The 70,909-nt window shown below is 39.2% G+C and overlaps 5 protein-coding genes and 1 long non-coding RNA gene across 8 annotated transcripts in view; 4 read left to right on the top strand and 2 right to left on the bottom strand.

The window, feature by feature from the left end:
* The window catches only part of LOC116309179 (torsin-1A-like), an 11,291-nt gene extending 1,504 nt beyond the window's left edge, over window positions 1-9,787 (top strand). The window contains exons 2-5 of the mRNA XM_031725724.2: window positions 1,348-1,613; window positions 1,720-1,892; window positions 7,965-8,092; window positions 8,168-9,787. Of these exons, the coding sequence (XP_031581584.1) occupies window positions 1,348-1,613; window positions 1,720-1,892; window positions 7,965-8,092; window positions 8,168-8,412 (812 nt within the window). The 3' untranslated portion in view covers window positions 8,413-9,787. The remainder of the gene's footprint in view (window positions 1-1,347; window positions 1,614-1,719; window positions 1,893-7,964; window positions 8,093-8,167) is intronic.
* Window positions 9,788-15,335: 5,548 nt separating this feature from the next.
* Window positions 15,336-23,541, bottom strand: LOC120435148 (polymeric immunoglobulin receptor-like). The gene is made up of 7 exons (XM_039604150.1): window positions 23,522-23,541; window positions 17,894-17,944; window positions 17,118-17,456; window positions 16,710-17,033; window positions 15,894-15,995; window positions 15,786-15,820; window positions 15,336-15,681 (listed from the first exon to the last, which is right to left on the bottom strand). The coding sequence occupies exons 2-7, from the start codon at window positions 17,928-17,930 to the stop codon at window positions 15,550-15,552; spliced, it is 969 nt and encodes a 322-aa protein (XP_039460084.1). The 5' UTR covers window positions 17,931-17,944; window positions 23,522-23,541; the 3' UTR covers window positions 15,336-15,549.
* A 5,707-nt stretch (window positions 23,542-29,248) lies between these two features.
* Window positions 29,249-33,484, top strand: LOC120435364. Its single transcript, XM_039604830.1, has 6 exons — window positions 29,249-29,397; window positions 30,974-31,324; window positions 31,434-31,511; window positions 31,678-31,773; window positions 31,963-32,003; window positions 32,570-33,484. The coding sequence occupies exons 1-6, from the start codon at window positions 29,358-29,360 to the stop codon at window positions 32,681-32,683; spliced, it is 720 nt and encodes a 239-aa protein (XP_039460764.1). The 5' UTR covers window positions 29,249-29,357; the 3' UTR covers window positions 32,684-33,484.
* Window positions 33,485-33,879: 395 nt separating this feature from the next.
* Window positions 33,880-40,366, top strand: LOC120435363. Of its 3 annotated transcripts, XM_039604827.1 has the most exons (7): window positions 33,880-34,206; window positions 36,575-36,694; window positions 36,794-36,916; window positions 37,086-37,253; window positions 37,385-37,483; window positions 37,619-37,659; window positions 38,702-40,366. In XM_039604827.1, the coding sequence occupies exons 1-7, from the start codon at window positions 34,167-34,169 to the stop codon at window positions 38,747-38,749; spliced, it is 639 nt and encodes a 212-aa protein (XP_039460761.1). In that variant the 5' UTR covers window positions 33,880-34,166; the 3' UTR covers window positions 38,750-40,366. The 3 variants fall into 3 exon arrangements, with proteins under 3 accessions (XP_039460761.1, XP_039460760.1, XP_039460759.1); XM_039604826.1 differs by having other exon boundaries at window positions 36,575-36,916; window positions 37,137-37,253; XM_039604825.1 differs by having other exon boundaries at window positions 36,575-36,916.
* An 11,319-nt stretch (window positions 40,367-51,685) lies between these two features.
* On the top strand, window positions 51,686-55,106 carry LOC120435154. The gene is made up of 6 exons (XM_039604170.1): window positions 51,686-51,742; window positions 52,692-53,051; window positions 53,361-53,465; window positions 54,018-54,116; window positions 54,865-54,902; window positions 54,983-55,106. Exons 1-6 carry the CDS (start codon window positions 51,703-51,705, stop codon window positions 55,100-55,102), a joined length of 762 nt encoding a protein of 253 aa, XP_039460104.1. The 5' UTR covers window positions 51,686-51,702; the 3' UTR covers window positions 55,103-55,106.
* Window positions 55,107-59,322: 4,216 nt separating this feature from the next.
* Window positions 59,323-59,917, bottom strand: LOC120435104. Its single transcript, XR_005609519.1, has 3 exons — window positions 59,809-59,917; window positions 59,555-59,722; window positions 59,323-59,464 (listed from the first exon to the last, which is right to left on the bottom strand). It is a non-coding gene; the product is annotated as an uncharacterized LOC120435104 (long non-coding RNA).
* Window positions 59,918-70,909: the final 10,992 nt, after the last annotated feature.

Here is a 70,909-nt window from a genome sequence, read left to right as displayed (position 1 = left end):
CTGGAAAACTCAAAAACCTGTTTTATTTGTTATTATTTATCGTCCACCTGGGCCTTACACAAAGTTTTTGTCTGATTTCTCAGGGTTTTTTTTTAATCTGATTTAGTGGTCAGACTTTAATGTATGTTTAGATGCTAACAGTGACAGCCTCAGCATAGCATTTAATCTGTTATTAGACTCAATTAAATTTATTCAAACTGTAAAAGAACCCCCCAGCACTTTAATCACACTCTAGATCTTGTTCTGACATATGGCATAGAAACATAATATTTAACATTATTTCCTGAAATACCTCTTTTTTCTGATCATTTCTAAAAACATTAGAATTTTGGTTACACAGCACTGGGGAGTAGATTTCATCACAGTAGATGTCTTTCTGAAAACACTGTAACTAAGTTTAAAAATATAATTCACCCACTGTTATCATCTTCAATGCCCTGTACCAACACAGTGGAGAGCAGCTACCTGAATGTGAATCCAACAGAGGTCAATTATACTGTTAATGGTTTTACATCTTCACTGTGTATGACTGGATACTGTAGCTTCTCTGAAAAAGAGAGCCTCACATTAGAAGTATTTGATTTCCTGGTATAACTCTCAAAAACTCACCTTAAAGCAGAATAACTCACAAGCCTAAGAAGTGATGGCGTGCACTAATTTAGAAGATCATCTTTTAGTCTGGAAAAGTAGTTTACTGCTTTATAAAAAAGCCCTCTGTAAAGCTAAAAGATTTTACTATTCATCACTGATTGAAGAAAATAAGAACAACCCTAGGTTTCTCTACAGCACTGTAGTCAGGCTGACAAAAAGACAGAGATCTGTTGCACCAAGCATTCCTTTAACTTTAACTGTAATGACTTCATGACATGAACCACGACTGGCTGAAAAGACAGCAGTTGTTGAGCGTTGAAACATTTTATGGAGATACTTGATCAGGCTAGGCACTAAAAAGCAGTATTGATTAGTAGCAGGCTTCTATTTTGAGTCCATATTGAGATCCTGGCATTTTTGAGATGACAGTTTTGTATATGATACGTAAGCACTGTAAACAACTCCACTAAGTTTTATGATGGTTTCTCATAGCAACAGTCATTGCTGTAGGAGTGAAGATCTACACATTTTTGTTGGCCTGCAGCCTGCCCACCCATTTGGAAAGTAGACAGGGCTCTTGTGCCGTCTATGCAATTTCTCCATTCGCTGAACAACAAATTTATTTTGTCTCAATTTTTGAGTGGGTAGATCTGCTTAGTCCACCTTTGCTCAAATAGCTTTTCTTTTAAACCTCGTCTCACTTCAGTCACATTTTCAGTCACTAATCCTGTTGACTTTCTACTATGTATTCTCAAGGTCTGAAGGCTGACTTGGAAAACAAACTCTTTGGACAACACATTGCTTCAGATATCATTTTTAAATCTGTGAGTGGATTTATGAACGATGATAACCCGAAGAAGCCTCTGGTGCTCTCTCTGCACGGACCGACTGGCACAGGGAAGAACTTTGTTAGCCAGCTGATTGCAGACAACATTTACAAGAAGGGATATCACAGCAAGTTTGTTCACGTGTTCTCAGCTACACTTCACTTCCCACATCGAAGTGAAATTGTTACCTATAAAGTATGGAGTATCATGTGTTTCATTTTCAAGTGAAACCCAGTTTATTTGTTCTAACTGGTTTGGTCTGTTTTGTCTGTATTAATTCTATTTGCTGCTCTCTCCTCAGTCTCAGTTACAGGAGTGGATCAAAAACGGCGTTACAAACTGCGAACGCTCAGTGTTCATATTTGATGAGATGAACCAAATTCCTCCTGGTGTGATTGACAGCATAAAGCCATATCTGGACTATGGAAAAGTGGAAGGAGTTTTTTTTCAAAAATCGATCATCATCTTTCTCAGGTGAAAATCTGAAAGCCTTTGCAGAGGGCAAGTTTAATGCTTCCATTTTCAACTTTGTTAGGGACTGGTAAAATAACTTAATTTGTTACAATATAGTTAGTTACCATACAGTACAATAAAGTTACCATATCAAACCTTTGGTTCACTCTCTGTCTAGGCCACATTTTGTTGCTTCTCTTTTGGGCACTGCAAACATCAGTAAAAAAAAATATCTGTTAACAAACTTGCCATACATGAGGAAAATTTAGTTTATCTGACATATATTACGTATTTCCACTGCTGTCATTTTTTTTTTTTTTTTTTTTTTTTTTTTTTTTTTCTTTTTAACCTGTCCCGTTTGGTTCTTTTGCCATCAGAATTATTGTCTAAAGGCGAAGAAAGATGCCCAACGGATTTACTTTTTACAAATGGACCATCCCAGCCTTGCCGTAATGGTCCATTTGATTCACCTTTATTGTTTATTTTATTTTCACTTGCTGAATACGGGACAGACTTGACTGGTGGAAAGAAAAGGGAGAAAGAAAGAGGAAAGAAAAACAGCTGAGAAGAGGGACGGGGTGAAGGGCAAAACCAAAACCAACAGAATAAGCAGACAAAAAATACATATATCGATCACCTGGATCACCTGTTAAGAAAAAAGAAAGCAAGCAGAAGAAAACGAGAGTAATAAACAACATCACAATGATATATGGGAATATGACAGTAAATACTAAATATTAAACATTATTGTGCAGCACGTGAGATCGACAGCGCACAGTGTGCTTTGAGGTAGGAGCCAAAAAGGTGTAGTTTGTGTGTGTGATCACCCGTGTGTGCACCTGTGAGCATGAACGCGCTTGTTTTTAAAAAGGTTCCTTCATGTAATGATCTGCTAGAGGGTGTGGGGGCCACTGCCCCATCCTCCAGGGCATGAAGCAGGTATGGAGGAGATCAAAACTCCAGACATCCAGAGGCCCCCAGAACACAAGAGACCAGGGAAGACCAACAGAGGGGCAGCAGCGCCACTATCCCAGAAAGAGCTGAGGAGAGTCCCAGATGAGGGGTCACTCAGCAGCCGCGGAGCAGAAGCCGGGGGTTGCAGTGACGTGCCCGTGAGCTCCGCCGGCAGCCAGCTGTGCCTGAGTGACCGAGCCCCGGGCCGAGGCCGAGGCACCCCATCCCGAAGTGGCCCGAGCGAGCCCCAGGCTCCAGGCCCCGATAAGCAGCCGCCAAGGAGTGAGCCGGTGGGTACCTGGGCGCCCACCCCGGACACAAAGAACCACCAACGCACCGATGTCTGAGGGCGTCTGCCACCGGCAGGGGAAGTGGTGGGGAGATGGGCCTCAAACCTTGGAGGGCCTGAGATGTCCCCAGAGAGGTGGCGTCTGATACCCAACCTGACATATAGACACAGACAAACAGGCACACACAGATACAAACATCTATTCCCACCCTCATGCTCTCATATACAATTACTCAACACTCACCCAACATGGAGACAGACATAGAGAGACACTGTACACACAATCACACTCCCCAAAGCGTACTCTAAGCCCCGGGTCTAGGTACCCTTGCCCCTGGAGGGGAAACTGCGCCCAGACCCAGGTGATGTTACCCTTTTCCTGTGGTGGGAGAAGCAGACTGCCCCGACTCCGCAGCAGCAGGGAGGCCCCACATTCCAGACCCCAGTCGGACGGCCAACTCCTCCTCCTAGCCCCCCGCTCCAGCAGGTCAGAGAGAACGGGGTGTAGGAAGACTCAAACCTCCCTCCACCCGCTCATATGTAGTGTTGATGTATGTGTGTTCTAAGGTGCATTTAAAACCCAGGAGGGCATGGAGCTACCTGCCAGAGCAGCAGGTAAGCGTATAGCCCCTCCTGCTAGCCCTCAATGTCTACGTGTATTTAAAATTGAGAGGTGGGCAACGACGCCAGGGGTGAGGTGTATACCCTGATGGTAATTTGGAATCCGTGTAGCGTGCCCACCCCAAGATCCTATATGTATGTGTAATGAGAGTGTGAGTAATGTGAATGTCTAAGTTGTGGGATAAAATTGAGGCAGAGGCAGCCAGAAGGGGACAGAGGGGGGATGTCTCCTCTGCACCCTGGTGACACACCCCTACCCCAAGGCCCTGCATGTGTGGGTGATTGTGGTGGGAGCGGAAGAGGGAGGCAGCTGGAGATGGGAGGGAAGGAAGGGAGGGGCAGTGACCCCTCCTGGGGCCAGCTCCCCGCTGACCCCAGTAGGCACCCCATACTCTGCAACCCGCCAGGGAAAGGGGGCCCAGGCCCATCCGGACCGGGGCCCAGTGCAGCAACGCCGCCCAGCCCCACAGAGCCCGGGACAGTCCACCCGACCCCACCACAGAGAAAACTGCACCCACCCCATCATCCACTCATCTTCCAGACTACACAAGACAATAGACGCCCAGGCTGAGATCTTCCTCCACCTCTCCCAGATCTCCCCTCCTGCAGAGAGAGTTCCTGAAGAGAGGAAATCTCCTGCAGGATTTGACAACCTCCCCACCAGTTGAAGAGCCCCCAGGTGGTTCGATGCACAGGCGGCACCCAGCGCCAGGACTGGGCCCCATACACCCACCCGCCCACAACCCCGGCAACACACCAACCAGGACCCAAGCCCCTGAGGCTTGGCCAGGGCCCCAGCCCAGAGGCGGAGCGCCCCAGAACCTCACGCCCATCCCGGACCCACCCAGGGGCAGCCAGGCTACCAGGTCAGTAACCCACGTCCGTCAGCACAGACCCTCCCTAGCCCCGCTGCACGCAGCCACGAGGAAACCGTCACCTAAGAGCCAACAGAGCCCTAATTGGCCATGGCCGCTACCCCGGATTGAGCCCCCAAGGAAGATGCTCCCGGGAACCCCTGATGCCCTAAGCCTGTCCCTACCCCCACACCAATCACAACAGTGAAGGTGGGACCAAACTAAGACCCCCACCCCACTAGGTGATGGAGCTGATCAAAGGAGCCCAGAGAAATTGATCTGATGTGGTGGCAGAGGCTGTATCAAGACTAATGTAATCTAATAAATAATTTCTATATTGGTTAGAATTAAGATTATTTTTTATTTTTCCAGTTCATGAGGACTGTTTTCTTGGCTATGCATAGGGCAGTGAAAACCATATGGGCTATATTCTTTTCCGGAGTGACATTATCTAAGCTGCCCAACAAACATACTAAAGGGAAGTTGGAATGTTACATTTCAGACACTTTGATAAGTCTTCACATATCTCGCGCCAAAACTTCTGAACTGGTGGACAGAACCAAAGAGCGTGGATATAATTGTCCGGTGAATTGGTTTGGCAGTGTGAGCAGTTGTTGGTAGACGTAAAGCCCATCTTGAACATCCGATGGCCTGTATAGTGCACTCTATGTAGTATTTTGTATTGAATTAATTGAAGACTGGGATTTCTAATTAGATGAAAGGTTTTAAGCAAATCTGAGACCAGAAGTTTTGGTCAAAGTTAACTGATAAATCCGCTTCCCATTTTGCAATAGGAAGTGATATTGATTCATCTGTTTTAGAAAGCATTCTGTATATTTTGGATAGTAATTTGGGGTTTTAAGAGTAAGAAATTGAACCACACTTGGTGTCGTTTGTAGTTCAACTTGACCCGGTTTAAATCTCTTATTTATTATGGATTTAATTTGTTGATATTCTAAAAATCTTTTCTTGTTGATCCCATATTGTGTAACTAGTCTGTCAAATGAGATAAATTCTGTTCCTTCTAGTATATGTTCTAAGTATTTGATTCCTTTACTACTCCAATCTGAAAAGTTTATCATATTATTGTTTTGTAATATGTCAGGGTTGTTCCAGATAGGTGTACGTTTGCATGGGATTAATGAAGACTCTGTCAACTTCAGAAACTCCCACCACGCTGTCAGAGAAGAGCTGATGTTGATGCTTTTGAAGCATTCATGTCGTTGGATGTTTGAGCTGATAAATGGTAGATCTGAAATCTCTAGATTCACTGCTGTCATTAAATGTGACATGTGTTGTGCACTTTGGCATGATATAAGAGAGAAACATAGTTGCCCTGTCCATTTCACACAGTTGGAAAGAGATGTCTCTCCTGATTTATGAATGGCTCATGTGTTTGTTATGGTTTGTTGGTCTACATAAGTATGAGTCAAGTGTTTACATTGTGATCAATCAATCAATGAATATATTTATAAGCACATTTAAAAACAACACAGATTGACCATAGTGCTGTACATAGTAAAAAAGTAAACAGTAGAACAAACACACACATAGAACAAAACAAAAAACTCAGTCATAATTAAAAGCCAGAGAGTGAAAATGTGTTTTCAGACGGGTTTTAAAAATGTCAAGTGTTGGAGAGATCCTTATTTCAAGAGGCAGCCTGTTCCTGGGCGTGGCAATCACAAAGGTCCGGTCTCCTCTGTTTTTTAGCCTGCTTCTATGGACAACTAGAAGCAACTTATCAGCTGATCTCAGAGTTCTATTTGGAGTATTTCTAGTTAACAGATCAGAGACGTAAGATGGAGCTAATCCATTTAGCGATTTACAAACAAGCAATAAAATCTTAAAATCAATTCTACAACATACTGGAAGCCAGTGTAAACGAGCCAAGACTGGAGAACACAGAAAAAAAAGGCCATGTTGGATTTACTTAATTCAGTAGTGGACACTGGTTGCACACAAATGTTTTGCTTTGGCAGAAACTTAAACAACTGAGTTAAATCAACACAACTTTTTCATATTCAGTAAACCTGTGCATTTTGTGTTCATAAAACGCGATTGAAACATGTTTAGATGACGTAAGCTGAGCTCTTGGAATATTTTAATCCTTCACAATTTTGTCATTTTATTTCAACACTATTCAGTATCTTTTAGCCCAGTACTACTTGGTCACCTAATACTACATGTTGTCTTTATATTACATAATGTTCAACAAAGTCTAGAGTCCGGTTACCATAAAAATTAAATGGATCTACAACAACTACCATCCTCCTATCTTTATCCTGGTTGCAGGGGTATAACCTTGAAGTGATAGGTTAACAGGCAGGGTACACCCTGGACAGCTCACCAATCACATAGAGACAAACAACAATTTGCACTTACATTCACAGGTAATTTAGAATCACCAATTAAGTGTCAAAGACTTCTTTGAAAAGGCAAGAGGGGATAATGTCAAGTTGACATTAGGCTTAAGATGGGAGCCTACTTCGGGCAGAGTGCTCACTGAAACAGGCTCAAAGTGATCAAACACAAGTGAGGAATACAGGGGAACAGAGGGATCATAAGCTGGAGGAGAGATATGAGACCTGATAGTATCAACCTTATCAACAAAATAACGTAAAAAGTTTTCACAGGTGGCTGGAGACGTTGGTAGGTGTGAGGTGGGTGGAGGGTTGATAACAGAATTAATGGTGTTGAATAAGACACGGGGCCTGTAGCTGTGGTTAGAGATGATATCTGATAAATACTTTTTGCTTTTCGAACAGCATCCTGATAAGGAAATAGGGCTTCCTTTAACATATCAAAGGAAATCTGGAGTTTATCTTTTTTCCATTTTCTTTCCATTTTCTGTACGTCCTTCTGAGGGTCCGAGTGACATCGTTTAACCAGGGATCAGTTTTAGGCCTATTAAACTTGTTTTATTTAAAAGGAGCAACAATATCAAGAACATTTGAACAAGTTACATTGAACAAAGTGAGCAAATGATCAGCATGCGGCTTAAGGGAACAATTGTCCAAGGAAGGGACACCAATATTCTGATAAACAGCAGAGAAATGTCCAGCAGTAGCAGGAGTGATGATGCAGAATTCACACGCAGGTAAAAGAGGTTTAACTGGAGGACATGGCACAGGCATGTGATCAGAAAAGTGATAGCTAAAAAACTAGGATGCTGTCTAAAATTGTCAGACAAGACAATAAAACTGAGTTAATCACAGCATCTACTATTTATAAAATATATTATAGTTATATATAGTTATATTAGTTATTACCTATTATAAAAATGATCTTACAAAATATTTGAAAACGGACCAGTTGCTCAGTCACATTATGAAACTTCTTATGTTTTTACTATTTCTTTTTTCTTTCTCACAGCAATACAGGAGCAGATCAAATTGCAAAAACAGCTGTAGATTTCTGGAAAAATGGAAAAGATCGAGAAGAGATGATGCTCAAAGATTTTGAAAGTTTCATTTCTCCTATAGTTTTCAACAGTGATCAAAGTGAGTGTATCCTTATGTCTTTATCATTCACCACTTACGATGATCATCTTTCTCACTGAAAATCTCTCTTTGTAGGCAGTTTTTCTAAGTCAACTTTGATTGACAGTTGTCTGCTTGACGTTTTCATCCCATTCCTGCCTCTGGAGTACAAACATGTTGTACAGTGTGCGATGGCTGCGATGAGAGACAAAGGTCGTCAGCCAGATGAGAATGTGGCAGACCGGGCGGCCAGAAGTTTAGTCTATTACCCCAAACTGGAGAAAGTATTTGCCGTGAGTGGCTGCAAGACAGTAGCAAATAGGGTGCACTTGTACAGATGAAGACTGATTCTACTCTTATTTCTACTGTATGTATGATTTTATTAACTCTAAATTAGACAACACAAAAGTCAGCAAAGCATGTTACAGAAAACAAGATTTTCAAATAAAAATATGCTGTTTTCTGTGTCTCATATTACATATATAAAGTTTTCCAAAATGTGTTGTGAGAATTTTTTATGCATACAAGAATTTTTTGATTCCACCTGACAGGATTTTTGGGGTACACGCAAAAGAAAATCATCATGATTATAAGAAACATAGTATATCTTATATTTTTTTTAAAATTGGGCTTTAATTTACTCAAGCACAAAACACATATTTGCTTATATAAAAAGAGAAAAAAATAACAGGAATGTAAAATCATTGATTAGAAAGAAGTGAACAGAGTGAAGGCTCTTGAGCCTTTTATAACCGCACATGCACACAATCAGCCACTCATTGCCTATTGGAGTACCATGGGATCCCCAGGCAGCCAATCATCTGCGTGGGCTGTCACACTTCAATCTGCATACAAGAGGGAGGCACAGGTCTCCAATTAGCCCATTGTCAACGAGTCCTTGCACTCTTGGATTTGCATGAAGCAAAAGGGGGTCTCACTCCCTCCGAGGCCCAGGGCTGTAACATCATGTTGTTGTAATGATTTGTCTTTAAGTTTACTTAAGCTTCCCTTGTATCCTTTTGTTTCTTGTCAAATATTCACCTGTGTTAGGTGTTTCTCTGTCATGTTACTTTCTGTTTTAAGTTGACAGTCTTTGTCTTTTGTGCCTTGTTTTTATTTTACTTTCTCAAATCTCATTATCTGATCTTGTTCAGCTGTGTGTAATTCTCTATGTCATGGTCCTGGGTGTGACCCAGTGTTTTGTGTTTAATCTATATTTATTGATTATTTGTTATTCATGGTTTTGGTTCTTTTGAGGTTATATTTTGTTGCTCTAGCTTATAGTTTCAGTCAGTATGCCTTCCCTGTGTCCATATTATATCTACTCTGTGCTTTTTTCCCATTCCACGGTTCAATCCTCTGCCTCAGTGTAGAGTCCGCTTCTCTGTTTTATACTTCCTCTTTTACTTTGACAGTCTGTTTTTTGTCATTATATTCTGTTTTGCTTTTTTGCTTTTTTTTACTCCTAGCTGTGCTCTCCTCCCGTGTCTCATTCCCTTGTTATCCCACTGTTTGTATAAGCCCTGGGTTTTCCTTTGCTCTTTGTTGCGTTGTACCCTCATTATGCTTTGTGTTTCCCTCCATGTTTCCAGCCATAGCCAAGTGTACAGATTCTGGTTTGTTTTCTTGTTGAAGTTTCTTGTTTCCTGTTTCTAGTTTAGCTTTGCATTTGATGTTAGTTTTTTCCAGCAATAAAAGCTGCCGTTTTAAATTTTATCCTCTGTCTTGAGTCCTGCTCCTTCATCCTGCCTGCCACACAGCCGAACCTTGACACTTTAGGTATTGTCAGTCTTTCTTTATTCCCTACTGTGTGTATATAAATTAATTGTCTCCCCTTTCTCCTTAGTCAGATCATCTGTCTTTGGCCTGAGTTTCAACCCCGTGTACTGTTCTCCTTATTCTGCAGTTTGCTTATTTTGCCTATTCATGTGTGCTTCTGGAGCTCAGGAAGATTTTGGAGTCTTTTATGAGTTTTCTTTGTGGATTTTTATGGACTTCAGTTTTTCACCTAAATGAAGACTGGTTTGTTTATTAGGTTATACACCTTGGGAGTTGTGCCTTTAGGTCCCTTTGGCACAATTATAACATTTATAAGCAAACTGATCAAACACCATATCACATATAAACAGTCTTTTGGAGATTCAAGATGTTTTTCTGATCTTAATGTTCTTTTTCTTTTAGCTGCTCCCTTTGAGCGTCACTCGAGTCATGAGAGCGTCTCGTTCGCAGAAGAACCACCATTTTTGAAACCCAGCAATGGAGGAAATGGCTACAAAAACCCGCCATGTTCGTTGTGACGAAATGCCACAGCTGGAGCAGCAGGTATATTATTGCCTCGACGTCCACCTTTGTTGTAGCGTTTGTGTCACATATTAATTATGTGGTGGGACGCGCAGATGTGTTTGACAACAACCGCACACACACAAGTCGAGTCGTGGCGAGACGAATAGATACTAATGGAAAAGGGGCTGTAGTGCCAACTGTGCATTGTTTAAGTGCCACAGCCTTCATGAGTATTGTTGTTAAACATGTACAACACTTTATGACCAAACGGCAGGTGCTTCCAGCATGGGACAAGTGGCCCCAACCATGTAACAGCAAGCTGTACCTAATAAATTGTTTGGTGAGTGATTAGATTGTTTTAGTTGCATTAGTACTGATGGTGAGAAGATGAAACAAAGGTTTAGAGGTTACAGTAGATTTTATTCTGATTGCTGCAGGTTTCATCCACTGGGGAGGTGAAGTCTGCACATCTAGAGACCGGAGAGCACTTCCTGCATGTGGGAAACTGACAATAAAGTTTAATGCATTAGTTCTACATTCATAACCTCAATGATCCAGCCTTTGAATTTAGACACAAACTGCGATGATTCACCTCCAGGTTTCTGCTTGTGTTGTTCTTTGTGTCTGACTGCCTCCTGGTGGTCAAAGCTGTGGAGTACAAATAAAAAAGCTTTTCTTTTCTTTTCTTTTCTTTTCTTTTTCTGTTTAGTTAAACGATTGCTAACATTGAGCTAGAGGGACACTCACCATCAGGATCCCTTATTCTGATCCATTTGTAGAAGAGCAACACAACAGCAGCAAACAGCACAGTGACACATGTGACCAGAGGCAGGACATGAGCTGAGTGGGTAAGAAGAAACAGAGGAGTAAAAGAAAACATCAGAAAAATTAAATGAATAATAATTAAATCATTATTTAAGTGAATACTTTCTCCACGTGAAGCACTAAATACCTTTTGATGTAGAATATATAGAGAGTATATAAAGTTGATTTATGCTACTTCCAACCACGTCTGCCTTCGAAAATGTACTTTTAACAGCTTTTAAAAGTGAACAATTTGCATTTTGTGTATATAGTCATGAATCTGTATATACAAGAGCAGTCAGATGAAAAATATTTTCAAGGACAAGGAAACTACAGGGAGTTCTTTTGTGTGGTTTGTTCTAGTTGCCTATTTGTGCTTTCTCAGCTCCCAAGTCCAAGGCATCAACTTTAATTTCACTCAGCACCAGACAATAAAAACACTCCAGAGAATCACAAGTCAAGCTTTCTCACTGACTCCTAAAATAAGGTTTTAAAAACTTGAGGTAGTCTTTACATTTTGTTATGAATAAAAAATGACAGATCTTATTCTGTAGATATCAGAGAGGTAGTTGTGCACACTCGAACCTTTAAAGCTAAGAGCCTGAGCTGTTTCGTCAGTCTGCTGCTGTTCAACCTGCCTCAGTGTCTCGGGGAAAGTCTTCAAGGCTGTGAATAACAAAATAAACCAGTTAATTAACATAGATGCATGAATGCTCATCATTTATGTTCAACAAATAAGTTTATTTTTACTTAAAAGATCAGCAGCTGTCTGTGATCTATAAAAAAAATGAAACAAGGGTTTTGGCAACATCAACCGCCACCACCAATTATAGACACACCTGTGAACACTTACAATAAGCTAACATTTAATGAAAGCTTGGTAATAAACAAACAATTGATTTCATAACATTTTGGTGACTTGATTTAAGGCATGACTTAAGCATTAAGTGGGATTGTTCAATGTCTATGTGAGTTAATTTTTCTTACTTCTGACCTTCATTTCTGAAACAACGGCTCACATCAGACTTTCACAGTGAAAAGGTTTTTGTTTGTTTGTTTGTTTGTTTGTTTGTTTGTTTTACCTCATGTTAAAATTGTATAATTTCAGTGCTCTTATTATTAGTATTGGCTCAATATCAGTACTCAGTCAGTACTGGATTGTAAAGTAAAACATGTCTTGACTGTTCTTAGAGGTAATTCTGCAGGTGCGGCACTTGTATTACACAAAACAGATGAAACGAAATGGTGAAAACTTTATGGCTGATCCATAAAAATGTAATGTATGGTTATGAGTGATGATTTAGATTTTTCAGTGTATTTTTAGACCATTGAACAGGAGTGAACACAGTGGGTGTCAGATTATATTTTGTTTAAGCAGTTAAAAACATTTAAGCAATAAAAATTAAAACTAAACTTTGATAACTCTGGGGGATTCTGTGCTCACAGTTAGAGCTGTGTGTCCGAGATGACCACAGTAGAGATACATCTCTTACTGAAGTGATATAAAGCCAAGAGAAGCCTGCATTTCCATTCACAAGGATTACTTGCATGTACATTGACCTCCTTCTTTAAAACTTACGCCACATTTAATATGAGCATCCACCACTGTAACAGTGAAATATGACAGAAAATTAAAAAAAGGTTCATTTAAAAAATTTCTTTTACAAATGACAAAGAAACTCTTTGAAACGCACCATCTATAACTCTGACTTCAAACTCCTGATATGAGTCTGGTAAGAGAGGCCGTTCTAAACCACACGAGTATCGTCCAGAGTCGGACTTTGTCAGCTCTGTGAAGCTCACATACAGAACTGTAGACGATACTGGAAAAGATCCCTCTTCATACTGGATGCTGTATCGGCCCCTTTGAGCTGCGTCGTCTTCTGTTTCAATGAGAACGTCTCCTTCTTCGCATTTGTCCTTACAGAGAAACTTTTTTCTTCCAGATAAAGAGAAGGAGCACTCCACAGTGATACTGCCTCCTTCTGTGTGGGTGATTGTTTTTGCACTGATGAGCCCACCGCTACACAGCGCTGTGGAAAACATACATAATGATAGTGATTAGTTTTTTCTGTTAAAGGTTAATTGTTGAACAGAATCCAGCATCAGGCTGAGAATGTGCAGCATTTCTCTGATTCTGTTTAATTCACCTAGTTTATTAATTATCCTACTGGCAATCAAGATTTACGTGTCTGCATTCGTCTCTCTTTCATATAATTAACTCTAAATTTGTTAAAATTTACAGGTGGAAATTTTACTCTGGGTTAAAAGGTCCAGTCAGTTACCTGCTAAGTTAAAATTTTAAATCTTTTTTCTTTTTAGCTTAAGTCATGCTCATTAAAAATGTTTCCCTTCTTTCTTTGCACAAGGTTTTATTACTCCGTTACAGGAAAACATATATATATAAATTTAATTTTTTGGCTTAATAATTGTCAAAATAATGTTTATAAATACAAACATAAATAAAACAGCACTATAACAGAAAATAAAAGGAAATAAGTATTAAGCATTATTAATTATTATTAAGTATTTGCGCAGTTTCCCTTCTTTTAGCATTGGGCCAGTTAGGTTTAAATAGCTTTTTTTTTTTTTTTACACCCCTTTTAGTTCTTGCTAAATTAGATTACAAAAATATGGTAAAACAGATGCAGACCTATGATTAATACTGGAACACTGAAGTGTACAATAAAGCACCTGAGTGAACCTAGCTGCTTTAAACTGCTTAAATCAATATGATGAGAAGGACAATGAGTTCTCACCTGAGAAGAAGAAGCAGCAGTAGAAGAGGAGACAGTGGATATTCATTCTGAAGTTAATTCAGTAGGAGAAAAAAATAAACTGCAGGAGATCACTTCACTGCTTCTAGTCTCTAAATATCTGAACAGTCAGGAAGCTGAAGCTGCACACTTCAGTGTCTCGCTTCCTCATTTTACTTTGAACTTTTTCTTCTACACCAACCATTTGATTGTGTTAGGAATCAGTCAGTCCTATTGACCTGTAGTTGGTTCAGAATTCACCAGTAATACTTGTCCGGTAAAGGCCTATATTCACTGGTTACCAGTAAAATACAGGATTTAAAGATTGTTTTCTTTGTTTTGAAAGCACAAAGGTTACTCTCCCTGCTAATGCTGCAGAAAATAAAATCTTAAAACCAAAAACACTTTAATTGAACCCCCGCTGAGGTTCACCTGGAGTGAACTTTCACGCCACAGCTTCCTTCCTAAAATAACTTTTTCAACCTGAGTATTTTTTACCCATGGGATGTTGACTGTCTGAAATTTAATGGTCACAGTATGATGTGTCTGAACACATTGTGTAATTATTCACAGTTTATATATTTCATGTACATCAGTACCCATTTTTGATGAAGACAGCAGAAGGTAAATGCTCTTTTTGTCTTGTTCTAAGTTGCCATGTGCCTAATACAACATGAAGTGGATATATTTTGTAAGCCATGTTCTCTCATTAATGTCTATTTACTGTCTGTTTACGTAATAATGTCTCTAAAATATACATATTTACTCTATAAAGAATAAATATATGAACATCAAAGTTAGTTACATTTGATGAGCTACTCCTGAAAACTCTCCAGCATAATTTAAAAGAGATTAAAAATAGACACCAGGTGCCTCTCTGAGTTGTTGCTTCCTCATTGTGGTGGAGATAGATGTAAGAAAAAATAGATCGTCTATATCTCCTGTCAGAAGTGATCAGTGTTCTGTGGAGTCAGATTGAGGCTGGATAGCATACTGTGTTTCTATATATATATATATATATAACCTTAGATAACCTGAGTTCCTCCTCAGGGCCGGAAAGCTTACGGCAATGCAGATTTCTTATAATAATAGTAATGAAGGTGGAAGTCATCATGAAAGACAATAGAAATAAACAGAAGTTCTTGACATGTATCTAACAGACAAAAGAATAATTATGATTTGTGTAACATTACCAATAAATTACATTCACAGGACCGCATTTAAGGGGATCCAATTTTATTTAAACAATGAAATTTAACTTCACACTCATTGACTTGAGACATTTCTATAGTGTGGGTTGTAGCAATAAACCAGTGAAGGCTAATGTTGATTTTATGTTTTTTTCTCTTTATTTCATTATGTAGACACGACAAAAACTAAAACTCTCCTAACTGTTCGTACTGTTAAGCTTTATTGTCACGTGCAGCAAAAATAACATTAGAAAGTACTACATCTTTACTGAATACTCCATAACTAACCAGGTAACACTTACTTTTAACTGAATAAAACATTTACCAAAGTAAATCCATACACTTTGCCCTTCTGCTTCTTTTCCAACTAAATTTATAAACAATGTGAGGAAAAGAAAAAGACACGTTCCACTCGAAAACAAAAACGAATATAATCTATTGATTATCAGTGCAGATTTGTGTTTGGTGGAGGCTCAAGTAAAGAGTACAGAGGCTCTTCCCTGCTGCTCAGCTCCTGGTATGTTGACCCATCAGCGGGCCATTGGTAAACGTCAGCAACATCATCATAGACAGCAACCTAAAACAAACAAATGATCGATCAAGCAAACAGACAGACCTACAAACAAATTAGTGGGGTGACAAGGAGTGATAGCTGAAATAACTGATTTCAGAGACAAATACCTCCATATTTCTTCCATTACCTCTCGTGTTCACATCTGTAAAATATAGCAGAAACTTGTTTTTTTCTTTTCTTTTAATAGAAACTTAATAAACAGTAAAGTAACTTACACTGAACATTACGCTTTATCTTCAGTTTGTAGAAGAGCAGAACAAAAACAGCGAGTAGCACCACAACCACAGTCACGCATACAGCCAGCAGCAGGATGTTACCTGATTGAGAGGCGGGGGACAGTGGGAACAAGTGAACAAATTAAACCATTTGCAGATGAGAATTGCAGATGATCTCGGGCAAATTAACTTGGAACTTTCTCTCATATAGTACGCCTTCGAGGTCTGTACGATGAAGCAGGATTGGATTCTGCTTAATCAGATCCAAAGTTTTAGTTGTATAAACACTGACTCTTACAAACTTCATTCCTGCTGGTTTTAATTCTTGTGTTCATACTTGTTCATTGCACTCCTGGGTCTGCAGCTGAAAGAAGAGGACTAAACGACTGAGCAGAAAAAAACAGTTTTATGCACATTAAAATAATTTAACTAACTGCCTGAAACCCTGGATCGACTTATTGAGGTGGTAACTGTCTTTGTGTGATTCCTGATATTGAAGTAAACTTAATCAGATAAGGAAAGGATTTTCTGGGTATACTGACCTTTATTTGTGATAAGAGCGCTAAGAGATGCCTCACATATTCTCCCATTTTAAAATGATATAAACTTGATTATAACCTGCTACTCTTTGATTAAGCGATGGAAGCTGACACAGAGTTTCTGCAGACTGCATCAAGTTGAACTGGAAAAGTTCATTCTTGATCTTGAAAACACAATGATAGCAAAAGCAAGGACTACTATGGACCATTGCATGTATCAGTAAAGTTGTTCATCAGACCCGGAGACATGCAGGTACATTTTCCAGTAGAAACTCACCATCTGTTACTGAGATCTCAAATTCCAGGCATGTATTTTTTGCATCTTTTTTTCGCACGCCACACTTGTACCGCCCCGAGTCCGACTTGGTTAGGCTTGTGATGGTCACATTAAAGCCCATGTTACTCCAATACTCAATTTCATATCTGCCATTCATAACTGTGAAATTATTTGTGTTGATGATCATTTTTTTACATTCATCTTTACAGAGGAACTTTATGTTTAGTTGATGTAAAGGCAAGAGGCATCTGATTGTAACCTCCCCTCCCACAGTAGCACTGTAGACTTTGGGTTTACCACTGGTGATATCTTCTTCACAGAGTTCTGTTAAGATATAAAAATATAGATTGACATAGAGCACTGCTTGAAGCAATCAATATAAATTCCTTGACTTTAGAAGAAACTCACCTCTAACGTTGAGCTCTACTTCCTGAAATAAATTCATGGACGAAGAATTGCTCACACCAATTTTGTACCGTCCAGAGTCAGACTGGGTCAGCTCTTTGATGACTGCGCGCACTTTCTTGTCACTTATGTCATATCTTATTATGTATCTGCCACTCTCAGCTCTGTTTTCAGTAGTTTCAATGAGGATGTCTTCCTTTTCACTGTCATTCCTGCAGATATATTTTCTGCTTCCTGCAGTTACTTCAGTGTCAAGTTCAAATCTGAAGTCTTCGCCTTCCACCTTTGTATAAAGGTTTGTTTGTGCGTTGATGAGATGAGTATTTTTGTCAAATAATCCTGCTGTGATATAAAGAACAATACCCTTGGTCAATATAAAACTCTTTATATAAAATCCAGAGTTGTGAGTATTTAGCTAATTTAATACCTTCTTATATTTTGATTATTTTAAAAACAAATATGTCAATGTCTCTAATTTATGAAATTTGCAGGTTTGTTTTTCTTGCTTTTGTCATCCAGATTTGACATTTCTGGGTTTTGGATTTAAACCCTGGACAGTAAGAAACCTCTAATATTTTGGACTATTTTATTGCCGAACAATTATATCAATATCAATTAAAAAAAAATCAAAATTTGCAAATTCATAGTCTCTGTGCGTTCAGAGATAAATTAGTATGTATTTAACTTTTTTCCCCGCAGAAACTGGTAATTATGATAATGAAAACTTCACAAAATGAGAGCTGCTGTATTTAAGAGTCATTTTGGTGACCGATACTCACCTGATAAGACGCAGAAGAACAGAACATGGATATTCATTCTGATTCTTGAGCCTGTTGGTTTGACAATCAGACAATCAACAAAGAACGACCTCTGTCTGGGGTTTAAATAAATCCTTGCAACTTCTCAGTTTAACTTTACCAACTTCCTGAGTTAAGTTACTCAACTAAACTCTTATATCCCCCCCCCCCGCCTTCTCCAAAACTGAGCTCTTACTCAATATCCCACTCAGTCTTCCTTTTTTTTGTTTTGACTGTGACCTCATTTGGAAATAATAGCCTGAGATAAATGTTGAACATTTTTAGATGATGCCTGTCACCCCTTCCCTCCAGTCAAACCACGTCACTCTTCCTCACTGGTATCTATTTTGCATTTACTTCTCAGGTGTTGTCAGATCTTTCTCCCGGTTGAATATAACTGACGAGGTTGATTCTCTAATAACTGAGTAAACATACACTTTAGATATTAAAACATATTCTTTTCTTGAAAAGCTCAAACTGGCAGATGTGTCAAAAAAACTGCAGCATCATTTTTAAGTGCTGAGACTGATTCTTACACTTCTGTGTGATTTTTGTGCCTAACAGGGTTCAGGTCATGGGGGTAACTGAGCAGAGAAACCTAGTCTTCCCTCACCCCAGCATCCTCTTCCAGCTCATCCAGGGGGACACTGAGACAGCCAGCCGGGAGACATAATCTCCAAGGCAACTCCTGGGTCTGCTCCGGGGCACCTCCCGGTACAGCATGCCTGGACTTCCTCACCGTGAAGGCACCCAGGAAGAATCCTTGTCAGGTGCCCAGACCACCTCAGCTGGCTTCTTTTGATGTGGAGGAGCAGTGGCTCTACTTTGAGTCCCTCTTGAATGACCAAGCTCCTTGCCCTATTTCCAAGGGACAGCCCAACCACTCTCACTTGGAGGAAACTAATTTCTGCAGCTTGTATCCGCGACTTTATTCTTTTGTTTACTACTCAGAGCTTGTGACCATAGGTGAGGGTAGGAAGATAGACTGACTGATAAATCGACAGCTTCGCTTTTATGCCCTGCTCTCTCTCTAACACAGCATATCAGTAAAGCTTTCGCATCACTGCGGACATCACCTCAATCTGTCTGTCAAAAGCAAATATGAAATCCTGAGGCCACCAAAGTGGTGAATTAAGGATTTATATTAATAACCATGATGATTGTGTGTATGATGATGAAGAGCGTGTTCAGGAAGACTATGGTGACAATGATTAGAGTAGTCAGAACTTTCCATCTGAGCACAACTAAAGAACAAATGTTACACAAAGAAAAGCATTTAAGATAAATTAAGGTGATAAGTCCTCACCCAGCATTCAGCACATGAGACAGATTGCACATTTCTTTTAAGTATAATGGAAAAAACATTTACTGTTTCTGCCTGTGTGACACATACATTCTTTTTCTAGTTCCTTTTTCTTAAAAGTTTTCATTACAACATATTTTCCTGCACCCCCTCACTCTTGCATCCTCAGTATTTTTGCACACTTGTTTTTACGATTATTGTACTTTTACCAAAGTCTATTTTAATCTTCTACCTCCAGAACTTAATTCAAACTGACATCCAGTTAGACTTCTGTTTGATCCCTCCTTGTACTCACTCATGTTTTCCACACAGAAGAATACAATAAGTTACCATCAAACAAATATTTAGCTTGCAGTTGGTTGTCACAGAATATAACCGATGGTTGCACAATTAATTTATTGTAATGTGTAATTTTGGAGAGCCAGTTTTGGTGCTCACCTGTCATATTTCACTAGTTTTTAGCTTTTTGTCCATTAGTGACAAAGTATTTCTTGACACCACACAGAAGATTTGGTCTGCTATGATTACAGTTGAAGTGGAAGGTAAATGAATATAGTTTTAAGTCACATCCTTTCATCAATGACTATAAACGGTCTGTTTATTAAATAATTTTGAAATAATTTGTATATTGGTGGTTTAAATTGAGCTATATAAATTTGACTTTATGCAATGATAAAGTCTTATGAGCCTCTAAAGCCCCTGGTCCCTTTGAATTGTATTTACATGGATTATATATGACAAAGAAAACGAAAAAACTTATTTCAAGTTTCACTTTAGATTCTAAGCTGAGAAAAATGTGCCACCCTGAAATTTCTCTTTTTGTATAAACACATGTCTCAGTTTAACCTCCAAACATACTATTTCTATTTTTTAAGACATCTGCCAAATTTCAGTTGAATTCGATTGGCTGTTACTCATAGAAGGTATGCAGCATAATTTAAACACAATACAAATAGATGCCAGGTGCCACAACAAGGAAGTAGTCACTTCCTTATTGTGGTGGAGACAGATGTGAGAAAGACTGATTAGATTTTCTGTAAAAAATAAAGATGATCAGAATTGATCAGTATTTTGTGGAGTCACATTGAGTGTAGATAATATATTGTGTCTATTTCCGTACATAACAGGTTGTAATATTTAGAGATATCTGCATCTCAAGAGTCCCTTTCTCCTTAGGCGCCCGAAAGCCTGCGGTAATGCAGATTTCTTAAATTGATATAAATGAAAGTGGAAGTGATCATCAAAAAAAAAGAATAGAATTAAACAGAAATTTCTTAACATGTATCTAGCAGGGGAAAATAGAACAATTTTGATTATATTGTATATTTGAGGGTTCAAAGAGTATGAATTAGCTCAAGTAATATACTGCTAAAGAAAGTGTACAAAATTCTAAATATAAAGATCTCACATTGAAAATGAATTTAACGACAATGACATAAATTTTTTTTAATCAAATAATGTTTTGAATCCCCCACCTGAATCTGCTATGCTAATCTCGTTTTGCTAACCTCAGTTAGCAAGGTAATCCTCTTTTATCTTATACTGGTTCTTGGTGCAGCCCAGTAGTTAATCTTCTTTTTGAAATCAGCTTCTGTAGCATTAAAGCTAACCTCTTTTTAGCTATTTTTTCCTCTAATTGGCTCTCTCTTGTAAACAGATGTTTGGAACAGTTGGTAGGTGGGAAGACCATGTTAAGGATATCCAGTTCCTTTGACCCCTTAAGGAGCCTCGTAGAGAAAACTGTTTAAACCAGAGACAGAGGAGTTTGAAACCTCTGATTTTAGCTTACAGGGATTATCTTGTTTTAATGATGCTAGTTAAAATATAGAATTTCTGTTGGCAAAGTGTCTTAAAGGAAAACAAATTCTATAAACTTTCGTCTAGTTTTATCAGATGCAGAAATTTTTGTTTTCAGTAAATATGCGTACTAGCCTATTTGTTCGTAAAGTACAAACAAATTCAGGTGCAAAAATTCTGATAAATCACAGATTTTTCATACACACCGTTAATAAATGAGGCCTGTTGATCTCTTTGCAGTGGTACCGGTTAACAGGTGAGATGCATTGGACATTCAGTTTATCTGACTGTTTTTCACATATGACATTGTTAAAAACAGACCAATCAAGTGGTTGGAAAGCTGCATGGAGCTTATTTTGTACTATTTCTATACATACCTGGCACGGCACTTTTCGGAGGACAAGTAACTAGATCAATTAGGTGATTTAGATAAGTAAGAATAATCATCAAATTTTGCCACAAAATTGTTTTATTTTTTGTATAATTTAACTTATGAAGCTGTGACAGCATATTTCACATTTATTGATGTATTCTTTTTCTTATTAGCATCAGATGACTGCTTCATTTAGCTTGAAGAATGTGTTCGTTAACATAAAAACATTTAAAATACAACAATTTTAGGATGTTTTTTTTTTAATCAGTTTATATTTTTTCCCCAAGTGAGCAAATTCCAGCCATATGAGATCAAAACGTTCTTTTATTGAACAGAAAATTACAGGTGTAAAAATGTGAAAAAAAAAAAATCTGTTCACTTGTTTTATGATACAAATGCTTTTTATGACATCAAAAATTTTAAATCATAATGTGGTGAGTAATATGCAATGAGGTTAAATGTGCAGACTTTAGACTTAACCCTTATATTGAGCTCTAACTCCTGAAATAAACACAGGAAGGAAGGAAGGATTACTCACAGGAAATGTATACCGTCTTGGGTCAGACTGTGTCATGGCTACATGACAAGCTTAATTCTTCCAAGATTAACTCCAAAAAAAACCAAAAAAACCAATTACACTGTGCACACTTAAAAATTCAAAAACTGCACATCCTAATTGGGCACGAGTGTAGAATAGAGCTGGTTACGATCCCTGCTGACTGGATTGAGACTCTGGTAGATGTCTTCACGTCTGAAGACCGAGGCTTGATTTGCGTAGGTGAAAAGCTGTTGAAAGAAATGCAGAAAATTATCCGAGCAATTCTTAAGCATATAGTAAAGTAGAGCCATTATGAATGATGATAAAGACAACTGATGCTTAATTGTTGAACCCACCGCACAGAATAACAGGTCTAGTAATAAATCTGCTCATATACTGTTTTAGAAAGTGACTCTTTAGTTGTCGAACTCTAATTATATATTTTTTTTTAACGCAAAAAGAAACAAATCAATAAACTTTTTCTTATTCAGTAGGACTGTTTTAGCACAGTGGCAATAAGATGTTCCTGCTGCTTGACTGTGAATATGGCAACAAATGTGACTAGTGTATAAAGAAACTTTCAGCCATTCCCGTTTCCACACTGCAAAATCTCCAATGTTAAATTGACACCAGAAAATGTCAATATGTGTCCACTCTTGAGTGTTAAATGAACACTTGACTAGGGATGGTATCGTTTAGGTTTTATCCGATACCGGTGCTTAAAGAATGGAGAACACAAAATTGGTCCAAAAACCTCTCATGTTCAGCTGTTTTTTTGTAAAAAGATAATGTTAGCCTTTTCTGCAGCTATAGGGCATATATGGTATCACTCTTGGCTGGAAGCAGTGCTTAAACAATGGGGGGGGAGAAACACACCACACCAACACACCCCACACACAAACTTTGTCCAAAAACCTCTCATGTTTAACTGTTTTCCACTTTTTCTTTGGTCATTTTAGCCTTTTTGGCCAGGGTGAAAGGAGTATCTGCCATCAAACAAGAAGACAGCTGCATGTAACTATGGTGGTGTTTGCTAGTTCACCTTACACGCATTAAGGTAATAACGTGGTTAGCGTACTCAACGTTAATTACACACGAACAACATGAAGCTACTCACGCAGAGGAGAACGGCTGCTGCTGCCATCATCATTTCTGCTACGCTGACAGGGCTAGGGGCCAGGACTCTCCTCTTCGGGTTTTTCGGGGATGTTGCTAACTCCGTGTCCGATAACAGGCACCACACCCGCAGTAGATGTGCACGGTGTGAGGTCTCGCAGCAAGCTATCAAACACTGCGCATTTCTCGGCTTTAAAAAACAAAACAAAAACGCTATGTGTCGCCAGGTGTTCCATCAGATTTGAGGTGTTACCTCCTTTGACAGTATCAGCTTAGCCATTAGCCGCCCAGCTTGCGGGCTGGGCGGCTAGTGGCTAAGCTACAGAGTGCATTAATGGCAGGGCTATAGGTTGAATATAGAGCTTCAGGCTGGGCAGCTGACAGAGCTTCAGGCTGGGCAGCTGACAGAAAAAACAAAGCCCCGGAATAAACAGAATAAACAGTCCCCAAGTCAGGAAACTCTTGATTGTCTCTTCCACTCACCACAGCCGGCAGCTCAGAAGTCTTGGGGTCCGGCTGTGGCGGTGGGTGTCGGCGGAGTGAACGCTGTTTTCTTCGGGAAGCAGGAGGTGCAGGGATGGAGGAAACTGGCAACGACGGAGAGGTCACGGTCGGCTCCTCATCCTCCGACCACATTGCTGCGAGAAAAGCAGCGGGTGAGTGACAGTCAGAGCGGAGGGTGGATGGAGAGGAGTTCTGTGGCAGCGGCATGGAAATGTTTTCCAATTGTGGCGGTCGCTGTTGCGGTATGACGAGCTCCATTAGCGACTGTTGCTGCGGCACGGCAAGCTCGTACCGCCTCCTTGGCTTTATGCAGATTGGAAAGTAGGCCCAAAAATCCTGAGAGCTCGCGAAGATGGGGATTCCCCTTGAGAATTGCCTCGATGGCATTTATCCCAATGGACATTGTTTTAGTGTCCGAGGCGTGGGAAACTCGCTTCCACAGACTGAAGATGCGGGCCAAATCGCTTTCCCGGGAGGAGCCTGCTGAGTCCATGTCTGGTCGCGTCGTTCTGTCAAGAATCGCTGTGTGGCAGGCAGGCGTTGGACCCCAGATGCAGGTACTCAGACTCGAGGGATGAACTCAAAAAACTCAGCTTTATTTGTTGACAGGGGAAAGCAAACAAAACTAAACTGGGAAGAATATAAACTTACACTTTGCAGAGAGGCACACAAGGAAACACACAACTTGAGGGACAACACGACACTGACTCAGAAAAACACAGGGTTTAAATACACTGGGAAGTAACGAGGGGAATGAGACACAGAAGGAGGGCACAGCTGGGAGAAATCAGGACTGACGAGACAAGGAAGCAAAGCAGGACACATTCACATAAGACATGGACCTTCAAAGTATAACAGGAAGTATGACACAGAGACACGAACTTGGCACAGTGAAGACAGCAACTAAGAAACACAGAGACATAAACCATAAGGCAGAGGTCTAAGAACCAAAATACACAGAGGGAAATACTAAGCTTGGAACACAAGAAACTAGACTCGAGAGAGTAACAAAAGACCAACCATGAGAACATAATTCACAATACAGAGTGACAGAAAACAACAAAACTCAAACATGCAAAGACACAGACTTACACAGAACCGAGGGGACACAGAAACATGAAGGGCAAGGGATCAAAACTAGAAACCATAGAATAACACAAGTACAATAATACAAAAACCACGAAGAACTAAACACGCTGGGTCAGGAGACCCAGGACCCTGACACCTTGGATGTTCAGTGGTTGCAGTGGAGGATGTTTGTGCCTGCGGAAGTCTACCACCAGCTCCTTGGTTTTACTGGCGTTGATCTGGAGGTAGTTCAGCTGGCACCAGTCCACAAAGTTTTGAGTCAGTCCTCTGTACTCCTTGTCGTCCCCATCAGTGATGAGGCCGACTATTGCAGAGTCATCAGAGAACTTCTGCAGGAAGCACTAGGTGGAGTTGTGGGAGAAGTCTGCAATAAAGTTGGTATTCAGTGTAATTGATACCTCATCTAAAAACATGAAGAAAAATACAGTAAATGATGACAGAAATCACATGGGCCTTTCCTTTGAAAAATATGCAAGAAAGAAAAATGATTAAAATACTGTAAATACAGGCTTTAATGACCCATGTTATTATGCTACGCAGACCAAACATCACCGTATTTTTACGAATCACATATAACACCTTACATCTGGGGTGCGTCATGGGCCATCACTGAGTGGACACAAGTGCTTATCTGATATAATCACGATCAAATCAGATTTGGTATTTATCACAGTGCCATCTGTTGGTCAGAAAGGGACATTGCAGGTACCGGTAAATATGCGGGACATTTTATAAGGGACTAAGCCGGACAGTTGGCAACCCTACTATGGACATTACGTTTATTTTTGTTGCACAAATGGTAAAGTGGACAATGCTCCAAGACAGAAACAACTGCATTATACTGTTAACACAACTTCGGCTCTTAGCAAGCACCTGCACAGACAGCATGCTAAGCCTAAGCTAGTCAAGAACCCAGAGTGATGTTAAAGCATAGTAGTAAATGCTGACCCAAGCTCCATGATACATGATACAGTGAGCTGTCATTTCCGGTAAAGCCACTTTAACATGTAACAAACTGATGAGCAGTTAGGCTGCAGCCTCCGTTTCTACCTGTTTATGTTTCTGCAGTAGAATCACCGTGACGATCACTTTAAAGTCTCTTTATGCTGGTTTGTGTTGGTGTGCGGGGCTGTAGCCTGTAGGGTTGTATTGTTGACATGAAATTAATGTAACAAGTAGTATAATGAATGTCTTTCTCCTGGGTGTAATTATATAAAGTACTCAATTACTTTTAAGAAAAGTGTTGTGTGTAATATGTGTAATAACTTTTTTACTTTACTTTTTTTGATCAATGAATTCAACACCAATCACAACGGAGACGGCCAGTACCGCCAACATTCACAAACATTTGACTAAGTAGCATGTAATTCATTTGCATGAATGTAATGTCTTTGATATGCTGATTAGAGATCAAGGTGACAATGAGCCAATGAGAATTTATCTTATCAATTCCCATCCCCAGTGCGTATATTTAAATAAACAAACAAACAAAAAAAATCCTGAGCAGGTAACTCACCAGCAGTTTCCACCTTCGACTTCCATTTATAAAACAGCAGTAGTAAAACCACCAGCACCACAATGATAACCATTGTAGCACAAACCGCAGTAAATATGACAATCAGTGTGTAAACTATGAGAGACGAAGCACGAAATTAGGAAGCTGAAAAGGTGTGGTTTGCATTTTGACGAAGACCTGCAAGATTTGGTGTTGAATAAACACTTTTCTTCATACAGGTAGTCTCTATTTAAGACAGTGACCAAGCTCTGTCATTCCACATAGCACCATATCTCTTCATTTTATTAATTTAATGTAGGTTTTGGATGAATTTTTTTTTTAAAGTAAACTAATACCACATAAAATCTGCCCAACATGAGCTGTTCTATAATTCCTAAAGCTACTTTAAGCTCAACTTTTGATCAGAAATCATTTCACAGTTGTACTTATTTTGTTAGCTAGAAGAGCACAGAAACATTAGATTAGTTGGAAAGTCATTCATGAAAATAACAGTACAGAAGAACAGAGCTGAATCCACTGCTGCTGCCAGACTAAAACCTGTAAAAACACTGCCCCCCTGTGGTAATACTTTTCATTAAATACTGTAGCGAGTTTACCTATTGAACTTTTCAAGTTAAAGCATAAAAAAGGAGCTGTGTTGTTTAAACACAATGCAATGCTTTCTCACTCAAATAAAGTATCCAAGTTGCTACTGATTTTTTTGGTTTGTTCAGACTCAGACGCTAAAAAGTTGAAAAGATCTTTTTTTTTTTTTCCTATGATATTCATATCATATCACTTAAATACTGCAGGTGGTTAAGTGGTCTGAGTACAGTACTTGGTGTCAACTGATTTATGTACTACCTACGACAACATGTAGTACATATATCATATGTATTATTACATATTGTAGCCATAACTACAATATGTAGTCTACTAAATAGACAAGCGGGAGAATAACCTGGAGATGATTTCTCAGTCGGCTCCTGTTCAGACAGCTTGGTGGTTCCTTATTTCTATATAAACTCTTGTACAAAGCAAGTACAGCTGCAAGATTTTTGTATAAGACAAAGAACTGGATCTTAAATGTACAGAGAGTTTGTCTTTTCTGTTAATTATCCAATAAACATTTGTGTGTCGAATAACAGGGAATAACGGTAAGACTGTCAGTAATCCTCAATTTGTCCATCTAGATGTGAAGTTGTAAACACTGTTGAAAAATAACAGGAAAATTGTTGTTTTGCATTATTAAAGAGACAAACACTAATCAGTCCTCACCTGCAGAGAAGCAGAAGAACAGAACATGGCGGCCATTCATTCTGAATTTAATCCTAATGGACAAAAGACACTTATCTGCTTCTTTTGTGCTTTCAGTTGCTGAAAAAGAAGCTGCAGCTGCTCAGCTGGACACTGATACGTGATGCGTCTGCTGTTTATAATCTGTGTGCAGCTACACCCACTACTTGTTCATCCAATGTGTGTATCCTTGCGAGTCAGCCAATGTGGTTGTGTTGGTCACGAACATCATGCCAAGCTGATCCCAGCGTTCAATAGGCTTGAGGTCAGGACTGCAGACAGGCCATCCCATCCTCTCCATTTCCAGATTTTAGAGGTAGTCTCTGATAAACCTCGCTCTGTGGGAGCAAGCCTTGTCCTCTTGAAGGATAGAGTTTAGTCCCAGACTGTTGGAGAATCTCATCTTGATATCTCTCTGCATTGAGATTGACTTCAATGATGACCAGCCTTTTTTTTTCCAGTGAGGGAGATGCCACCCACACCATCATACTGCCTCCACCATAAGCTGTTACCCAGACTTTGACCCTACAGTCTGTTTGCCATAACCATTTATGTTCTTTCTCAGTGAGTACTGTAGTCTGTTTAGTCTTTTTAGTACATCTTTCCATCCATCCATCTTCTTCTGCTTATCGGTCGCGGGGGCAGCGGCCTAAGCCAGGACCTCCATCTCCTCAGCCACCTCCTCCAGCTTGTAATGTCTTGATGTAATGTCTCCAGTGTGTCCTGGATCTGCCCTGGGGCCTCCTGGATGGCTGAAGTCCTCACCCTATCACCCTGTCTCACCCTATCTATCTATATAAGGGAGAGGCCAGCCACCCTTCGGAGGAAGTTCATTTCTGCCGCTTGTATCCGTGATCTCGTTCTTTCAGTCACTACCCACAGCTCGTGACCATAGGTGAGATGATTTTAAATAACACTTAATTTTTTATTTGTGTGGTAAAAAGAAAATCCTTTAGTGTGCCAATATCATATTTTGTTTATAAAAAAAACATGAATTTGAATTTCAAAGAGAAAGCCCTCAGAAATTTCGTATATGAGCAATTTTTCTCTGAAACTAGAAGGCTGTGATAAGGAAACTTCCTGTTTCCACAGACCAGTTTATATGTAGATCAACTGGATACGCCCTCACGTTGTTACTCAGTCAATATCACACGTCAGTCTGATTTTGGATTTCATAATAATAGCCTTGTGAAATCGCTACCATGATCTTGTTTGTGTGTGAATTCTGAATGCTATTGGAAGGAAAGTTTTTGTTTCCACAGACCAGTGGAAAAGTAGATGACAGGGTACACACTCAGTGTTACTTTATGGAATTTTGGATTTCAAAATAATAGCCCTTCAGATGCGCTTATATCAGCTACTTTTTCGTCTAGTTTCAGAATGCACATTTTTAAATTTAGGTATTCATTTCTATTACAAACAAACAAATGAAAAAACAGCCAGCACCTGGAAGAGAAAAATGTCCTTTCCCCCTCTTTTTTTGAAAACAAAAATGCATTTCTGCCACCAGCATGTTTATGTTCTTGCATTTTTAGAAATTTCAAAATGATATACTCATTCAGCCTGCTTCCTCATAGCAGCTGTTTCCCTGCAATTTCTCTTGTGAAATTTCAAAGTAATTACAACACCTTAAAGGGTGTTGTGCGGGTTCACGAAAGAGCATACAGTTAATCTTATAATTAAAAAAACTAAACAAAAAAACCTTTCATACTTCATATCTTTATAAGGAAAAATACCGATAAAAATTTTATTTCAAAGTCATTTGACAGTGACTTAGCGAAATCAAGTGTCCTGCTGTGCCTGTATTAAGAGAAATGATGCAAAGAGTTGGGTGGAGACTAGGGCCAAGTGTTTGTTTAGAAGAAGAACTTCAACATTTAGAAGGAGTTTCTGATATGACAGTGAAATTCTCGGAGTCAGTGATAAAGTCTCAATATGAAAGTCTGTCACACTGTTATCTGCTTCATCTTCCTCAGTAAGTACACTTACCTGTATTATTTTTAATGTTTTTTGTTATTTTATTTAATTTTTAAGATTCATTAGTCACTATATAGAATTTACCTTTATCATTCTGACAGCACTTGTCTCTTTCTTCCATTTCATGTATTTGTCAGTATAGTTTACACATAAATGTTGTGTCTTCTGTAAATGTTAGTCTGAAATAATTTTTTACTATGTGTTGCTGCAAGTAAAAAGCATTCTCCTATACATAGTTCTTTTTCATATTTCTCATAAATACCATCAGGAACACATTTATTCTGGTTAACCAAAGAGCCCTTTCCAGCTATATTCGCATTTTCTAAACCAAACTTTTTTATGTTAACGTGCATTCAGAGCCACAGGAAGAGTCGTGAGGTCGAGGTACATAATCAACATATTACAACATAATCAAACACCCTTTGGCAGCAGTGGTGAACTACTGCTTAATGTTAAACGGGTGTGTTGCAGCTCATAATTAGCCAAATACTTACCTTCATTTGGGTGCACAGTTATGATATTGTGACTTATAATGTGACTTGGTGATAAATTTCTTCATGAGGGGCACTGATGTGTTCAAAATGTCTGTGAAGACATTGATCAAACAGTAGTGCATGAGTCACTTTTGCATTATGGTGGCCTGTCAATAATGCTCACTTGGATGAGGCCACTGATATGGGTAAACACAGCAGCAACTGCATGCATTTTTGGCCTCTATAAACAGGGGGATGGAATTCCTTAATCTCCTGTTCTTCCATTTACATGAGCTGTAGTTAAAAAAAAAAAATATATATATATATATATATGTATATATATATTTGTCCTATTGGGATAACTCGTTATCACAGCTGTGGTAATTTGAACCAGGCAGAAATTATGCAAAATGAGCTGACAGATCATTTTGCATAATTTCTTGTTAATGGTGATGAAGAGGCTACGTGTAAAATCATATGACCATATGTTTGGAAAATCATTATTCCTTACTGATTTATTTATCACAACTGTCCAACTCATTTATTTCTTAGACAAATAATATTTTAAGTGTTTTAACACCCTTATTTATTTTATTAAATTATTACATTGTGTATTTATTTATTTATTTATTTTTGCACTTGACAGGGAATGCAGTGATCTTAGCTTTACACAGGGGGTGCTGTAGCACCCTCAACACTCCCACAGTGCTACTTGAATTTTGTCAAAGCACTTTATAAAGTTAATAAATGTAGAATTAGCCTCTTGGTGGAGCTGAGGAGTAAATACTTGTGAAAACAAAGCAGACTTTTACAAGTAACTACTTCTTCAGCTTCAGTATCCACTGAAAAGAACATCAGCATTTAGTTGATGGTTAAAGGATAAAATTAAGCAAGAAAATCAACCTAGGTGAACATAGAGAGATTATAAATATTAATTACAGCTGATAAAACTTAAAAAAGTTAATATAGTATTTCAGGTGTTAGGAAATCTGGATATTTGTACAGAGAATTACTGGTGAATCAATTTGTTGATCTTCAAATTATCATCACACCCGAATATCTATTTAGGTGATAGTAATGATTTACTAATCTTTTCCATAGCACTGCAGGATGGAAACACTGTTCCTTACAATGCAAAGATTGCCATGCATACAGGAGTGGAAGGAGGAAACATCACAGTTGAATGTTCATTTTATATCTTTGGAAAGTGGAAGCTCTTATGTAAGGACCAATGTGAAAGGGGAAACATTCTCATTGAAACAGCCAACGTTGTAGCTCAAAGCGGCAGATACTTTATGACATACAAAGAAGAAGAGTTTCCAACACGTCATGCAGTATTTTCTGTGAGCATCACACAGCTGGAAAAATCTGACTCGGGGCTGTACCGGTGCTATTTGGACAGAAACTTGGATCCATATTTGTTTGATAGCTTTCAGCTCATGGTGACAGAAGGTGAGTTTTTACTAGTCATCATTAAAATGCTCCTTAACCTCTCTCTAAAAAAGGAGAATGTGTAACTTATTTACATCAGTAATGTTTCTGATTGTGTCCTTGTTTGCAGCATCAACATTGGGCCCACAATCTTTGTCAACTTCCACAACAATCTCCAAACAGCCTGAAATAACATTTCTAAATTCAGGTGCATTGAAATATATTTTACAAGTTATTTCTCTCAATCCAGAAACATGAAGGGGTAGTTTTCTTTTCTATACATAAATACATACATACATACATATATAAGAACAGTGGTTTTTATACAAAGATTATATTCTCCCCTATTTTGGTCTTCTCCTTTCTCTCTGCAGGTTTTCTCTGGCCTGTGGTTATAGCTGTAGTTATGGTGGTGTTGGTGTTGTTTGTTGTTGTGCAGCTCATCTGCAAAAAGAAGACTACGGACTCTTGTGAGTTATGTTTCACCTCTTTGGCACCTTTATGATAAGTTGATTGTTGATTCTAAAGGTGTGGATTTTTAACCCTGTGACTGACTGCTGACATTTGTGGAGTGCACAGAGTGTATAGTCTCCAACCAGCCTTACATCTAAGAATATTTCATGTTTGTCTAATACTTTTCTGTGTTTTCCTGTTTTCAGGTTTGAACAAACAGAAAATCGTGAATTATAAAAAGAGTGAGGTAATGTGAACAGAATCTGTATATTGTTTATAATGTCAACATGACGAATACAAATGAAGGCAGGAGGAGGAATCTTGTTTTGCATCTTTTATAAACAGCATAGAGCAGCACTTATAGTACACTGAGTTGGCCCCAAAGTTTTTTACACTGCCAGAACAACGACAATGATGGCACTATTCCCACTATTCCTACTGCCTCATTCTATGCACTACAATACCCAGAATGCCTGGAGCCATTCTGGGTATTGTAGTCCTTATTATCACTATATATCAGGGATGGGCAACTCCAGGCCTCAAGGGCCGGTGCCTGCAGGTTTAAGATACGACCCTGAGTCAACACACCTGAATCAAATGATTAGTTCATTACCAGGCCTCTGGAGAACTTCAAGACATGTTGAGGAGGTTATTTAGCCATTTGAATCAGCTGTGTTGGATCAAGGACACCTGCAGGACATCAGCCCTTGAGGCCTGGAGTTCCCCCACTTAAAGGTGCCACTTGTGTTTACCTCAAACCTCAAGAGCTTCTGATTTAAAAGGGTTACTTTTATCATTCTGTGTATTTTCCAGATTGTTCTCTATGAGAATCTTCTGACGTTGCCACCTGAAGAGTCAGTATACCAGAGCCTGGATCCAGCCAGCAGGGATGAAGACCAAGTGTACCTTACACTTAAACAGACATGAAAGCACAAATAATCCAGCATTCAGGCCTGAATGTGTCACAACAGACACAGATAGATACAACAGACAACATATTTAAACGCTTCTTTATTCTTCACTTTACTAAAAGATAAAGATTTTACAGATTAAGCATTTTATGCCAGTAATGAATGTTTTCTTTCTTTTTTTTTGGATTAAAATGACTCTTCTTCCCTCTCATTCTGGTGCAAAATTAGAGCTCATCTTATATTCAAAGGCGCCACCTGGGGGTGCTGCAGGAGTAGTCACAAATATCAGGATTAAATAACAGCTCATCAAATTGATCTGTAAAGTTGCAAAGCAATAATAAACATTGGTATATTGGTATGTCTTCTTTCCAAACAGGCTTTCCAAACTCTGAGAACATACTTGAGGAGAAAACAAACCCCCTCCCCCCAAAAAACAAGAAGCACTCTGAGAGTGCAAACATCCACCGATGGTTACAACAGAAAAAGAAAAAAAATTAGCAATTTCATGTATTTATTTGGGGGGATTTTTTTTTTTCATCCACCCATTTTCTTCCGGTCCCACCTGGCCACCAAGGACTCTCCCCCGGGCACCCTCCCCAGGCCTGGCTCCTGGGCAGGACCCCGGTAACCCTATCCCAGGCAGGGTGAGCTGTTCTCTTGAGCTTACACTCATAAGAGCCTTCGTCTAGTCTTTCACCCAGACCAATTTGCCATGGGAGACCCTACCAGAGAACAAAAGCTACCTGGCAACACACACACACACCCCGGGATCCGTGGGAGACACAGACCCTGATTCATGGAGGGGATTTTTATTTATGTTTATTTATTTAATTTTGATCTGTGATAATGGGTCAAAAAGGGAAGTATAAAATTGCCAAAAAATCTGGTGACTTTTTGATGAAGTATATTTGTCTGATGTTGCTGTGGAATGACTCCCAGCAGAAGACAAAACTCCATAAAGAGATTTAGACAGAATCATGACTTGACATCTGTTTATGAAGCACCACTATATTCTGTATAGATGTGCTAACACATAGGATCCATGACAAAAACTGTATTTAAACACTATCTTCTTTTTCTTTATGTTTAACTTGTTCTTCTTTAGTTAATTGGTTGTTATTAATGGTTTTCAGCTCTAGTAAGTCTTTCACTGCTACTAAAAAAAACTGATACTTACTGAGTAGAAGATCTGAATTTACACCAAAAACTCCAGTTCTGAAATTTGTGAAGAAATCGCTTCAGGAATTATACTGGATCATTTGTCATCACATGAATTCAACATATTTGAACATTTAGATGGGGCTTTAATTTTTTATCCTTTCATTGTATTATATCAGTTAGTACGATCAAATGCAGGGGGTAAAGAGAGATGGGGAGGAGAGTAGGGCTGAGTGTGTCCTGTGTTTAGAAGAAGAACCCAAACATAAAAAGAACAAGACGCTTCGGGTTTGCCAGTGAAGAAGGACAAGGAGGTAGCGACAAACGATCAAAGCATCAAAATGAAAGTCTGCCACACTTTGATCTCCTTTATCTTCCTCAGTAAGTACATCCACCTCTTTGTTTCCTGTTACTTTATTCATTTATTTATAGGTGATCTGTGGGTTATTCGACTATAATCAACAAATAGCTTGAAACATCCCCACCTACTCACAGAGTGTACCTTTCATTCTACATAAAATGTGTTGTAAATAGTTTTACATGCTTTGTAGAGCTGGTGACGACAAACATGTTTGTTTTTTTTAGACTGAAGTTAAAGAGGAACAACAGTGCGGCAGTAAACTGCTGATTGCAGCCTTGTTCACAAACTGATAGCTGTGCTTATTGAGCAACACATCAAAAATCTCATTTCACGGTCAAAGACATGAACAGTGGGCAGCTTGTCTAATACTGATGCAGTTTCACAGGCTCCAGGCTTCTCTTCAATGTCTCCTTTTATTGTTGTGAATAAGTTAGAAGAATCTTTTTTAAGCTTCTTCTACACAGCAACTGAAATGACATCAGTGGATCAGATGCTTCACATTATGATTAGGACAAAACTAATCAGCCAACATAACCTGAGATTGATAGGCACACATTTAAGTACAGCTACTAAAATGTATATTCTGAAATGTGAGGTTTCATAACCCTTTGTCTGTCTCATCATCCTCTTTAGCATCAGCTTTAGCCTTAGGGTTAGCTATTACCTTATCCCCCCTATCACTGTGATGAGCTGATGGTCACGCAACAACACTATGATCCCAAGCAGACAACCAAAGTCACAACAGAAGCCTAAAAATAAGACTCCCCCAAAATGGTGTGACCTTGACCTTGACCCGATTTTAAATCAGCTTGGGTTGTTGTTGGTATCTACCATCACACAAAGCATGATATCTTTAAGAATTTGAATGATAGATTTCTAACTCTCACTGGAATGGTTCGCAGCCAAGAGTGAAGCTGTGGGAATGAGAATCAGCCACTCCAACTCTGAGGCCATGGTCCTCAGCCAGAAAAGGGTGGAGTGCGCACTCCAGGTCAGGGACGAGTTCCTGCCCAAAGTGGAGGAGTTCAAGTATCTCAGGGTCTTGGTCACAAGTGACGGGAGAAGTGAGCGGGAGATCGACAGAGGGATTGGTGCTGCGACTGCAGTAAAGCGGACACTCTATCGTGGTCAATCAGTCTATCGTGGTGAAGACAGAGCTGAGTGTAAAAGCGAAGCTTACCAGTTGATCTACCTGCCAACCCTCACCTATGGTCATGAGCTGTGGGTAGTGACTGAAAGAACGTTACAAGGATCGCAGATACAAGCGGCGGAAGTGGGCTTCCTCTGAATGGTGGCTGGCCTCTCCCTTATAGATGGGGGGAGGAGTTCAGCCATCCGTGAGGGGCTCAGAGTAGAGCTGCTGCTTCTCCACATCGAAAGGAGTCAGTTGAGGTGGTTCGGGCATCTGATAAGGATGCCTCCCGAGCGCCCCCTCTGGGTGGGGTGTTCCAGACATGTCCCAGCAGGAGGAGGCCCCGGGGCAGACCCAGGACACACTGGAGAGATTATATCTATTGGCTTGCCTGGGAACACCCGACAAGCTGGAGGAGGTGGCCGGGGAGAGGGAAGCCTGGGCTTCTCTGCTTAGGCTGCTGCCCCCACGACCCGGCCCCAGATAAGCAGAAGAAGATGGATGGATGGATGGATGGATGGATGGATGGATGGATGGATGGATGGATGGATGGATGGATGGATGGATTTCTAAAACAGACAAACAAAAGGAACGACTTTGATACTCCCTCCCTTTGAGGGAGAATAAAAGAATAAAGATATTGCAATGGCCCTGTTAAAGTCCAGACCTCAACCTGATTAAAATGCTTTGGTGGGACTTAAGAGAGCACTGCACAAATGAATACCTGTAAGGCTCAACTGAACTGAGCCCACACTGTAAAGAAGAGTGGGCCAAAAGTTGTCCACAAAGATATGAAAGACAGAAAAAGTAAAAAAAACCCAAAACAAACACTTTTTATGTTAGAAGCAATGACTTCAGGGTACCACTGCTATGGTGGTTCAGCAAGCTACTGAATCACAGGAGTAAACAGGGTCATGTGAAAGCGTTCTTTTTCATAAGTGTAAGTTATAGTAATTCTGTAAGCCAACCGCAATACAGAATGGAGTTTTACTTTGAGCTACTCGTAACTTTTAATTTCAGAACTAATGTATCCAAAAATCGTTGTGTGACTTTTGGTGTCATTCATTTTGAAAGACTTCTCAGCAATCTACATCTTTGCCATCATGAGTCACGTTTTTATGTAGAGTATCTGTAAACAGAATTGTTTTTAATGTTTTAAATTGTTTAAAATTAAAGCAATATGTGTATCTTTAAATATAAAGCAGTGCTGTCTTACAGTACAGACAGTAACTAATGATTTTTTGTGTTTTCAGCAGCTCTGCAGGGTGTTGTCGATGCAGTCATTCCCATCCGCACTGGAGTGGAAGGAGGAACCATCACAGTTGGATGCTCATTTACTCTGTCTGGAAGCAGGAAGCTCTTCTGTAAAGAAAAATGTGAAAAAGGAAATATTCTCATTGAAACAACAGATGATTCAGCCCAGAGTGGCAGATATAGTATTAAATATATAGAAGGATTTTTTCTCATTTATACAGTTGTCTATGTGAGCATCACTAAGCTGGAAAAGTCTGACTCAGGCCGGTACAGGTGCTCTTTGGACAGAACGCCTTCAGATCGCTTATCTTTAAACTGGGATTTTGAGATCGTTGTCACAGAAGGTAAATTTCTACAGAAAGTCATGAAAACCTTTGTGTCTCTGAGGATTTTCAGTGTATTTAGTTTATCGTACATTGAAAACCCCTGTGTTGTTAGACTATTAGTGAACGTTCTTTGGTTACAGACTGCTTTGAGCAAGAAGTGTTGTTCTAATTGTTTCTTTGTTCATAGCTTCAACTACTTTCAAGACTAAATCACCTGTGAAACCTATTTCTTCGTCAGCTCATCTCTCTTCACCACCACCACCACCAACACAGAGTTTTACTTCAGGAAGTACCTTACCTTTATCAGCCTTCAGTGAAAGCACCAAACAGCCTAAAACATCACTTGCAAGTTCAGGTTCATTATTCTACATTTTACAAGATTTTCTCTCAACCAATGAACATGAACAGAGTTCCTTTCTTACCTACTCTGCTGTGTATATAGTGGATGTTATTCTGGCTCCTTTAATTGCATCTTCTTTCCTTCAGGTATCCTCTTGCCTGTGGTTATAATAGTGGTATTGGTTATTTTTCTTCTGCCTGTTGTTCTGTTGCTCATCTATGAAAAAAGGGCAGTTCATTTTAACGGTGAGTTACCCTCCAAACGATTCTTTCTGCACCTTTAAGAACAATTTATTCAAAGAGAATTTATTAAAAGGTGGGGCAGTAGTTCAGTGGTACAGTCCCATGGCTGATTAGCCAATGGTAATGTGTTTTCTACAGATTTAAACAGGAGGAGAAGCTCAGACCACAACCAGACTGAGGTGACTTCTCTTTGTTTATTCTCTCTGTAATGATTTAACAAAGTACTATTTAATAAAAAGAAAGGAGTGATTTCACAGTTTGCTAAATCCACTAAAACTGCAGTCAAGGATTTTGAATTCAAAAACACATATAGACTATAAAGTTAAATAAACATTATGCTACCAATTCAGCCCCGTGTTTTAAAAGGGCAGTGATTAACTGGATGGTCATCTTTGTGGTTAATGTTCATAAGAAAATTATTTCAGTCCAAGAGCAATCATTCATTTGAATTCTGTTTCTATTTAAAGTTTTCTTTTTACTGAAAATTTCACTAATCTGCAATTATATTAACAGTCAATCAAAAATCTTTATGTAATGTTAAAACCAGTAATATCAGAATTTTGTCACCTCATTCTTGCTCAGTTCTGTGATTGCAGTGTTTTGGTTTTATTGTTCATGATGTTGGTGTTTTGGTTTAGAGTCTGTGCTTTTGTTAAGCCTTTTGACTACAAAAAAAGAGCAAAGCTCAGTGAAACCCCCACTACAATGCACAGACAGACACAGTCAGTGACTTTCTGTTAACTAAAGGAATTAACTCTTTAAAAAGCTGAATGCTTTTCTGAAGTTGTTTTAAAATATAATGTTTTATAGTACCTTTATATAACGTTGTCACTGGCAACCACAGTTACGTATAGCTAAAACTAATTTTTAATCACACTCAAACAAACTGACTCGCACTGGAAATTAAAACTTAATTGAATTTAAAATAGAAAATGCAAACTAAATTAAAAAACATAAAAATGACAATGATGATGAACCACTGGTTTTGTAAATCAATTATTTCTATCTAAATCTGTGGCAGTTAAAATATTGGCCCTGCAAAGAGCATACCCACATAAACTTTGAAAGCTTTCACAGAGAAAAGAATCAACATATGTATACAATATGAAACTATATATAGATATAGATAGATAAAAAAATATGAACAAAACAACTTGAAGTGAAAATCTGCTGTCTATTGACAGCTTCTGCTAATTTATTTATTTATTCATTTTTCCCCAGATGGTTCTTTATGATGACTGTTCTCCAACCTCCAAATGTGAAGGCTGAACTTATCTTACTCTTGGTGCAACCTGCAAGGACAAGGACTGAACCTACTCCACACTCATGGAGGCACAATAACACACACGATCCTGTCTGCAGATGGACCTTGACTTTTAATGAGTTTAATGAGACCACACAAGCCAACGGTGATGGATCATTTGCCCGGAGACACATTGTCATGGTCCTGGGTGTCCGACGCAGTATTTTGAGCCTGTTCTGACCATATGATTTATTTCTTTGCAAATATTATGAGATACCTCTTCTACTTCTAGAGATATTTCTAGTTCTTGGTTCTTGTTTAATTATCTTAGTTCCCTTTTCGTGCCCAGTCTGTCCCAGTGTCATCTCTGTCTTGTCTTCGTCCTTTTGTGCCCCCAGTAAGACACGTCGCCATGTCTGTTTATTTCTGGTTCCTGTGTTAAGTTTACGTGTCATATTCTGGGTCTCAGTGTGTGCATTAGTTCCTGTTTTATTTTAATAGTCCCACGTATTGTGTGCATGATGTTCAGTTCTGCTTCCCCTGTCTAGTTAGACTGATGCTGTTCAGCTGTGCTCCCAGGTGTGTGCACTCTACCCTAATCTGCTCTTCTACATATATTCTCTGCCTCTCCTGCTGTTCTTATGTTTTGTGAGCCCCTGTCAGTCTGTTCCTACCCAAACCTGTTGTCATTCTTCAGCCCCATGATGCATGACAACACTGGATGAGAAGTTGTGAAGTTGTTTCGCTTCTTTCTTATTTGCTAGTAGTGATGTGCAAATAAAGCAATCAATCAGTATTAGACCACTTCATGAGTTGTTTTGAAAATGGGTTCATTCATTCAAAGCTTTGTTTAAGTGACAGTGGCAAAATAGGAGACACCAAAACAATGTCTCAATAATCATGTGCTGAGTGTAACTAGGGTTTGTGTGAATGATATAAATACAATTTTGTAAAGATGGATTGACTGGCCAATTGATTCTGTAAACTTATGTAACGTAGTAGCTGGAAGACGACATGCTTGGAGAAACAGAGGATGTGATGCGATGGTAAGCTGTGCTTGTATAACTAGAGCTGGGTGTAGTTATGTACATGGTATGGGGATTCAAAGATTGTAACTGAGAAACAACATCTTTTCTGCAGTTTTTCTTTCTCCAGCATTCGAAAACACACATTCACATGGCACTGATGAGCCGTTACGAAGCATTTTGCGTTGCTTAGCAGTATCGACTAATTTGGACCAGTCATGCGATTCAATCAGAGGGCCGAAGCAGTTACTGCTTCAGGCATCATTGGTAGCGTGTGTTTTTACAAAGCAAGCTTTGATGGAGCGGTGCAAGGAAAATGCAACTTCAAGTTTGAAGCTTAATTAGGAAGTAAAGCAAGTTTTGTTTTGGAATCAGAGTCGCATTGTTGATGTTAAGCCCACAAATCTGCAGCAATGTGTGATGCTATCATGTCATTATGGACTGAAATTATTGCAGTTAAGGTAAAATGGGGCCCAGCCTAGCAATGTGGACATAATAACATGATTATTTAGTGTATAGTTAATAAATTCAATTGAATTTCATTTATATAGCACCAAATCACAACAGCAGTCACCTGAAAACACTTTATATTTTAAGGTGGTACAGAGAAAACCCCAACCATCAAACGACCCCCTGTGAGCAAACACTTCCTTAAATGACCTCTTGCTGTTTACGAGCATTACATTCATGATACTCCTGTGAGACCTACATTTTGGGAATCACTGGTCTAAGAAACTCATTAAAGTTCATTATAATGCAATTGTTTTGACTTAAAACGTTTAACTTGTGGTTTAGGCTTAGTTAATGTTATTATTGATCATTTTCAGTGGTGATTTTGTGATTAACTTTCTTTTTACTAACAATAAACATCCTCAGAAGTGACCTTTGGTTTGTTTGTTTTTAGAATATAACTCACCCACAACATTTTTTTATTTACTCTTGCCTTACTAGGAATGTTTTCACTTCCTCTAATCATGTTTGTAAAAGTTTGAAGGTATTTAAAATTAATCTGTGCTTTATAAGATATAAGAACAATTGCATACAGAGGTTTGAAAAAAGGAAGTGACAGTATTTAAGGTAGTTAAAGAAAATGGTTCTTAGAAAAGTTAAATTTGGCTCAAACTTTAAATGACGCCACTATGATGCTTTTCCTGTGGAGTTATTTCTATAACAATGACTCAAATCATTAAAGTAACCTTCTCATGAATCTACAAGTTGAGCCTTGTTTTTTCTGCAGAGGTGATTAAGATTTGATCAGTGCATCAGCTCCTGAAACACATGAAGACATTTCTTAAGGGATTAAACTGGACTTTTCCTTATCATATGAATTCTACAGAGAGTTATTTTGGTGAATGATCTTTAACTCCCTCAGCATGTTATAGCTCATTATTATGTGAAGTCTGGTTTGCTGAGAAATCAAACAAAAGCTGTCTTTCAAAGAAAAATACGCTGCAGTATAGGAAAAACTGTACAAAGTACTGCTGAGGGTGAGATTAGAGTAAGAGAGTTTCATTACTAATCGAAGTAAGGAGTTCCTGGTTCGCAAGCGAAAAACGAGACGTCAGATGAAACCAGATTCTTAATATGACTGTATACCAAACTTTGATCTTCCTCATCTTCATCAGTGAGTACATCTTTGTAATATGTTATTTTTTATTTACTTACTAACATATTTAGAGTTGACCAGTAAGTTTGTGCACATTGTCAATCAATTTTAATTTAAGCTCCAATTTTAATAACAATAATAATAACAATACTACTACTAATAACAATAACAGCAATAATAATAATAATAACTTATATAATAAGTGTCTAGCACCTTTTAAAGCACAGCTCGAAATCACTTTATACTCAGGATAACACCATACATTAACATGAAGCACTATAAGAGCAAACCTCCACCATGGGAGCTCACTTTCATTTTCATTTACTTTAAGGAAATAATATATTTTGTATATATTCATTTTGCTTCCTTTGGTCTTTTTTAAATTAACACATTTTTGGGTTTTATTCATGTTGCTTTAGCTGAGATACTTCTGACCTCATAAAACAGGAAGCTCATTCAACCAAAAGAAGACTGGGTGGATTTTGCTTTTATTAGACTGCAGCTAGGAAAACCCCTTTGCAAATGACAAGTTCACTAAATTTAGAGGCTTCCTTATGTTCTAAAACAGCGGTCCCCAACCTTTTTTGGGCCATGGACCGGTTTAATGTCAAACAATATTTTCACTGACCTGCCTTTAAGGTATCGACAACATTGAGAGTAACAACATTGAGAGTAACATCCTCCTCTCTGCCCTTTAAAGCTCTCTGGTCACTATGGTAACAGTTAAATATTTCTTTCAAAATAAGACGCACAACTACAACACGGGAAAAGACCCAGGGAAAAGACCCAGGGAAACCAAGTTAACGAATCCTGAAAACCATAAATTTCATACCCAAGCCTCAGCTCTCGCGGCCCGGTGCCAAATGACTCTCACACCGGTACTGGTCCTTAGCCTGGGGGTTGGGGACCACTGGTCTAAAACATGTTATTTTATTTTATCAGAACAGCTTGGAAAGAAAAGTGTCTGGATATCTTTAAGTTACTTGAAGATGTTTCTCCTCTCATCCGAGAAGCTTCTTCAGTTCTAATGTCAAATGGTGGAGAGTCCCAGATTTAAGCCCTGTAGTACTATCCCCCCAAGAGGGACAAAATACCACCTAATTACCTAATCACACAAGTCAAGGTGTGAAAATGGGTTTAAGTCGCAGTCAGCCAAAGTTTTGGGTGAACTCACTGTAAAAACTAGCCCCACCCTATCATGCGATTTCCTGAGGTCAAAAGGTCCAGGATGTGAGTGGGCGTTAAGGCGTCTGGGAAAGGATCTCAAAATTGGATTATAGATGGCAGACAGTTGGTGTCGTAAACCACCGCCTCTGTTCAAAGATGGTCATTCACAGTGGACATAGATGGTCTCTTTCAAACCATCTGTCCTCTCTGTCCAAAATGTGAACATTGGTGTCCTCAAAAGAGTGACCTTTGTCCTTTAGATGCAGATGGGCCACTGAGTCTTGTGCCGTGGAGGTGGCTCTTCTATGTTGTCCCATGCGTTCATGAAGTGGCTGTTTGGTCTCTCCAATGTAGAGGTCTGAGCATTCCTCGCTCCACTGTACAGCATATACTACGTTGTTAAGTTCGTGGTTAGGAGTTCTGTCTTTGGGATGAACCAGTTTTTGTCTGAGAGTGTTGCTGGGTCTGAAATACACTGGGATGGAGAAGACTCTCCTGAGTTTTTCTGATAAACCTGCTACATAAGGGGATAACAATATTGTGTTTCTCTTTCTGATCCTCCCCAGTTGTTGTCTGATCTTTTTTTCGGTGCCTCTTTGTTGACTTGATGAAGGCCCAATTAGGATAACCACATGTTTTAAGAGCCTCCATTACATGTGTGTTTTCCTTCTTTTTCCCTTCAGGCTTAGATGGAACATTTTCTGCCCAGTGTTGTAGGGTCTTGATTACTCCAAGTTTGTGTTTCAGAGGGTGGTGGGAGTGATGACTCCATCTATGTCCACTGAGAACAACCATCTTTGAAAAGAGGTGGTAGTTTACGACACCAATTGTCTGCCAGCTATAGTCCAGTTTTGAGATCCCTTCCCAGACGCCTTAACGCCCACTCACATGATAGTGTGGGGCTAGGTTTCACAATGAGTTCATCCGAAACCTTGGCTGATTGTGACCTACACCCGTTTTCACACCTTGGCTCATGTGACTAGGTAGAGGATCATTAGGAGGTCCATTATCCCTCCTGGGGGGACACTCCCACAGGGTTTAAATCTGGGACTCTCCATCATTTGACCTTAGAACTGAAGAAGCTTCTCAGATGAAACGTCTTCAAGCTACTTAAAGTCCAGACACTTTTCTTTCCAAGCTCTTTAGACTACGATGACCTGGATGACTGAGAACCTTCACAGACTTATCAGAACAGTATTTCACCAATGTAACGGAGGAAAGGTGGGTGTTTCTTTGCACAGATATTAAAAAGAGAGAAACCCTCCTAAAACGGACAGAGCAGTGGGGCAGCCAAGGGAATGCAGAACAAATTTAAAAACTGTAAAGATTAAATGTAATAAATTATATTTTAACAGTAAAAAAATGTAAAATAGATTAAAACAGCCCTGGCCAGGGGAGAACACACCATAAACATCAATAACACAAGATTAAAAGTCCAGTGGCGATCGCCACGGTATAGAAGTCACTAAAAATTTAAAAATCCAGTGAAGCGGTGCAGGAGGGAAACCCGGCGGCGTCCTCGTCTCCTTCGCGTTCTGCGCCCCGGTGCGCTAAAGGAAGAAAGGCAGCGGCAGTCACTACTCTTTTCGGCAGCTATCATTCATTAACGGGGACAAGTCAAAAGACTTACCCCGAGTGGGCAGAGCTCTTAACTCTGCCCGCTGCTTCTTTGTAATCGCCAATCGGCACCGGCCCGCCTCTAGTTTCCGCAGACGCGAAATCTGGCCTCCAGTTACTGAAGCAGTCGGACACCTCGCCCTGCGTCCTTGCGTATCGGCGCTGTATCCTCCTGGCTCGCTTCACGCCAAGCTCTCCCAGCCTCGCACTGACGCCAACTCCGGCGCCCCCGCCGCTTGCGGCCGTCAGCTGCCACTTCTAGACCGCCATCACTGCTACTCTCTCTCTCAGGCCTTTCCGTTTGTCGGCTGGTAGGCCCTCTTATTAGCCTCCGGGAACCTCGCAGGTGTATATGGTTCATAATCAGGGAGGGGCGGAGTCTTTCCGGACAAGTCACCGATAAATACAATAAAACATGCAACAAAACTCATAAAAATAAAACACTGTACAATATTAAAGTAAAACACAGCAAAACATGCATCAAAAACTCACAGTAACTTGTCCATTTCCACCCCGTGACACCAACAACTTGTTGATAAAAACATTCGTGGATGCACTCTTCCACATCCATTGCCTTTTCTTACACAAAATGCAATCCACAGATGAAGAGCAATAAACTTTGGTCACATCGATACTTTTTCTATGGGCTGCAGGTTTTTTTTTTGGTTTTTTTTACAAGTCTTACACATTTTTAGTAGAAGATAATGTTGTATAGATTTCTGAATCTGAATAACCAAATCAAATTGTAAACCTGTAAACCTGAAGAAGGAATTAGCTTTGCACTGCTTTAACTTACAGGAAAATCTTAACTAATGATTTTTCAACAGCGCTGCAGGATGGAAACACTGGTTTTCCCATTCGTATGCCAACAGAAGGAGAGTCCATCACAATCAAATGCACATGTTCTTCTCCTGGACAAAAGAAACTGTTCTGTAAGAAAAATGGCGAAACAACTACTCTCTTTCAAACAACTAATGACATGGCTCAGAGGGGGAGATACAGCATTCACAACGATTTTCTTTATCTGAGCATCACACAGCTGAAAACCTCAGACTCAGGCATGTACAACTGCACTTTGAACGAATCGGAGAATCTGGAGTCATGCTGTAATTTTCAGATTGTTGTCACAGGTGAGTTTTGTCTAAAACATGCAGCTTGATCTCTCTGATCCTTTAAAGAAAGTTTAATCCACCTTCATTATTCTATATGGTAGTCTGAGCTTCAAGGATCTCTTTCCTTCCTATAATGTTATTCTGGCATTTTAAAGTTCTGTCTCGCTTTCTCATTGTCTTCCATTAGACTTGCCTAAGTTTAAAAAGGAGGCGTTGTGGGTTTTGGTGTTGCCCGTAGCTCTGTTTCTCGTTTGTAAAAAGAAGACAGAGATCTCTGATCGTAAGTTACCTTCCAACCTTATCTGTTTGATTAAGAATACAGTATCTCACAAAAGTGAGTACACCCCTTGCATTTTTGTAAATATTTTATTATATCTTTTCATGGGACAACATTGAAGACATGACACTTTGATACAGTGTTAAGTAGTCAGTGTACAGCTTGTATAACAGTGTAAATTTGATGTCACCTTAAAATACCTCAACATACAGCCATTAATGTCTAAACTGCTGGCAACAAAAGTGAGTACAGCCCTAAGTGAAAATGTCCAAACTGTGCCCAAAGTGTCAATATTTTGTGTGGCCACCATTATTTGCCAACACTGTCTTAACTATGTATGGAGTTCACTAGAGCTTCACAGGGTGCCACTGGCACCCTCTTCCACTCCTCCATGATGACATCATGGAGCAGGTGGATGTTAGAGACCATGGACCGGTACTGGGCCGCAAGAGTTGAGGCTCGGGTGTGAAATTTATGGTTTTCAGGGTTTTTATCGTTAACTCGGTTTCCCTGGGTCTTTCCCCTGTTGTAGTTGTGTGTCTAATTTTGAAAGAAATATTTATGTGTTACCATAGCGACCAGAGAGCATTAAGGGGCAGAGAGGAGGATGTTACTCTCAATGTTGTTGGCGCATTTCAGGATTTCATTTCATTTCATTTCTTTGCCATGATGTGCCATGTTAAACTTCCAGTGACCAATATCAGAGTGTGTGAGAGCAATAACACCAAATTCAACACACCTGTTCCCCATTTGCACCTGAGACCTTGTAACACTAATGAGTCACATGACACCAGGGAGGGAAAAGGGCTATTTGGGCACAATTTGGAAATTTTCATTTAGGGATGTACCCACTTTTGTTGCCAAGGTTTTAAGCAATAATGGCCATATGTTGAGTTATTTTGAGGTGGCATGAAATTTACACTGTTATACAAGCTGTACACTGACTACTTTACATTGTATCAAAGTGTCATATCTTCAGTGTTGTCCCATGAAAGGATATAACAAAATATTTACAAAAATGTAAGGGGTGTACTCACTTTTGTGAGATACTGTAACTCATTCAAATAGTTAGGTGGCCCAGTAGTGCAGTGGTCAGCACTGTCACCTCAAAGGAAGTGATGCTCTTTCTACTGTCCTCATGACTGTGAAGTTATAATTAACTGATGTTTTTGCTATAGGTCTGAACAGACGGAGAAACCCCGACCACAACACGACTGAGGCGAGCCATCTTCGTTGTTTCTTCTTCTTCTTCTTCTTCTTCTTCTTCTTAAGAGCCTTATTTCTGATTTGGTATCAAATCCCTACTTCATCTTTAATTAAAGTTGCAGTAATCAGATTTTTTTTAAATTAATGGTGTATCAGATAGCTTTGTGTTGTGTTGACATTTATGAATCTTTTAATACAATTTCAGTTTTTTTTGTTTGTTGTTGTGCCTTTTGAAACATGCTGGTAGTAGCTGTAAGGTGAAACTTGTGCTTTGAATGTGAAGATCTCCGTTTCCAGTGTGCATCGCACATATTTCAGGTTTCACTACTTGTTACAGACAAATCTGGGTCTTCCTTGCAAACTACAACAGCGGCAATATGTTATCGATCAAAGGAATCACAAATATTTCTTTTTAAATCAAAATTGATTGTATTGGCTCTGTGACTCAGTGAATGTTAATGGATACAAGAGTTTATGATTTTGGAACTGAGAAAGAAATGTCTCTGAGTTTGGATGCAGAGCTTTTAGCAGTCCTGTTGTGCCTGCCTGATGCCAGCAGCTAGGACTGATTATGGCTAGGGTGTGAAGGATCCTTTATGATGTTCCTGGCTCTACCGAGGAAGCAGGATGTGGTAATGTCATCCACTGTGGGTAGTGAGAAGCCAATGATATTTTCAGCAGATCGGATGTTGCCATGTAGGGTTTTTTTTTTTTGTCTGTGTGAGAAAAGCATGGGTCAATACCACCAGAGGTTTTGGGTGAAGCCACTGTGTGATGTTGCCTCAGCTTATCATGGGATTTATTGAGGTGATGCGAGATGTGAGTAGAGGTTGAGGTGCCTGGGAAGGGATCTCAAGACTGCATTGTAGGTGGCTGACAATTGATGTCGTAAGCCACCCCCTCTGTTTAATAATGAGGTCAGTGATGGACATAAATGGTCTCTTTCACTGCTCTTTCAAACCATCTGTCTTCTTGGACCAAAATGTGGACACTGGCATCCTTGAAAATCTGACCATTTGTCTTTAGATGCAGATGTACAGCTGAGTCTTGTCCTGTCGAGGTGGCTCTTCTTTGTTGTGCCATGCATTTATGAGCTGGCTGTTTGGTTTCTACAGGAAGTAAGGCAATAGGCTCGGTTTCGAGGAGCAGTGGTGTAGAGTGACATGGAAAAAAATGGGGATGGAGTCTAACTCTCTATGTCTAGTTAGCTAAGTATTTTACCAACATGCAGATGATGGTGGTGATGCCTGGGTGCATCGTGCTGGTGAAAAGGTCTGGGAGGATGGTGGTGAATTCTGGAATTTTCCTCAAGTGCTTAAAGCTAAGGCATGTCATCATTTTCTATTTTAATGTGTCACAGTTTTATAAAATCTGTATATTTCTCCCCTAGGTTACACTTTATGAGAATTGTTCTCCAGTCTCCACACCAGATGACCCGATCTATCAGAGCCTTGATCCAGCCAGCAGGGACCTGGATCAAATCTACTCTTCACTCACACAGATACAACAACACAAATGATACTGTCTAAATTTGAATATGGATTTTATACCATAAAGGTTGATTTTGCAACCAGAGAGACAAAAACTCATACCATGGATTGTGCCTTCAAACTCCTCCTTTTTCTTCCCTTTAAAGAAAAAAACTATAAAGATTTGAATGTGCCAGTGAGTTTCTTTTGGGTTTTCTCTTTTCTTGTAATGTACAAAATCCTCAGTTAACTTAAAAGCACCACCTGGTGGTGATGCAGCAGTACTCACAAATATTGTATTATATCCTTTCAAACTGAACTCTTACGTTTCAAAATGTTGATGAACAGCACTTTGTTTGTATGTCTTCAGTGACTCTGGCAACAACATAAACTGCATATTGGTAAGTTTAAGGACTTCAAAGTTTTAGAACACAATTAAAATTAAACTGAAATCAAATATAAAATACCATATTGTATTTGGGTCTATCATGAAATTTGAAATATCATATTTCCAGCATTAATACTGTAAAACAAAGCACCAAAAGAGAAATCTGAACTAGGATGAACCAAAGATTGGCAGGAAAACATGCTATACCCACCATGCTAACCAAGCCTACCTTGGATCTGAGCAAGAGACGGAAAACTGAAGCCATTCCGACTTAGACGTTGCCCAGATTAACAAGGTCCGGGTCAGGTGTTGAGGAATCGGGACACACCGATAAGAAGTGGGCTTCTGGAACAAGATGGCACACGTCGCCAATAGATGAGAAGAGGGCGCTGTTGGAATGCTACCATGCAAGTAACCCCAGCAGAAGGGGTTAAATGAAGAGGATGTGGGACCTATGGAATCTTCAATACCTAGCATCCAGTCTGACGGTCCAACTAGTAGCATTTTCATTTAGGGCTGTACTCACTTTTGTTGCCAGCGGTTTAGACATTAATGGCTGTATGTTGAGGTATTTTAAGGTGACATCAAAATTACACTGTTATACAAGCTGTACACCAAATACTTAACATTGTATCAAACTGTCATTTCTTCAGTGTTGTCCCATGAAAAGAAATAATAAAATACTTCCAAAAAATGCAAGGGGTGTACTCACTGTCAGATACTGTATTCTTAATCAAACAGATAGGGTAACTTACGATCAGAGATCTCTGTCTTCTTTTTACAAACGAGAAACAGAGCTACGGGCAACACCAAAACCCACAACGCCTCCTTTTTAAACTCAGGCAAGTTTAATGGAAAACAATGAGAAAGCGAGACAGAACTTTAAAATGCCAGAATAACATTATACAAAGGAAAGAGACCCTTGGAGCTAATTCTACCATGTAGAATAATGAAGGTGAATTAAACTTTCTTTAAAGATTCAGAGAGATCAAGCTACATTTTTTAGAAGAACACTCAATGTGTGAATGTTAGTTAGTAAATGTCTTGATGCATTCTCAATCATCCAGGAAAGTAAATCTCCAAAAGTTGAATCTGTTCATCTGGACGTAGCGTTTTGTGGGAGAAACGTTTCGTCACTCATCCAAGTGACTTCTTCAGTCTCGAGCCCCAAGTGTGATGGTAGAAGGAGCTTTGAGTGTGAGAGGAACTGACCTGCAAGATGGGATCACGGTGAAGCTTGAAACCTGGATCCTCTATAGCTGGTTACCAAGATTACTTGAAGTACCCTCTGAAGATCTACTAGATGTAGACTAGATGTAAATGTAGCACTACTTTATTCTCTCATCTGCATCCTCGGTGGTGTTTAATAGTTTGAGAGTAAGTAAAGAATAAATAACAAAATTAAAAATTAGTCTACATGCAAACTGGATGTAAGTTTAGCAAGTACAAACAAGTGCTCTGATTTATTATCATGTATTTGTGCTTAGAGAACAAACAAAATGTTTGGAACCAACAGGAAAAAATAAAGTTTCCTCTAAGACTATATATTTCTTACTGATAGTCGGGAAAGTGGTGGAAAATAGACACAATTGTCTACTAGCATCTATTGTCCAGCACATTTCCCCGATTAGACATTAGTGTCTATAATGTACACCTTGCTCCTAACAATTACTTCCCAAAGGAAACCTTTACAACCTCCTGCTGTCCACACAGAGACTGAGGGATCTTCCAGGAAAGGGGATTGTATTTTCCAGAGATCTAATCAGTCAGTACGTGATGATTTCATACCTGTTGATCTGTAATCTGGAACATAACCTGCTACACAGCATGTTAGGCACAGTTGAGACCAAATAAGCTTAATAAATCACTAATTACGCTTTCAAGGCCTAAAAGTAAGGAAAATTTTAAAGTGGAGAAGAACACTTTACAAAGCTGGCTCTGACTGGCAGCGAGGTGGTGCATGATGAGAACTCAACTTAAATGCCTTTCATTCATAGGCAAGTATGGAAGCTGGTGAACCCATCACAGGTAAGATCCCGCTGCACAACCTTGGGACAACCTAAGGCATGTTGTAACCACGAGTGCTTGACTTCAATGCCACTGTGTGTATTCACAATGTGTGACACTAAGGGTAAGATCTCCTTGCAGAACAAAGGCATATGCAATCATGAGTACTTACCTGCGACTGTTAGGCACAGTGTACAATCTAGTGTTCTTGCAAAAGAATGCACAAGACAAGATTTTGACTGTAATTCAGCTGAATAGCGTTTGGGGAAGTTGTTAAGATGGTTCCTAGTTTAGAGACTTCAGAAACTGCCCATGCTCATCTTAAACTTCATCTGCACAACTTGGCAGACTCTAAAATCATTCTAGTCTCTGTGTCTCAGTACTGTAGGTCATCTCTCTTGCGAAAGTTTAAACCGCCAACTCTTCTTCCTCGTTCATCTGTGTGTAACCTCGTTGACCTTCTCTGCCACCAAACCTACACACTTTTTCTAATGTGCCAACGTAGTTAACCTTTAGATTCAACTTAAGGTTTGTTCCAATGTCAAATGTCTGAGCGGTAAAAACCCTGTGTGAATAGTAAATTATCCTGGTTTTGTTACAAAAGACAATATCACTATTTGTGGTTAACGTCTCTCCTTCCGACATTTAGCAGTTTCTCTTCAATTTCCCCTTTACTTCCAAAATCCTGCATAAATCCGGCTCTCATTTCTGGATCCTTCAACAGTGACACACTTTTAACATTGCAATTTTGCACAAATATCAGCTGTAAAATCAGAACTGAAAGAAAACCAATGAGGAGCAATGACAGAACAAACATTGCAACAGCTGAAGCATGCACTGAAATGCACTTTCTGGTTTGTTTTACATTCAAAACAAAGTATTTAATTTTCGCCTGTAGTTAATGAAACCTGTTCATAAAATTGTGTGTGTGTGTGTGTGTGTGTGTGTGTGTGTGAGAGAGAGAGAGAGAGAGAGAGCAAGAGATGATAGATAGGAATGACATCATTAGGTGGACTAAATCATTCGTGCAAAACAGGAAGTGGAACGTTCCTTTTTTGTAAGTAAAGAAGGAAGAGAGGAAGCAGTTATTCATCAGAACGTCGATATGAAACTGTGTCACAGTTTGGTCTGTTTCCTCTTCCTTCGTGAGTAAATTCTCTTATTTAACTTATTTTCTCACTTTTATTTTCATTTTCTTTTTATGTGGTGTTAATGAGTTCATTTTGCAACTTGCTAAACAGTTTAAATGGTGTATTCTGTTTTGCTCGTTATTTTCATCTCTCTCTTACAAGTTATTGGTTTCTGTGGTTAAATATGTGGTTAACAGTTGGGAAAAGGTCAATTCCACACATAGCTCACCAACAGCACCATTTAACTGCATGAAAATATAAACTTATGGAGAAAATAAGTTCTTAGCACAAAAATATTTTTTATAGATATATTTTTAGTTTCACCATAGATCTCTCATTAGAAATTGGCCTTTTAATCATAGTTTCATCTTTGTTGAATTACCCAAATGTTTTTCTTTTTTAAAATTTCTTATTTAAAATATTTTTGATGCCTTTTCTGGTATAAAGAGTTAGAAGTGCAGACTGGTACTGTGTCAGCCTCACTGCTTCAGCAAATAAACAGGATATAAAAAAAATAATCTTAGAGAGTTGTTTCCTTGTTTGTTGAACTCATCTTCATTTAGATCTTATGAGGGATCAATCTATTATTTTTCTTTGTTTTAAAAAGCACAACATGAATGTGTTAACAGAAATCTTCTGATGTTTAGCAACACATCCACAACCTCCATTTCACATGCAAAGAAAGCAGAAGAAGATTTAATCAGAAACATATAAAAGTCCAGCTTTCAAGCTTTTTTTTTATACGTTTCTGAGTTTTCATCAGCCAATGGTTTGTGTTGATGTCAGGAAGAATCATGGAGTTTCATGTTTGCAAATTGAAAATCAATAAAAATGTAGTGAATTTAACTGAAGTTGAAAATGTTTGATCTGTTAGCTTAAATATTTTCTGGTCTTCAATTTAATTTATAAAAGTGTTTCAAATTATTTTGGGCATGTAGTAATTACTGATTGTTTGTATTTTCAGAAGCACTTCAGGATGGAAACGCTGATCTTGCTACTGCAGAAATTCCCATCCATGCAGAAAGGGAGGGAGGAAACATCACAGTTGGCTGTTTATTTTCTTTGTCTGGAAGCTTGAGGCTCTTCTGTAAGGAAAAATGTGAACAAGGAAAAATTCTCATTGAAACAACGGAGGACACAGCTCAACGAGGCAGATACAGCATTGAGTATAAAGAAGGAAGATTTCTCGAAACTAAGACAGTTATGTATGTGAGCATCACAAAGCTGGAAGTGTCTGACTCGGGAGTGTACAGGTGCTCTTTGGGCAGAGTGGGTGTAGATTTTTTTAATTCAAACTATGAATTTCAGATCTCTGTCAAAGAAGGTGAGTTTCTACTGAATGTCATGAAAATGTTTGTTCATACCTGTCCAAATACTTACTGACACCTTATTCAAATTACCTTTGTATATTATATCAACTGTACAAATGCAGTTATATCAGTTCTGCTGTGAAGCCCAAACTGTTACTTTCTTGGACTTTTTCACTAAAAGAATATTTATGAACCTCCAGTTTACCTGTCAGTCAACTAGCTGCATTATTCATTATTGATAGCTTGATAGCATTATTGATGAAGTGTTTCAACACTAAATTTAATTCTGAAACCTTTTTCAACATAAGCATTTGTCCCATCAGCCTCCACACCAACGATGAAGATGACACCACAGAGTTCAAACTCCACTGTTACATCATCCTCCACTGAAGCTTTCCAACACTTTCCCACACAACCTGCAAGTTCAGGTACATTTATATTTGCATGTATGTAGATGGGTCTATTTAAATTACACATGAGTTTATAAGAATGTGTCACATACCCACAAAGGAATAACTGTGTTAGAAGTAAAAAGACATTAAGTTGAAATAACGTACAAGTAGAAAAAGTGCAGTACTTCTAATCTTCTAATCTTTCTAGTTTTACAATTGTGAGTACAGCAGTTATAGCACACAAAAAGCCTCATATGAACTGTAGGTATTAATGAATACTTTAATTAAAATGAGGAAGCACAGCAGTAGATAATCATGCCTAAAACCGAAACAAATCTTATCCTTATAGTTTTCATCTTAAGGTGGACATGTATGAGGAACTATGCTTTAAGTAATATTAAATGAACATTTCTCTCTACCTAATGAGCTGTTGTATGTGTTGTTGCTGAATGAATAAGGAAAATACCTGCTTACTGTGAACACGCAAGCACATGAATTCATATAACACTGTGGCAAAATGAACTGGCCCACAGCCACATACTGTATTTAAACTAAATAAATTAAGTCTGTTCTGTTCAACTCCTGTAGATCTGCTGCTATACATGGGTCTGGTTGTGATTGTCCTGAGCGCCTTCTTATCAGCAGCTTTGCTGATTTTCTGCAAGAGGAGGGCAACTAAACCCAAAAGTGAGAGTACAAAAAATGAATTTTAAAGCATTTTTTAATATTTTTAAAGGACTTTATGGATGCATTATCCTGTTTTGGAGACTATCCCCAACCTAAAACCTAGTTTTTGCAGTAAAATCTAGAAATATACTTTATGGAGACTGTTTACAAAAATAACTTTCAGTGGGACAGATTTGTATGTACCAAGTGTTTAGTGTAAGACTAAAGAACACTTTTAAAAAGATACTATTCATCTATGAAGCTATAACTTTCTTTTAAATTGTGTACACAGAAGTCAAACCTGTCTTTCCACACACACACACACACACACACACACACACACACACACACACACACACACACACACACACACACACACACACACACACACAGTTTACTAAGGTGAGGCAAAGCCACCAATATACATCTGCACAGATGTTACATAGACTATTTTGCATCAATTAAATCAGGTGTGGCTTATCAGTCACACCAAATATACATTTAAAGTTCAATGTATTCTTCCCTGTATGTAACCAAAGCACCAGATGTTCATTTATAACTAAGAACAGTGACTGATTACAGCAGTAACTACTCGTAGTTACTATATAGTTAATAGTTACTAGTCATTTCGATATTTATGTCACTGACCTGACCTTATTTCAGTTCTTCAGATTTAGTTCCTCATATTTTACAGTGTTTGGCTCCTCAGGTTCTACATACTGCAAGGTTTCCTCATGCAAGATGTTTATGTTCTAAACTTTGTTTTCAGGACCTCCAGTGGAAAATATCTACTCCAGCATCATAGATGTAAGTTTTAGGAAGTATGAGACATGACTTTCATTATTGCTTAGTTTGTATCAGTCAGGTGGTTTCTTCTCCTCCTTCAGGACAGCCAGCTGTATGAAGAGATCAGAGAGGAGACATTTCCACCTCCTGTGGAAATGTCTTCAGTTTACACCACTGCCACATGTCCCCAGCCAGATGGAGTTGAAAGCTCAGATGACTAAAGCATTGCCACTTAGAACTTAAAACAGTGTAAGTGGCGTGATCTTTCAGTTCAGTTCTTTATAGTGAATCAGGTAAAAATGGGAATAGTCATTTCTCAGTTCTTAGACACAAAGATGAAAGTTGTGAAATAATTTTTCCCAATAAACTGTTGACGGTTAAAGATATAAAAGTTTCTTCTTTAATTGTAAACAGGGTGCACCAAGGTGGCACCGGCCACCACCTCAAAATTTGCTGGCCCTCCTGCCAAAACTGTCCTGTGATGGTAATAAGTTAAATAAACGTGAGCACAGGAGAGACAAAAACACCCTACAAATGAGTTGAAACATTAAATCGTTATTTAAAGCAAATTATCATAGATTTCAAAATCTTATTTGGTTTTCATATTTATCCATTTTCACTGATATCGACTTTAATAGCAGGAAATTAAGTTGACATATAATTCTTTTCTTTCTCCCATTTTTGCCATATTTTTCAAGTAACCTGTATTTGACAACAGCATAATAAAACTGGAAATTCTGTATTTGGTGGCCCCCATATGGCCAACCCTATGAAAGAATTGTGGAGCTGCCTGTAGAGGAGATAAGTGTACTGGAGAGGGAAAAGTCTTTTAAATTTGTATTTTACAATAAATTTGGATTCAAATTTATATTAAAAAAACTATTTTTAATTTATGGGATTAAGGATTTCAAAGATTGTTCAGATTTTATGTCAATAATATGTTGGACGGTTCAGGACTAAGTATAACATATATGTTGATACTGATATATATATATAAAAAGAATCAAGCTATTCAAACTTTTCTATATAAACACAGTAGAGTGATACCAACTTAACTTTCCCTTTTCTGTTAGTTGCTGTCCTTTTCTGATGGATCTCTGTCACCCAGGTAATTATGATACTCAGATTTGCTGGTAATGCACACACACTCTGGATCCAGTTTATTAGGTACATCTAATCATAACTATTTTTTTTTCATAAATGTTACACTGCTGTCTTTTAATCAGAGCAGTAATTGGACTGTTTTTGCAACTGTTGAGGAGCCAGTGGAATGAAATGAATCCAGTTGTGTAATGACTGATCCATGTCATCATCTTTTGCTTTATCTTATCATTACCGATCTGCGTTTCATGTATTCTGCCATTTCTTCTTAAATCTGTATTCTTTTCTTAGGTGCTCTCTAAGCGAAGTGCTCTGGCGTGTTCACACATGAAGATTTGACGTACCACAGCATCAATCCAGGGACCAGAACCAAACCTACACTCACAGAGATATCAAATCTAAATTACATATTGTCTGTGTGTGCTAGGTCATGCATGCTTTAAAACCACTCTAATGACATGATGAATGAGATGGATAGGAAAGATATACTAAGAACAAAAAGCTAAAAGGAAAAAATATGAGTTAAAATGGTTAAGTTGTTGTGATAACTACTCACAAATGAACCAACTAATATAAAATATAGTAATATAATTATTATTTGGGACTATGATGTTAAAAAAAGTTGAATAAAATCAAAGGAAAGGAAATGAACTTATAAACTTGTATTATAAACTTATAATTTATCTATGGACTTATAGGAAGGACCAAATAAAAAATATGTAACTAAATCCAGTCAAAAACAAAGGAAATAACATTTGTTTTATTCTAAAAGTAACTAAAAACACATTTGTCTGCATGTTAGTGCTCTATGTAACATTCACACTCCACTGACTGCATCAGGAGCAACTTACGGCTCAGTAACTTGCCCAAGGATACTTCAGCATGTAGTCAGCATGACTGAAGAAGCTGGGAATTGAACCACCAAACTCCCAATTATTAGATATTTGATTATTGATCTACATCCTGAGCTGCAAGCACCCAGATGCTTCCAGGCAGAAGAAGCTTAGTAAGAAACAAATGTCATCATGATTTATTTGTGTACATGGCACCACTAGAGGGTGCTCACTACCTTTTTTGAAATACCAGGTGATTTCAAATCCAATGTTTCCAATAGGTTAACAACCACCACACAACTTCTTTCTGTGTGGTTTGGACCATAGACCATCTGTGTGCTAGCTAAAGGTACAAAAATAATAACTTTACTCTTAAAGACAAACTATATCAGAAAAAAGACACACAGGTGGGAAGATGAGAGATTGTCAAAGGTAAGGAAAGCTCAGCAAGTGACATTTGATGCTCTGGAAATTTCATGTATTGTTCTGAATTAATTTAGATTCTTTTCAACTTGACCACATATGCTTTATATTAAGGTTTCTTTCAAACTGAGAAATGTCTTTGAAAACAACTTTAAAGATAATAATTCCATGATGTTCAGAGTTTATTGTGGAATATGTGCTAGTTGGGTTGGTTTGCAGAGGCGGGCTATGTTGTACTGGTGAATGACAGACTGTGATATCCACAATCACTGCCATGTTAGGTCCTGATAGCAGAAAGAGACATTATAAAAGGAAGACATGGCACTGAAAGAATTCTGAATTGGTATTTGTGGAAGATTTTTGTAACCATATAAATGGTTGTAGATACAATACAATTTTATTTATATAGCACGTTTAAACCCAGGGGGTACACCAAAGTGCTTCACAGTAAGGAATGACGGTAAATGATTACACTGAACAGTAAGTCATTAAAACAAGGTAAAATAGAGAAAATAGAGAAAACAATAAAGCATTAGTAAGTAGAGATAGGGAGAAATCATGATTATCCAGAGAAATGAGCAGGGATACAGCAATTAATGAGCGGTGAGAATTAGCGAGTCGGAAAAGCCAGGTTGAATAGGTAAGTTTTCAATCGCACTTTAAAAGATTGAATGGAGTCAGAGGCACGAATGGTAACAGGAAGACTATTCCAGAGGTTTGGTGCTACAGAGGCAAAAGCACGATCACCCCTAGTCTTCAGACGGTGCCTGGGCTGGGCCACAAGTAACTGACCAGAAGATCGTAAAGAACGGCTGGGAGTATAGAGAGTGAGGAGGTCGGTGAGATAGTCAGGGGGAAGGTTGTTTAGGCATTTGAAAGTAAGCAGCAGAACTTAAATCAATACGATGTATAACTTCATTGCTTGTGTGCATAGTCAGATTTGATTGGATATTCAATACATGCAATTTTTGATATTTAAATGAAAATTGATGTAGATAATGTATGAAAATAACAAATAAGTGCTCATATATATTTTAGTATGGGTGCTGAGTATCAGGACTTGCCTCTAGAAGGCGTCATTAATTTGAATTTCAGCCCATGATGTTACACTTGCCAAATTCCACATTTATTGTGGTTGTAAAGCAGCCAGAAAGAGTCATGTAACAGTGTTATATTACTTTAATTGGCTTAAATCCACAAAGAGCAGTAAACCTCAGAACAAAACAGGTCACAGGTCAGCTGACTATAGCATGTCCACAAAGAAAACAAATCTACTGTGATACAAAATAGTCCAGCCTAGAAATAATAAATGCATTAACTAGTTTTTTAGCATTACTCTGAGTCGCTATAATGCACAGATGCAAGAAAAACAGTCCAACATCTTTGTTTAATATACACACTGAAGGACATCGCCTGGTCAAAAATGAGTCCTCACTCGTCAATGTTTCATCACAGAGGAAGTATCTGGTTCTACTAGCTTTGTGTGAGCAAACTGTCAGTGCAGATGCTTGCAAAGCTGAAGGTATGATAATAGTATTTGTTTCTGTCCTGGACACAGTTTCTATTTCATCATTGTCTTCTTGTCCTTTTGTGCAATTAGAAAAATGAATGAAAGAAGGAAAGAAATAGTGTGTTCATATTTCCACTCCTGGAAAATTATAAACTGCTTCACCATTTCCCATCTCTCAGCACATGAACTTAAATCAGCTGACTGCCTCATAAGTGTGCAAGAAGAAAACAAAACGAAGGATTTGTTTGATGTTTTTTTCCTTTCTATCTGCCTGGTCTGATAACTGAAGATTTTATTTATATGAAAGTAATACAGTTGACTGGAATATTTAGTGTTGAGCAAATTTCTTTCATATTCTTTTACAAAGGAAGCAGGGTGCATGCCTAGATGTTTGATTTTATAGACCTGAATTCAAACATCTGGATGGGTGAGTGAATACTTTTGTAAATATGTTTTATTATTGTGGATGAAGCAAAACTCAGTGCTCTGCTGTGTGACCTAGGGAAGAACAGGGAAGAGATTGCTGCCCCCCCCCCCCCGCTGCCTCTACATCGTAGCTAAAAAATGGTAAAAGGTCTTTGTGCCCGGCTTATGTGAGTAAGAATGATCAAAATTTCACTACTTGGTAGTAGTAAAATATATTGTTTTTACAGTGAGAAATAATACAAACTCAATATGGGGATGCGGGAGCCTGCTGACAGAGTCACTGGAGCATTCTATGGGCAGTGGGAGAGAGAAGAGGTTATAATAAATGGGCAACAATGAGAGGAAGACCATTATGCAAAGAATAAAATTGGACAGCTTACTTGTCACACGTTTACTGAGGACTTGGACGGGGTGGAGCTAGTGGCTGAGGCAGGGCTGGTGTGGGTCAATGACAGTGTAGGCATGCAAAGGGAGTTGATTCGAGGAAGCACGGTAAGGGAAGATGGCGAGCATGGAAGAGGTCTTTAGGCTGTAGACGGCTGGATTGACTGTGAAGCAAGTTGGCATTGAATCCTATAAATACTTTGTTGCAGAATTTACACACAAAGAACGACTGACTCGTTACCGCTTGCACCTGAGAAAATACTCCAACACCGGACGTCTGCAACGCCGCTCCTTAAATAGCTGCCTGATGCTCCACAGGTGTGTCTGGGAGACCCAAGGCTAACAGCCCCACCTGCCTGCTTCAAAAAGGGAAGCGAGAATAAAAAAAAGATTAAAGGAAAGTTATGCCAACATCAGAGACATAGAAACATTTTCAACATCATCTGGATATTGTTTTATTGCTTTCTAGCAAAATAAAGGTTGTCTTCAGAAAATCATTTTATTGTCCTTAGCGTTAGAACAAGTTTTTTAGACAGTAGAAATGGAAATAAGTGTTTAGGTGTTATTACAGTTAGAGAAGGTGGTACTCTACACTGTGACAAAAGGCAATAAATGAATAACAATTGTGATTACATGAACTCCAAAAAGTGTACAATTGTGTGGCTTTCTGTGTGATGTGTGTGTGTGTGTTGGGGGGTGTATGGGTGTGATTTCTTTGAAGAATTGACTGTTAGATTTGTATTGTTGGATTGTCATTTATGCCTAGAAATATATATTTATATATGCTTAGAAGTATATAATCATTTGTAGATTGAAAGAATGTCTCATCCTCGGAGGTCTGTAACAACTCTGTGTAGCAAGAAGAGGGGGGTGCGTTCACTCCTCTCCAGAGTCTTCTGGCATAGATCACACACCTCTTGGGATCATGAGCAAGGTTGTATCTTCTCTTCTGATATATGGTATAGCAAACACACGTATATCTGGTTAAGTCTAAGTGCCTTTTGTTTAGATGAACTGCTGGACTCAGACCAGCAGGTTTAGGGAAGTTGTTTATGGGGTCACACTCTGACCACACACACACACACACACACATACTTACACAACGCACAGACAAGGTACTCTTTGTGTGTATGTATACGTCATATGTTAATGAACCTATGTATATTCATGTAACCTAAATAAAAGAGCAGTGTTACGGGGGAGCGGATGAGAGCAACTGAAGTCAAGTGGAAGGAACACACTTGGCTCGGGCCTCCCTCGTATACGTGTAACACAAAGAACTTTGCCTGCTTGGTGTCTAGGGATGGGTACCGGTGTCCGGTGCCATCATAAACGGTAGTAACCAGACCGAAAAGCAGCGCACATTTCGGTGCTTTATTTCGGTGCTTTTTTTTTTCCTGAGCCAATTCTAGCCAATCATTTTACGTTTCCGAGGATAGTAGGCGGGCCCAGGTACGTACGTTCTTTTAGAGCAGAGCTACAGATTAAAAATGCCCAAGGCGAAGCGATCAAAAGTCTGGCTGTACTTCACAGCAAAAGATGCAAACTCAGCAGCCTGCAACAAGTGCTTTAAGCTGATACTGTGATACTGTCAAAGGAGGTAACACCTCAAATCTGATAAAACACCTGGCGACGCATAGCGGGTTTTTTTAAAGCCGAGAAATGCGCCGTGTTTGATAGCTTGCTGCGAGACCTCACACCGTGCACATCTACTGCGGGTGTGGTGCCTGTTATCGTTAGCAACATCCCCCAAAAACCCGAAGAGTAGAGTCCTGGCCCCTAGCCCTGCCAGTGTAGCAGAAATGATGACGGATGATGATGGCAGCAGCAGCCGTTCTTCTCTGCGTGAGTAGCTTCATGTTGTTCATGTGTAATTAACGTTGAGTACGCTAACCACATTATTACATTAATGCATGTAAGGTGAACTAGCAAACACCGTCGTAGTTACATGCGGCTGTCTTCTTGTTTGATGGCAGATACTCCCTTCACCCTGGCCAAAAAGGCTAAAATGACCAAAGAAAAAGTGGAAAACAGTTAAACATGAGAGGTTTTTGGACAAAGTTTGTCTTTTTTTCCATTGTTTAAGCACTGCTTCCAGCCAAGAGTGAGACCATATATGCCCTATAGCTGCAGAAAAGGCTAACATTGTTATCTTTTTACAAAAAAAACAGCTGAACATGAGAGGTTTTTGGACCAATTTTGTGTTCTCCATTCTTTAAGCACCGGTTTGAGCACCGTTTAAGCACCGGCACCGTTTCAAACTTACCGGTTTGGCACCGGTATCGGATAAAACCTAAACGATACCCATCCCTATTGATGTCTAATGCTTTTTGCTGTTGTATTAAAATTCTCTCGTTCCAGCGGCGGGTCTGTGCTAGACAGACCCATCAGGGACCTCATCATAAAAGAGAAGTAACAAGTTTCTGATTTGCAAGTAAAGACTGAAGACCATTAAACCATCAGATTAACCTTCGGTATGAAAATCTGCCATGCTTTGGTGTCCTTCATCTTCCTTGGTGAGTAAATTCTCTCATTTTTTCTTTCTCTTCTTCTTAGTATTGTTTTTTTTTTGGTTTCTTTTTTATTTCTAGTTGATCACTAAGTTTGAGTTTTTTGTTGAGCAGTTGTACTAATAAACTGTTTCAACGTTTCCTTATTTTTATCAGTCTCTTTTATGTTCTGGGTTTCTGTGGTTAAACACAGTTGGAAATGAGTCACTTAAACATGCAGTTGATTAAAAATCCAAATGTATTCCTCAAATTGTAAACCTGTGTTATTAGGAACTGCTTTGGCACAGACAGGAAACCAAGGAAAGTAGCCCTAAAACTGAAAAATTTAGTTAAAACAATTAAATGTTATCATCATTTTCAAAGCTAACCAGGAAATTACTTTCTTGTTTGTTTAGCCTAACTCGACTGAACTTATTTTTTATCCATCCATCTTCTTCCGCTTATCCGGGGGCCGTGTCGCGGGGGCAGCAACCTGAGCAGAGAGACCCTGACCTCGTTCTCCCCAGCCACCTCCACCAGCGTGTCTGGGGGAACGCCCAGGCCAGACAAAAGATATAATCTCTCCAGTGTGTCCTGGGTCTGCCCCGGGGCCTACTTCCGGTGGGACATGCCTGGAACACCTCACTCAGGAGGCACCCTGGATGCACCCTTGTCGGATGCCCGAACCGGTACAGCATCACTGCAGCTGCAGCACTAATCCATCTGTTGATCTCCCGCTTCCGTCTCCCCTCACGTGTGAACAAGACCCCAAGATACTTAAACTCCACTTGGGGTAGGAAGTCATTCCTGACCAGGAGTAGGCACTAAACCCTTTTCCGGCTGAGGTCCATGACCTCAAATTTGGAGGTGCTAATTCTCATTCCCACAGCTTCACACTCAGCTGTGCAGCACTCCAGTGGGAGCTGGAGCCAATAGAACCACATCATCTGTGAAAAGCAGAGACGAGATTCTGAGACCACATGTGGAAGCCTTCTGCCAGTTGAATACACCTTGAAATTTTCCCCATAAAAATTATGAATAGAATCAATGACAAAGGTAAGCCCTGGCAGAGTCCAACACCCAGCAGAAATGAGTCTGACTTTTTGCCGGCTTTGCACAACAAGCTCTTGCAACGGTTGTAATAAGACCGACTGGCCCATGTGAATATCTGAAAATCTGAAAAAAAGCATTTTGCAGATTGAAAAAGGCTAACAAAAGAAAAATTTGAAACTACAGAAAGAGAGTAACTATTGATCTTTTCCATTAACTCTGCAGGATGCAGAAACTCACATCTATACAGAAATGGAAGGAGGAAACATCACAGCAAAATGCGAATTTTCTTTGTCTGGAAGAAGGAGGCTCTTCTGTAACGGAAAATGTGAAAATGATAATAATCTCATTGACACAAATGAGGATACAGTTCAGACTAGCAGATGTAGAATTAAATATATAAAAAAAATCTTGGTTTTCATCTGATATTCTGTATCTGAGCATCACACAACTGAAAAAGTCTGACTCGGGACAGTACAGGCGCTCTCTGCTGGAAACAATTTGGGCTTCAGATTCATACCATGAGTTTATGATTGTTGTCACATACGGTGAGTTTCGTATAGCCCTTTGAGGTCCACACCAAGAAAAAAGCAATGGAAAAATTTTTTGTTTGCATTTCTTATTGATTTGGGTGAGTAATAACCACAATCAATATTTTTTTTCAGTAGACCCTGTAGTTTTTAAAATATTGATCTCTGCGAAATGGTTGATTATGTCACTTAATGGTTAACGTTTGAAATGTCATGCAAATACAAGTACAGTAGATAATACAGTTGAAAAAAATCAAATAACGGGCCAAATTATAATTAAATTAATAACAAAAACTATCCAGGTATTTGGATACACACTATTTCGAGTAGCATGCCCGTGACCATTGCTGGTTTTCATTCCATCAAAGGAAAGTATTATATCAAACAACAAAATACATATTTTTTTTTATCTGCAAATGTGAAAAATGTGCAACAGCACAAAATACAGACATTCAGGCCACTTCCGATTGAATGCTACTGTGCAAAATCATTTTTGTTTAAAAAAATAAATAAAACAAAAACAGTGCAAATCAAGCACATCTGCTTGTGATTTTGGTCGTTGGGGTCTTAGGCTGTAGCGTTTATTCTGTGGTCATGGAGAGCTGAATCATGGTTGTCCAACTCTAGATGCTAGCTTGTTAACTTGGTTCAGACACAGCCAGGTGGAAACCCTTTGAGAGCCATCGGTTTCTGGTCCAGTAGGCCATCTCCTAAACTTGTAACTTGTAACTTGTCTTATACAGGTGTAATAGCATATCAGAAAGCTCAGTTCCTCCCAAATGCTAATTATAATAATTCTGGTGGAGAGTGCCAGCCCTTGTGGCTTCATATGAAACCATGACCTTAAACACACTGTGGTTGAAGGTGGATGGTACCATGAGTATCATGCCACAGGACCATGTGATTTTTAGCTATATAATTGTTTAGCGTCCATACAGTACTTGTTAAACGTGAAATTATAATTTTGACAATTTAATAATATTAATTTAACAGCTGCTGTAATTTGGTTAAAAGGTAATTACTTGTGATATTTATGATTTCCACATGTTACTCTTGTTTTTTTACAATATTTACTAATATTAACTCAGAAAGTTACAAAAATTACTTACTTCTTGCTGTTCTAACACTTAATGTGATTTATCTACCTTAGTTTCATCAAAAACATTCAAAATATTTTGTATGGTTTTTTGTTTCTGACTTCCTGGTTGGGAGAGGGATAAGAAGAGCCAACCGTTTACATTCACAGTGCCTTCTGGAGGATTTTTTGGCATTACGGATGTAAACCAATTGGTAGAAAAGACTCAATAAGGTAGGTCAATTTCAGTGAAAGCCTCAGTTAGCTATAGGGCCTGAAAATGTACTCTACCAATTGGTTGAGCAGAACTCTAAAGGGTTAAGAATTGTATTCATGTTTATAAATCTGTGAAGAAATCTTTGCTTCTCACTGCCAATCTTTTAAGTAGACTACATGTTAGGTTTAGACAAAAAAAAAACTTTCATTCTTAGGAAAGCACCACAAAACCTCAAATTGTTTGTCACATGCAGATTTGAACAGTATTGTTATGACTATTAGTAGTAGTGATATGACTCTGACTGTCATTCTTCACAGCTTCAGTGAGTTCAAAACTGAAATCCACCGTGCGACCTTTGCCAGCTTTTACATTTTTCTCATCGGCCTCCACAACAAAAATGACCATGACAACACCACCAGCAACAACAACAACAACAACGCCAACAATAAAAACAACACCAACATCACTACCACCAACACCTTCACCAACAACAACAACAACAACAACACAGAATGAATGGCATGAATGGCACATCTGTTGAAGAAGGATTTTTATTTTTTAGAGAAGAATAAGGGGAAAAAAAGGTCTAGAACTACATATATGAATATTTCTTTTTAAGTAAAATCCATAATAGGTCAAAGTATAGCAAGTAATAGATAGAAGTACTGAATTATCAGGGACCTATCAGAAAAACATCAGGTCAGATCCGTGTCAGCCTCCCCTGACACCAAACCCGGAACCTACTGCTCCACCCCTGTCCTGCAGCTGAGCTGCAAACCACAACCTGCCAAAGTAGCATTTTCTTTTCCAGTCATAATTCTTTCATTTCCTGAAATGTAGTTCTTTACTGGAACATAGACACATCAGATCTCAACGGAAAAAAAAAAATGCTGAATATCTATACTGTTGTGGATTGGGTAATGTGTTAGGAATAAAATGTTGCTACACCATTTCATGGAAATGAAACCCAGAAATAAAAAGCAAAAATGAATGAGTAAATAAAAAAAAAGAAATATTTGGCAGGTTAGTCCATTCTGCTGAAATTTCTTTGCAGCATTACAAATTGTAGCAGTTTTTATGGGCCCCATCGGCTCGTACACATACCTGCATGTCAGGGCGTGCTTTTAATGAGACAATGAATGGCTTCCTATAGAATGTCCTCCCAGATGTGGACCAAAGCATCCTGATATCTAATGGCAGACAGGGTGGTGTTATGGGTTTTCCTCCATGGATAGGCCTCCTCAGACCATCACTGACCCACCACCAAACAGGTCATTTCGAATGATGTTACAGGTACATGTTCATTCCTTCTTCAGACCCTTTTACATTTGTCACATGTGACCAGGGTGAACCCGCTCTCATAATTAGAAAGCACAGGAGGCTACTAATGGACGTTCCAATTTCAGTACTGTAAATGCTAATCAGGTTCCACAGAACACAGGGCCCACGAGAGGACCTTGAACCCTCAGGCCACCCTCGTGAAGTCCATTTCTGATTTTTTAATTAGAGACATTCACACCAGTGGCTGCTGGAGTTCATTTTTTAAGGCTCTGACATTGCTCATCCTGTTCCTCCATCAGCAGGATGGGTTAAGGAACTTCTGTGGCTCTGTCCAGCTCAGAAAATTGTAGTTGTCAAAGTGCTAACAGATCATCTGTAGAGGAATGGCTTATTTGAAGAGTTTCAGTCAGATTTCAGAGCTCATCACGGTACACAAACAGCTTTAGTGAAGTTCTTTCTGTGGCCTCTGACAGTGGACTCATCTCTGTCCTTGTCCTGCTAGATCTTAAGTGCAGCTTTCGAAACTGTTCACCATAATATTCTATTAGAACAATTGTTAAGGTGTTATAGGCGCTGTGCTGCAGTGGTTTGTGCCATATCTATCAAAGTCAAAGTCCAGCTTTATTGTCATCTCTGCTATATACAGAATAGTATATAGAAAGACGAGACAACGAGGTTCCAGTTCCATTCAGTGCAAAAGACAAACAATAAATGGAACTTTAGGGCTAGAGGACTTAAATTTGTTCTGTTAAGGTCAAGCTGGGATGCTGCCTTATTTGGTTCTGATTCCAGTTGATACGATCACCATCTTATTGGTGGCTCTGCAAGAAGAGGAGGTCAGAGAAATCCAAAGGTAAGCTGAAAGTAAACATGCATCATGTTTTTGTGTTTTAATCACTTCCAAGGATGTTTCTTAGAGATTATCCCCAACTTTAAACCCCCTTAGCTTAAATTTTTATAGTAAAATTTAGCAATATACAACATACACCCAGATGTGGAAATTGGACTATAAAATTTCAAGAATTAAGTCAAATGCGACTCCAGTGGCAATGAACGCAACTGTAAGGATCAGGTTATGCTTCCCCATATGTAACCACAGCATGAGATGTTAGTTTGTGACTCAGACCACTGACTGGTTATAGCTATTGATGGGGCTTCATCCACGTCGTCTCGTCTCGTCTCGTCTCGTCTCATCTCTCTATATAAGAGACTCCAATTTTTTCATGTAAATGGAGAGTCCTCTTCACATACTAAGTTTAATTATGGAGTTCCACAGGGTTCAGTGCTAGGACCAATTCTGTTTACATTATACATGCTTCCCTTAGGCAGTATCATCAGAAAGGATACATTTTCACTGCTATGCAGATGACACACAACTTCTATCTATCCACGAAGCCAGAAAACACACACCAATTAGTTAAACTACAGGAATGTCTTAAAGACATAAAGACCTGGATGACCTCTAATCTTCTGCTTCTAAATTCAGATAAAACTGAGGTTATCATACTTGGCCCTGAAAATCTTAGAAATATGGTATCTTACTCTGGTGTAGGCTTCTGGGGGGGGTTCTCATGATGCATTGAGCATTTTCTTTTCAGTCACCTTTCTCACTCACTGTGTGTCTCTGCATTGAATCATACTTGTTATTAATCTATGGCTCTCTTCCACAGGATGTCTTTTATTATGTCTTCCTTTTCTCTTCACAACCGGTCGCAGCAGATGGCCCCGCCCCTCCCTGAGCCTGGTTCTGACAGAGGTTTCTTCCTGTTAAAAGGGAGTTTTTCTTTCCCACTGTCACCAAAGTGCTCGCTCATAGGGTTCATGAGGTATCACCTCATGAATCAGTAGTGACACTGACCCTGCAAACCAGTGAAAAACAGTCAGAAAAGAAAAGGAAGAAAAAATCTCAGTGGCCTCCACCTGCAAAACCATAACTGTTTTGGGGGTTGTCTCATTGCTTCCTCTCTAGTGCACCTGTTGTTAATTTCAATCCAGTTGAATTATACTTATATAGCACCAAAACAGTTGCTTCAAGGCACGTTATATTGTAAGATAAAGACTATAATAATACAAAGCAAAAAGAGAAAACCCCAACAATCATACGAACCCTATGATCAAGCGCTTTGTTGGCAGTGGGAAGAAAAAACTCCCTTTCAATAGGAAGAAACTGTCCAGCAGAACCAGACACAGGCCATCCATCTCCTGTGACCGTTTGGGGAGTCATTACCACCAAAACAGCTAAAACTGATTAACAACCCCCTCTGTTACCTAACCGAGCAGATCGATAAACTAGAAGCTTAACTCTGATTTAAAGATGTTCCTTTAACGTTCTTGAGCTGGATATGTTTAAAACTAGTGCTGTCAGCATTAAAATGAGCTAATCCGTGTTAACGAGTTAACACAGATTGGCCCATGTAAGGGGTTACTCGGCGCTAATGCGTTAATGCGGCTTAAATGTGTTAACACTCTCATCACAACTAACACAATTAACAATTAAGCCAACTGGAGTGCAGACTGACTCAAAATCCCTGAAATGTCTCTGTCAACGCAACCTGGGCAGTTTGTCCAAAGTTTGTCCATTCTGCCCTCCAGATGGGTCGAGTGCGTTAAAAATTTTAATCGCCTTAATCGTGATGACCCCATTAACGTTAATGCATTAAGGCTGCATTAACACGATTAACGCTGACAGCACTAGTTAGAACCAAATATTTACTGTCTGACCTGCATGCTTTTCAGAACCTCCTTTGAAGACTGACAATGCATTACAAAGTTGAGTTTTAGCAATTTTGAGATACTTGAGTTATAATTTTTTGTTATCATTTGTTCAATCATCTGTTTCTTTGTGTTTTTGTCCTAAAGGCCAGTCAGTTGTATGAAGAGATCAGAGAGGGGGACAGATAGAGTAGTTCACCTCCTGTGGAAGTGTTTTCACTTTACACCACTGAAACATGCCCCCAAGAAAACTGTGTTGAAAGCTCAGATGACTACAGCCTTGTCACCTGTCCTCAGAACAAAGTAAGTAGAACTGTAGTTTGATTTTTCTGCTCTATTGCCAGAAACCAGTATCTTTAGAGTCAGCAGAGAGAACAGTGGAAATAGTAAAATAACTCATCTGATTTCCTTTTTTTTATAAACTAGAGAAGGCTGACAGTGCCCACCTTTTTTAATTTATATATAACATGAATTCAGGTAAATTAAACTGACTGAATTGAATATGTATTAAGGGAAACTGATCATCTTTCTGGGAGTAATTATTTACAAAATAGTTTCAAGAGCCTAAAATTTAACTTTTTTCCTTCAGGCTGAAGACAAGTTGAATGATGCTAATTATTCTGTAGCGGATTGTTCCCATTTTGCTGCCACCAACAGCACCCCCTGTAGTAAAGCAGATGAAGTTGTCTACCCCACGCACAGCCAAATACACCAAAGATGCTTCAACTCCTCTGTACTCTACTGTTAGATATTATTGAAGGTTTAATTACAGCTGCTATGACTTGTACTCCACTAGATAGTCCACCACTGCATCTAGCTTTTGAATTTACAGGTAGTAAAGGTAGTCTGCAAACCGGCTGGCTGCCGGCAGAGCCTGCGGGCATGCCCCTGCAGCCGCCTCTGACTTCTGCTCCGTGGCTTCTGGGTGACCCCTCATCTGGGGCTCTCCTCAGCTCTTCCCAGGAGGGTGGCACGTGGAGAAACCTTTTGAATACAAGCGTGCTGATCCACACAGGTGTACACACGGGTGTTCACAGACACAAACTACAGCTGTGTCCCAAAACGTAGGCTGCATCCTTCGGAGGACCCGGCCTTCGCGGTCTATGTGGGCCGGGTCCTTCGAAGACCGAGAAGGCCGGAAGTGCGAGGCTGTGAAATGGGACAGTCTAGCCTTCAGATTTGCATCACCGCTGTCTCTGTGAAGTTTAATAAACTCAGCCGTCTGTAAAATATAACAGGACACTGGCGTAAATTCTCGACCGTCTCACACTTCTGTTTAATCAGTTTTCTGTTTGACGTTTATTCAGCTGTGTGAAAATCCCGGAGGAACCCACCCGATGGATTAATAAATAAATTATTTAATCTAATCTAATAACTTTGATCTCAGCAAAACCAATTTACTCTGAACAAATAAAACACAGAAAAAAGCCAAACAATTACATTTTTAAGTTATCTGAGTGACTTACGTATATATCATGTTTAACCTGAGTAGTGAAAGACAGCGGGGGTCTGAAAACGATGAAGTCGGGAGTCCGCTGCTCTCGCCGGCTCGAGTGACCATTGAACACCCCGGTTAGCTATCGAGCGGGTGGGTAACAGACATCTCCGAAAACGTCGGAGCACTTTTGCAAATATGCGATGTCTTGATAAATTAAGCAGATATTTGAAGTTTACACAGCTACTTTCTTGCTTGAAAATATATTAAAAGTTTATTTTGTGACCCAGAAAGATTAATAAGAGTAATATTAAAACTTGGCAGCGGCCGCCATTCTTGGAAACTGGAATTGGCTAGGCCGCGCTATGAATTCTGAGATATGGTGGGCCACAAAGGACACACCCGACCCATCCTTCAAATTTGGGGAAATGAAGAATGCATTTGTCGGCCGCATTTTAAGGAGTCGACGAATTGGGACAGCCTTCGTCGCGTGGCTGTGACGTAATCGGGCTTCAAATGCGGCCTCCGAAGGATGCAGCCTACGTTTTGGGACACAGCTTAC

This window comes from Oreochromis aureus, linkage group 20 (genome assembly GCF_013358895.1).
Source record: "Oreochromis aureus strain Israel breed Guangdong linkage group 20, ZZ_aureus, whole genome shotgun sequence".
NCBI lineage: Eukaryota > Metazoa > Chordata > Actinopteri > Cichliformes > Cichlidae > Oreochromis > Oreochromis aureus.
This window is presented reverse-complemented; position numbering and strand designations above follow the sequence as displayed.

What these genes read in the sequence shown, in the direction of transcription:
- LOC120435148 (XM_039604150.1), bottom strand. Translation starts at nt 17,930, where the DNA reads ATGAATATCCATGTTCTGTTCTTCTGCGTCTTATCAG. An exon ending in GTTCTTCTGCGTCTTATCAG is followed by an intron (nt 17,457 to 17,893) that starts GTGAGTATCGGT and finishes TTTATATCACAG; the next exon opens with CAGGATTATTTGACAAAAAT. An exon ending in TGAGATCTCAGTAACAGATG is followed by an intron (nt 15,996 to 16,709) that starts GTGAGTTTCTAC and finishes CCTCTCAATCAG; the next exon opens with GTAACATCCTGCTGCTGGCT.
- LOC120435363 (XM_039604825.1), top strand. Translation starts at nt 34,167, where the DNA reads ATGAAAGTCTGCCACACTTTGATCTCCTTTATCTTCCTCA. An exon ending in AACATCACTTGCAAGTTCAG is followed by an intron (nt 37,254 to 37,384) that starts GTTCATTATTCT and finishes TCTTTCCTTCAG; the next exon opens with GTATCCTCTTGCCTGTGGTT. An exon ending in AAGGGCAGTTCATTTTAACG is followed by an intron (nt 37,484 to 37,618) that starts GTGAGTTACCCT and finishes TGTTTTCTACAG; the next exon opens with ATTTAAACAGGAGGAGAAGC.
- LOC120435364 (XM_039604830.1), top strand. Translation starts at nt 29,358, where the DNA reads ATGAAAGTCTGTCACACTGTTATCTGCTTCATCTTCCTCA. An exon ending in TATCTGCTTCATCTTCCTCA is followed by an intron (nt 29,398 to 30,973) that starts GTAAGTACACTT and finishes TCTTTTCCATAG; the next exon opens with CACTGCAGGATGGAAACACT. An exon ending in AATAACATTTCTAAATTCAG is followed by an intron (nt 31,512 to 31,677) that starts GTGCATTGAAAT and finishes TTCTCTCTGCAG; the next exon opens with GTTTTCTCTGGCCTGTGGTT.
- LOC120435154 (XM_039604170.1), top strand. Translation starts at nt 51,703, where the DNA reads ATGAAACTGTGTCACAGTTTGGTCTGTTTCCTCTTCCTTC. An exon ending in TCAGATCTCTGTCAAAGAAG is followed by an intron (nt 53,052 to 53,360) that starts GTGAGTTTCTAC and finishes TTGTCCCATCAG; the next exon opens with CCTCCACACCAACGATGAAG. An exon ending in TCTACTCCAGCATCATAGAT is followed by an intron (nt 54,903 to 54,982) that starts GTAAGTTTTAGG and finishes CTCCTCCTTCAG; the next exon opens with GACAGCCAGCTGTATGAAGA.